This window comes from Staurois parvus, unplaced genomic scaffold, assembly GCF_062004578.1.
Source record: "Staurois parvus isolate SC_StPar_1 unplaced genomic scaffold, SC_StPar_1.0 ptg000105l, whole genome shotgun sequence".
Lineage (NCBI taxonomy): Eukaryota > Metazoa > Chordata > Amphibia > Anura > Ranidae > Staurois > Staurois parvus.
This window is the reverse complement of record NW_028317901.1, coordinates 2685383-2757471: the sequence shown is the minus strand read 5'-3', so window position 1 is coordinate 2757471 and position 72089 is coordinate 2685383. Positions and strand designations below refer to the sequence as shown.

Here is a 72089-nt window from a genome sequence, read left to right as displayed (position 1 = left end):
GGCTTCCTCCGTGGTGTCCTCCCATGTACTCCATTCTTGTTTAATGTTTTCCTTATTGTAGATGTGTCAACAAAAATGTTAGCATGTGCCAGAGATTTCTGTAGGTCTTTAGCTGACACTCTGGGATTCTTCTTTACCTCATGCAGCATTCTGCGCTGTGCTCTTGCAGTCATTTTTACAGGACGACCACGCCTAGGGAGAGTAGCAACAGTGCTAAACTTTCTCCATTTGTAGACAGTCTGTCTTACCGTGGACACATGAACATCAAGGCTTTTGGAGATACTTTTGTAACCCTTTCCAGCTTCATGCAAGTCAACAATTCTTGATCGTAGGTCTTCTGAGAGCTCTTTTCTGCGAGGCATGGTTCACATCAGACAGTGCTTCTTGAAACCAGTAAACCCAAAACAGGTGTGTGTTTTTTAAGGGCAGGACAGCTGTCAGCAACACATCCAATATCATCACACTGATTGGAGTCAAAGTTGGCTCACTCCTGGCTCCAATTAGCTCTGGGAGAAGTCATTAAGCTAGGGCCTCACATACTTTTTCCTCCCTGCACTGTGAATGTTTACATGTTATGTGCAATTAAACCATGGCAACATCTAATGTTTGTGTAGTATTATGTTCAGCAGACTGTGTTCTTCTATTGTTGTGACTTAGATGACATTCCGAGCACATTTTATGCCCAATTCATGCAAAACTCCACGTAATCCCAAGAGGTTCACATACTTTTTCTTGCAACTGTATGCCTCATTGTTGGTGCCAGTGGGAGCAATATTGACCCAAGGGCCAGATAAAGGCTATCGAAAGGGCTGCATTCGGCCCTCGGACCACAGTTTGGAGACCACTGTTGTAAATGGTAATCCATAATTGTCTTGCCCATTATATGAAAGTGATTAAAAATATAATATTTTGACTGCACTACTATGTTTAATCACTGTAACAGTTACCATTGACATGGGATAATGGTTACTCAATTTGGCTGCTTTTTCTGGATCAGGTGACCAGCACATTGCTGTGTGTACCATAAGATGTTATCAGTGTGTAGGAAAGCATGTCATCCTATGTAGTCATCACAGTGCTAGGGGTCTACAGAAGTACTGGGCTGTCCAGAGGTCTCTCGTTTAGGTCCAAAACTGTGTCATAGCCTATACAGACCTAAGCTGTCTACTCACACATTTACAGATGGTGGGCTAGAAACCCTCTGCTACACCATCCCCCTGGTACACAGCAGCACAAACCCATCAGTGGTCAGAGTACTCAAATTTCAAGGCCTTGCAATTCTTCCATGGTTCCAGCTTAGGGCTTTGATGGTCAAGCCGAACACTTGAGGTCCATGGAACATGGTGGCACAGGTCACCTGGTGTGTGTTCTATGGAGGAGTGTGCTCTTCACCACCAGGAGGTTAACCTCTTCCTATAACCATCACCACTCCTGACTCAATCAGGTTTACACTATGTACTTTACATTCAGGGTCGTGTTCACTGGCACCTGTGTAGCATGTCTTAAGTAACAACTGTCCATCCGTCTGTGACCTAGCTGTGTAGTGTTCCACCATCCACTCAGTTATTCAGGCACCCTCTTTGAATAACACCACTAGAACTAGAAGTCCATTTTCTTTTACTTAGTGATAAAGGGTACAACTTACAAACATTGGTAAGGCAAAGAAAGCACTTCTGGTTACAATCCCAAAAACTCATTTCTTTTGGTATAATGTTAAGTCCTTATTCCGTTTAGGTCAGAGCTGAGTATCTCAAGGTCCACAGCTAGGGGAGCCCACATACAAAAACTGAACACGGTTCAACTTGACTCTCTGCTACATCTCTACTCAGTCAAATACACAACTCTCTCCTTCCAGATTTCACTCACCCTATACTTTATTTTTTTATTTCAGGTACTTATAGCGTTGTCAATTTATTCAGCGCTTTACATATTTATTGTATATTTTACATCATTCCCTAGTAAAGACAAATCCTAGGGCCAATTTAGACAGCATCTAATTTACCTACCAGCATGTCTTTGGAGTATGGGAGGAAACCCACTCAGGCACAGGGAGAACATGCAAACTCCAGGCGGGTGGTGCCGTGGTTGGGATTCGAACCAATGACCCTAGTACTGCCAGACAAAAGTGCTAACCATTTAGCCACTGTGCTGCCCATATATATGGGATTCTGCCAGAGAGGTAGGAACAACATCCTGTAAAGGAGGAGGACATAGCTAGGAATATGTTAACCATTTCCTACAAGTGGGTAGAAAACCTATCACAATTCCCTATTGTTTTTCCGTAATAAACTGGAACAAGCACCATCCTTGTCCCTCTGCTCATTTACAGTAAAATGAATCTGTAAGTTTGACAAACCTAAGCATGCATGTCTATGGAGTGCTTGCTGTGCTAGGATGTTTCTTTGCCCTGACAGCAATGGGTCATGCATGCATATCTGTTCAGCAACATGAGAAATCATTTGTGAGTCTCTCTGACAGAAGGGGCATTCTGCTCACCATGGAAACCCTCATTGTTGTCAGAGTAATGTGTCCAGAAGGGGTCTGCCCACTTTCTTAAGCCAGTTAATTTGGTCTGAGTTTACTGTCAGGTACCCACTGAATTGCATTTCTAAAGCTTACAGCCCAAAATTATAGATGCCATGGGTAGCCTATAGGCAGGCTGCCTACAGTAGTTAGATAGTAGTGGCTAGCCCAGGAAGCAGAAGGGGTTAAATTGTTCTGCTCTGTTTCCCGGTCTTTTGGGATGTAGCCTTCCTACCCTGTGGTGCATATATAAGAGGGGAAAGGATGGGTACCGAGGGTTGATTCCTGGATCCACCCGCCAAGATACTGTGACATCGTTCCATGGAGGGGGACTGCTGGGGACTGCAGTCTGCCCAAGGCACAGGCTTAACAGAGAACTGCTACATTATGGACGTAGCTTGTGGACTGTCACCTGTACAAGGTATGCCTGGGCAACCACAAAGCAGACTAGCTAATGAGGGATACTTACCGTATCTGAACTGTGTTTGTACGTTGAGAAGAATTTCAGTAAAGTTTGTTATATGTCTCCTGAGCCTGGTCTGAAGTTACTCAAAGGGGTCAGTTAAACCACATCCAGGATGTGAAGCAAGTCTGTGACAAGGGGTTAACTTGCCATCAAGAGTGGAGAAGAGAAAGTTGCCATGGGTAACCCAGGACTGGTGAAAAGTGTTTCAGCAGCCTGTTGTGAAGCATGGTACCTGGGTGAGGTGAGGTGTTCTCTGGTATCGGGGGGGTCGGTGTTCTGGCTCCCTCCCCAGTGGTTGGTCTCCTGTAGCAACCAGAACCAAGCCCATGTTATGGAGACCCACAACCTGGCCACATGGTATGGGAGTGAAAGTGTTAACAAGTGTGCTAATTGGGTCAGCACTGGGTGCATGGCCAGACTCCGTTCTGTCACTGGGAGTGGCTGGCGGAGGTGCGCTGGACTGGTGGAAAGGGCATGGGTTCAGTGGTATTCCTCCTAATTGCAACATACTGTACATCAAGGTGTGTGGGACTGCCATAGTGATTATTAAATATTATCATAATGGTTGATTGTCACATGGACATGTTGCCTGTCTGGTCCTAGGTATTTATGAGCATGAACACAGCAAAAGATCCCCCCACGTGCAGGGCGAGTGGCCCCGTCCCCAAGGCATACAGCTTGACAGGGTTCTGACAGGGTAGACCCATGCCATTTACATTATTTGCCCATTCAGTATATGATTGTCAAAATCCATGAAAAAATGATTTGTGTCTTAGGTCAGATATTTCTCTACAGTTGTGTATGAAGCAACTTACCCAAAATAGAAAAAAGCTTACAAAGCGTCTCTTCTTTTTATACTTAAACAGTCAATTCAATCAGTGAAGTGGTTAATCAAGGCGTATACATGTTTCCTTTCTGCAGGCTCTATTGAATACTCAGCAAATCCATCCTGTGACTCACAGATGTGGTCACTGTCTTTTCCTGCTCATGTAAATGTGCCAGATGTACTATTAGTGGTGAACTCCACATAAAAAGGTCAAGTAAGGTTGTGGGACACTGCCCTTATGTGTGGGTATCCTCCGTAAAAGCAGGAATTCTCTGCTGCATGAAGGATACTTGTGTTAGAAGACACTAAGGCACCTACTTCATATATTTGTATCATATATATATATTTTTATATATATATATATATATATATATATATATATATATATATATATATTCTGACTATTATTATTATACAGGATTTATATAGCACCAACAGTTTGTGCAGCGCTCTACAAAATGAAGGAAGACAGTTACAATAAAATCTGGTACAAGAGGAAAGAGAAGGCCCTGCTTGCTAGAGCTTACATATTATTAGATATTTCCCTATTATTTTGTTCTGTATTGTTGCAATCAGACATCCTGTATGTTAACAAGTCACACAGCTATGAGTCACTTAGCCGCCTGTGGGAAGAGATGACTAAGCCATCCTTATTTCTGTGTATCTAAATATATGATATATGGAATACTAAGTGAAATTATTTGCAACCCTATATTATAGAGCTAGAAAACTTAAAGTGACACTAAACTAAATCCTTATTCTTCAAAAGCCATCCATGTACATCCACTACTTAAAAGTGGAAGGCAAGTCAAAACCTATCTAAGCTGAAATCTACTTCCAGCCCCATGTTAAGCTTATTCTATCTCTCCTGTAAAAGGAAAGATTTCTACACCTACCTATTTTGAAGGCGCGCTGGTCCGGTCACATTGTTACATTGCGGTCATTTTGTTGGTTCGAATCCCAACCACGGCACCACCTGCCTGGAGTTTGCATGTTCTCCCTGTGCCTGCGTGGGTTTCCTCCGGGTACTCAGGTTTCCTTCTACACTCCAAAGACATGCTGGTAGGTGAATTGGATCCTGTCTAAAATTGGCCCTAGTATGTATATGTATGAATGTGAGTTAGGGACCTTAGATTGTACACCCCTTGAGGGACTGATGTGAATGTACAATATATACAGTTGTGTTCAAAATAATAGCAGTGTGTTGAAAAAAGTGAATAAAGCTCAAAATCCTTCTAATAGCTTTTATTTCCATATACACAAATGCATTGGGAACACTACACATTCTATTCCAAATCAAAACATGAAGAAAAATATATCAAATTTGTGTTGTTCCTCTAAAAAAAAAATGGAAGAAAAGTGAATATTAGACTCTTCAAAAAAATAGCAGTGTTTGTATTCTTCTTTACAAACTCAAACATTCACTATATAAACTGAAAAATGTTTGAAGATTTTGCTTTCCTTTGAATCACTTAATTAATATTTAGTTGTATAAGCACTGTTTCTGAGAACTGCTGTACATCTGTGTTGCATGGAGTCAACCAACTTCTGGCACCTGTGAACAGGTATTCCAGCCCAGGATGATTGGACTACATTCCACAGTTTTTCTCTATTTCTTGGTTTTGCCTCAGAAACTGCATTTTTTATGTCACCCCACAAGTTTTCTATTGGATTAAGATCCAGGGATTTGGCTGGCCACTCCATAACGTCAATCTTGTTGGTCTGGAACCAAGATGTTGCACGTTTACTGGTGTGTTTGGGGTCAGTGTCTTGTTGGAACACCCATTTCAAGGGCATTTCCTCTTCAGCGTAAGGCAGCATGACCTCTTCAAGTATTCTGATGTATTCAAACTGATCCATGATCCCTGGTATGCGATAAATAGGCCCAACACCGTAGTAGGAGAAACATCCCCATATCATGATGCTTGCGCAACCATGCTTCACTGTCTTCACAGTGTACTGTGGCTTGAATTCAGTGTTTGGGGGTCGTCTGACAAACTGTCTCCGGCCACTAGACCCAAAAAGAACAATCTTACTTTCATCATTCCACAAAATGTTGTGCCATTTCTCTGTAGGCCAGTCAATGTGCTCTTTGGCAAATTGTAACCTCTTCAGCACATCTTTTTTTCAACTGTGGGACTTTGCGGGGCTTCTTGCTGATAGCTTGGCTTCACATAGGTGTCTTCTAATTGTAACAGTACTCACAGGTAACTTTAGACCTTCTTTGATCTTCCTGGAGCTGATTGTTGGCTGAGTCCTTGCCATTTTGGCTATTCTTCTATCCATTCGAATGGTAGTTTTACACTTTCTTCCACGTCTTTAAGGTTTTGGTTGCCATTTTAAAGCATTTGCGATCATTTTAGCTGAGCAGCCTATCATTTTCTGCACTTCTTGATATGTTTTCCCCTCTCCAATCAACTTTTTAATCAAGGTACGCTGTTCTTCTGAACAATGTCTGGAACGACCCATTTTCCTCAGAATTTCAGAGAGAAATGCGCTGTAACCAGCATGTACAACATTTGCTGCCTTCCTTTCTTAAATAAGGGCAATAATTGCCACCTGTTTTTCAAAGAATGAATGACCTCACTAATAGGACTCCACACTGCTAATATTTTGAACATGCCCCTTTCAATTAGTTATTCAATTACACAGAATCAGCAGCACGCATGTCATGACTGTTGGGTCTGTTGGATTTCTATTACTCTACTACACCTGCTAGTAAATTATTTGCCATGTAGAAATATCATTTCTACCAAAAACAGTGATTGATCAGGTTAGTGATGTCTGACTGCTATTATTTTGAACACAACTGTATATGTAAAGCGCTGCGTAAATTGATGGCGCTATATAAGCACCTGAAATAAATAAATAAAATAAAAACATTTTGTTACACTGGGAACGTGATATGCAGTGTATATAAAAGTATTATGCTTGAAATAAAAATACAGCTTATTCAAAAAATAAACTAAACTTGCTCTTTTTTTATTATTACAAATGGAATAACAAGGATTGTATATGTTAAAGTGGAGATCCACCCAAAAGAGGAAGTTTCGCTTTAAGCCTTTGTTTACCGAGTGTGAGGAAAGGAGAGAGAATCGGTTTCTAAACTGTGAGTGTTCTCATCAGTGCCCTATCTGTGCTCATCAGTGCCCATCTGTGCTCATCGATGCCCCTCAGTGCCCATCTGTGCTCATCAGTACCCACCAGTGAGTGCCCATTTGTGCTCATCAGTGCCCATTTGTGCTCATCAGTGCCCATCTGTGCTCATCAGTGCCCATCTGTGCATATCAGTGCTCATCAGTGCACATTGGTGCCCATCTGTGCATATCTGTGCTCATCAGTGCCCATCTGTGCATATTGGTCCTCATCGGTGCCCAGCTGTGCATATCAGTGCTCATCGGTGCCCATCTGTGCATATCCATGCTCATTGGTGCCCATCTGTGCATATCGGTGCTCATTATTGCTCATCTGTGCACATCAGTGCCCATCAGCAAGGGCTCATCAGTGCTCATCAGTGCCTATTAGTGAGGGCTCATCCGTGTCCACCAGTGTCTGTCTTATCACTGCAGCATATCAGTGCTGCTTCATCACTGCAGCTTATCAGTGCCCATCAGTGCTGCCTCATCATTGCAACTTTATGGTGCACATCAGTTACCATCAGTGCTACCTAATGACTGCAGCTGATCAGTGTACATCACTGCCACTTATTTGTACACATTAGTGCCACCCTATCAGTGGATCCTTATTAGCACTCATCAGTGCACACCAGTAGCAGTTTATCAGTGCAGCCTCATCACTTCACATCAGCACCATCAGTGCACCCTCATCAGCACCCATCAGTGCATCCCCATCAGCACACCCTCGTCAGCACCCAGCAGTGCACACCCATCAGCACCCAGCAGTGCAGCCTCATCAGCACCCAGCAGTGCATCCTCATCAGCACCCAGCAGTGCAGCCTCATTAGAGCAGTTTCATCAGTACCCAGCAGTGCAACCTCATCTGTCCCAGTATGTCTAAAAAATTATTTTTCTGTGAGGAGGCCTACCAAATCTTAACCATGACCGACGAGAGCAGCGGGAAGCTCTCCGAGTCTGATTCTGATTTGGATTACGAGCCCGCTTTAAGCAGTGGGTCTCCTACAGAATCGGAGGAGGAAAGTGTGCCAACCAAATGAAGGCGTTCTGGTGAGGAGCAGACTACCACAAGTAGCGCAGTGGCATCCACTAGTACAGCAGTGGCTTCCACCAGAAATGGAGAACCTCAAGAAAGGCCAGGTACTAGTGGGGTGTCACCTCAGCCCAAAAGGGTTAAGACCCATGCCGCTCTTCCATATGCCCTTCAAAACCCCCTATGGCTTTCCCCTAACTCTGGAGCCGCTAACATCCCCCCTTTTACTGCCCAGCCAGGAGTCCAGGTGAACACAGAAAATTTTGCCCCCATTGATTTTTTTCAATTTAATTTTTAACCAATGACTTGCTAAATTCAGTTGTGGACCAGTGCAACCTCTATGCCCAACAATTCATAGCCACCAACCCAGATTCAAGTTATGCCCATCCGTATGAATGGAAGCAGTTAACAGTGGAGGAATTTAGAACCTTTTTGGGTCTCACATTTAATATGGGACTCACAAAAAAAATCAGTTACACTCCTACTGATCTACCCATGCAATCCATCATATGCCAATTTACTCATCAGTCATGCCCAGAACAAAATGCTGATGAACACAAGACTACAGCAAGGGAAGTCGGTGATTTGCGGAACGAAGAGATATTGGCTATTAAGTGGAGTGACAAACGAGACATCTACATGCTCTCAATTCATAATGACACCAGAAGAAATTGCACAATCCAAAAACCAGAATGCGTCCTCGATTATAATTTGTTCATGGGGGGAGTCGACTTTAATGATCAGATGATCCAGCCCTACCTTGCTGTAAGAAGATCCAGACATTGGTACAAAAAATTCTCCATTTATTTTTTCAATTTGGCCATTTATAATACATATGTGATCTACTGGAAATCCACCGAGACACCCATGTCCTTTCTTCAGTATCAGTGTTCACTCAGATGCAGTGAATAGACTCCACAAACACCATTTTCCTGAAAAAGTCCCTCCCAGAGAAAGAGGTCAAAGATGTAAAAAAAAATGTCGGATGTGCTCCAGAAGAGAAGTTAGACGAGACACCAGTTTTTTTTGTCCTCAGTGTCCTTCCCAACCAGACCTCTGCATGGGTGACTGTTTCCATCGTTACCATATTTCTCTACAATATTAGTGAAGTATGGTAAACGTAATTCTGAATTTCCTGCCATTCATTTCTCATCCCTCTGCCTGCTCTGAAATGACTCTAGCCTTTTATTTGACCACACCTCTGCCTGCCACCTAAACTGACCATATCTCTGCCTGCTCTGGAACTGACCCTGGCCTGTTTATATGCCTCTGCTTGCCGTCTAACCTGTCAACCATGTTTCTACCTGCCCTCTGAACTGACCTCGGCTTGTTAATTGACCACGTTTTTTTGCCCGCTGCTTGGACTGATCTTCTGCCCTGCTACTGTAGTAGTAAGATTCAAGATAACACAGGGGTCTCACATATGTGAGGGGCTTCAGAATAGTTTTTCGGAGTGGAGAAAACTAAGTTTTTCGTTTTCTCCGGGTTTTATAATTCCTGGAAAAGTGTCTGTTAGTCCGGAGGCTTCGAAGAGATGGGTGGGACGAAGCCTCTACCCCTGTGCCCAGGTCTTACCTGACTGAGGCGCTAAGCCTGATATTTCTGCCTGCTGCCAACTTATTGCCAACATGCCTCTGCCTGCCGCATGAACTGACCACACCTCTGCCTGCTACCTGCACCATGGACTACTACCAGGATTGAAATTTTGGCTGTGCTGACCATGTCTCTGTCTTGAAAATTCCTTTGGCTGCTGCTGACCACATCTCTGCCTGCTGCCTGGACCAATGGTTTGGCTGTGCTGATGATATATCTGCCTGCTTCCTGTACTGACTATGGACAATAATCCTGTCTGCTGCCTGGACAATTGCTTTTGATGTCACTGACCACGTCCCTGTCTGCTGCCTGGATATTGATCTGTGGACAACTGCACTACTAAAACTACAGGTAATCTTTTGCTTACCATTTTCTCAGCAGAATGTATTTTGGGGTGTAATTATTGGTATGTACACGCTATGTGTTAGCAATATGAAGAGCCTTCAAAAATGATAGGTTGTCTGGAAATTAGATGTGTAATTTAGAACACCTGATGATGCAACTTGGATGTTGGGTCTCTGTATGTGGCCAGGTTGTAAAAAAGTCTCACACATGTGGTATTGCCACACTCAGCATGAGTAGCAGAATGTATTTTTGGGTGTATTTTTTGTTATTTACATGCTATGTGTTAGAAATATCTTATAAATGGACAACTTTGTGTAAAAAAAAATACGTTTTCATTTTCTTTCAACATACTCAGAAAACATGTGGAAAAAAATGACATGTTCAAATAACTCATTATGCCTCATGGAATATACATTGGGGTGTTTGCTTCTCAAAATGGACAACTTTGTGTAAAAAAAAATATGTTTTCATTTTTTCCTGCATGTTCCGAAAATGTTTGCAAATAAATGACGTGTTCAAAAGACTCATAATGCCTCACGGAATATACGTTGAGGTGTTTGCTTCTCAAAATTGGGTAATTTTGTGGGTAATTCCATTGTCGTGGTGCATCAGGGCCTTCAAAAGTGTAATAGGTAGTCAAGATATTAGATATTAGTCATTTTTGTCCCTAGAACACAGACCAAATAATATGCACTGATTTGTGTTATTCTTACTAAAGAAATGTAGCAGTATACGTTAAAATTTATGAAGAAAAATTACTTATTTGTAAAATTTCATAACGGAAACTAAGAAAAAAGCATTGTTGTTAAGAATTTTCAGTCTTTTTTTGTTTAGAGTGCAAAAAATAAAAAACCCAGTAGTGATTAAATACCACCGAAAGAAAGCTCTATTTGTGTGAACCAAAAGGATGAAAATTTTATATGGGTACAATGTTGCATGACTGAGTAATTGTCATTCAAATTGTGAGAGCACTGAAAGCTGAAAAGTGGCCTGGGCATGAAGGGGGTATAAGTGCCCAGTAGGCAAGTGGTTAAGGACATTTCCACTATACAAGAGATCAGGTAACCACCCCTCCTTTCACTCAACAGCAACAAAAAAATGCTAGAAACCATCAACATAAAAAAAAATCTAATTTACCCCCTAGCACCAAAAGCAAAGTATTATTATCATTATATTGTTATACAGGATTTATATAGTGACAACAGTTTGCGCAGCACTTTACAACATAAGGGCAGACAGTACAATTACAATACAATTTAGTACAGTAGGAATCAGAGGGTCCTGCTCGTTAGAGTTTACAATCTAAGAGAAAAGGTAGGTAACTGGCATTATTTTGCCAGTAGGATATGGACATTGGGGGTGTAAGGTCCACCTCAATTAAGGCCAGAATGGACAAAAACTATCATCTACTGTATCCCAACAACCACCCAACTGTAGGAGGTACAAGTTGAAACCACAAGCAAACTATACTGAGGCCTTTCCCCTACAGCCCCCCCCCCCTCGTGGCAGAACTGCATATTTCTCTTGTGTGTGAACTGCTTTGGGAAGTAAAGTGTTGCTTGAATTGTATTCCAGGATTTGCTTGTCCTCAGCTGAGAGAACTTGCAATAATTTAAGACTTTACATAAAGTCTCAGAAATCTTTCATTACGGTCTGTGTGCTATATATTTTGAATACCATGTCATAGATATATCATTTATTATTGTAAAAGAACATATTCCACAATCCATTTTCAGTTTTTCAGGAAACAATAACTGAAAAAAGTTTTTTCTCAAATATTATTTTTTATTCTAGGCCTTCCCATCATTACCTTGCGACATATCATATAATGTAGCATAGGTTGACTGCACGTAGTGTACAGAGCGGAGACCACACTAAAATGATTAGTATAGATCAGCTGGTTACAGCATATAAATATTTCCAGTCCTGTCTAGCTGCTCACAACACATGTGAGTTTCTCTGGCAGTTTTTTCTCCATCTTCCATATTACATTCTCTGGCAGCTTTCTCACTATCAGCCACACTACATTCTATCACAGCTTTCTCCCAACCTTCATTACTGCACTTTCTGGCAGATCTCACCCCACCATCCACACATTTTCTCCATCACCATCCATACTAAATTCTCTGGCAGCTCTCTGCTTGCTGTTCATAACATGTTTTCTGATGGCAACCCCCCACCATCCATACCAAATACTGTCTGCTTTATCTAGCACTACGCACACTCTGATCTCCTTGTGCTTTCTATGGTACCTCAACCAAACCCTGTCACTGATGCTTTATTACCAGTTTTGTGTTCCAGTCCCTAAGGAGCATTCTGTGTTCTCTTTTGTCCACAATATTCTTTTTGTGGTATGTTGTCTGCAAACACCTCTGCTGTCCCCTGGCTGCCATAGTGAAGCTAAACCCTCAAGCAGATACTAAATGTTATCTGAAATTTCATAAATATAATCAGCAGCTCCCCTTTCCCCTCAGTAACAATTAGTTAATGTTTCACCTTCTCTCCCAACTCCATCTGCTCCTGTTATTCCACCCACCTCTACCCACAATCACCGACTCATCTGCCCTCCAACAATGTTCAGACCCATTAGGCTCCTAAAGTGGAGCTCCAGTATCCCCCCCAAAAATTAAAAGTCAGTAGCTACAAATACTGTAGCTGCTGACTTTTAATATAAGGACACATACTTGTCCAGGGATCCAGCAATGTCCTCACCCAAGCTGCTTCTTCAATTAGCTTCGGGTGCAGGAGCCGGCATTTTGGGTAATGGAAACTGGCAGTGAAGCCTTCTGGATGCCTACTGCGCATGCATGAGCCACCCTGTGCTGTGCGACTAGTCCTGCAGTCTTCTGGGAACTGTGTGTGTCCCAAAAGGCTAAGGAGGGAAGGAGGAGAGGACAACAGATCACTGTGATGATCTTACCCAGAAGTGGGAGCGGGTGCCTGTCAAAACCAGATACCCGTTCCCCCCTCCCCCTCCCCCCAAAAAAAGTGGCAGTGGAGGGGGGGGGGGGGGGGAGGCAAACAATCGGAACTTACCCTTTTGAGTGAAATTTCGTGTTGAATCTTCTGTCCACGACAAGATCACACCATCTTCCCTCTTTCCACAATCCATGATAGTCTCCTCCAGTTTTACCTTCCCTTCTCCTTTACTGTCTACCTGCCCTCTATTTCCTGCATCCATGATCATCTACTTGGGGGAGTAGTACAACCAAATTCTGACTCTCAATGCCTCACATACTGTAGCTCTAAATTTGAGTTTTTCAGTAAAGTCAGGATACCTCAGAGGTTAAAAATTTCTGAAATTACATATAAGGCCTTTTTGATACATGTTTTACATTTGACATTATTCCTCATATCAGGTTAGTGGGGAGAATCATGCAAACAATTCCTTTATCCACCATGGCTAACTCTACTTCCAAAATTATTTGTGTATAGCACAGATGCAGTTTATTATTATGAAGCAATTTTATTCCAATCTGCATACAGCTGTTTCGAACTTGCTGGTCATCATCAGTGCAGTGAATGGAAATAATGGCTTTTATGAAGTAGGGCTTTGGGATGAGTGAGAAAGGGAAGCATAACTCAGGTTATGGGGAATCTAAAGGAATCTAAAAGTCCCAAGTCCTACTCCATAGAAGCCCTTATTTCCATTCACTTCCCTGATGATAGTAAACAAGCCTGAACAAGCTGTATGTTTTATGCAGTTTGAAATAAATGGCTCTCTAAAATTAGGCTTTATCTGTGCTGTACACCATGGATGTACAGTGGGCATATCACATAAAGAATGATTTGCATGACTATGCTCTTTAGCCTGAAATGAGGAATAATCAGCTTTTTTGGGATATGCAAGGTTTGAAACACATGAATATTTCTGTTCCAAGAACGCTCTACTATGCTACACACGGTTTCAGTGGAGGGTTATTTGGTTCCTTTAGTCTCTTTTCACTAGAGATGAGCGAATCAAACCAGGCGAACCGGAATTCGATACGAATTTCAGGAAAAATTCGATTCGCGTCGAATCCGAATATTTGCCTACTTCGGGTGCGCGAATCGGATTTTTCCCGATCAGCCGGCAAAAGTGTCCCTGCAGAGAGCTCCGCTATTTCTGACAGTTCTCTGACAGAAGGAACACATGTACAGCGGTTGAAACATTGTATCTATTTGTTTCCATTTAGGATACAGATGTTTTTATTCGGAAACAGATGTTTCAACCGCTGTACATGTGAAGGAGCTGTCAGAGAACTGTCAGAAATAGAGGAACTCTGCAGATACACTTTTTGCCGGTTTGGAATTCTTATTTTCATCCTACTTCTTCTTCTTCTTCATCCTCATCCTCAGAAGAAGAAGAAGAAGAAGAGGATGAGGATGAAGAAGAAGAAGAAGTAGGATGAAAATAAGAATAATTCCAAGCCGGCAAAAAGTGTATCTGCAGAGCTCCTCTAAGTGTATCTGCAGAATAGAGGAGCTCTGCAGATACACTTTTTGCCGGCTTGGAATTATTCTTATTTTCATCCTACTTCTTCTTCTTCCTCTTCATCCTCTTCTTCTTCTGAGGATGAGGATGAAGAAGAAGAAGTAGGATGAAAATAAGAATAATTCCAAGCCGGCAAAAAGTGTATCTGCAGAGCTCCTCTATTCTGCAGATACACTTAGAGGAGCTCTGCAGATACACTTTTTGCCGGCTTGGAATTAATATTATTTTCATCCTACTTCTTCTTCTTCATCCTCATCCTCAGAAGAAGAAGAAGAGGATGAGGATGAGGATGAAGAAGAAGAAGAAGTAGGATGAAAATAAGAATAATTACAAGCCGGCAAAAAGTGTATCTGCAGAGCTCCTCTAAGTGTATCTGCAGAATAGAGGAGCTCTGCAGATACACTTTTTGCCGGCTTGGAATTATTCTTATTTTCATCCTACTTCTTCTTCTTCTTCTTCTTCCTCTTCATCCTCATCCTCATCCTCTTCTTCTTCTTCTGAGGATGAGGAAGAAGAAGAAGAAGTAGGATGAAAATAAGAATAATTCCAAGCCGGCAAAAAGTGTATCTGCAGAGCTCCTCTACTCTGCAGATACACTTAGAGGAGCTCTGCAGATACACTTTTTGCCGGCTTGGAATTCTTCTTATTTTCATCCTACTTCTTCTTCTTCTTCTTCATCCTCATCCTCAGAAGAAGAAGAGGATGAGGATGAAGAAGAAGAAGAAGAAGTAGGATGAAAATAAGAATAATTCCAAGCCGGCAAAAAGTGTATCTGCAGAGCTCCTATAAGTGTATCTGCAGAATAGAGGAGCTCTGCAGATACACTTTTTGCCGGCTTGGAATTATTCTTATTTTCATCCTACTTCTTCTTCTTCTTCTTCCTCTTCATCCTCATCCTCTTCTTCTTCTTCTGAGGATGAGGATGAAGAAGAAGAAGAAGAAGTAGGATGAAAATAAGAATAATTCCAAGCCGGCAAAAAGTGTATCTGCAGAGCTCCTCTATTCTGCAGATACACTTAGAGGAGCTCTGCAGATACACTTTTTGCCGGCTTGGAATTAATCTTATTTTCATCCTACTTCTTCTTCTTCTTCTTCTTCATCCTCATCCTCATCCTCAGAAGAAGAAGAAGAGGATGAGGATAAGGATGAAGAAGAAGAAGAAGAAGTAGGATGAAAATAAGAATAATTCCAAGCCGGCAAAAAGTGTATCTGCAGAGCTCCGCTAAGTGTATCTGCAGAGCTCCGCTATTTCTGACAGTTCTGTGACATTCACTCCATACAGCGGTTGAAACATTGTATCTATTTGTTTCCATAAATGGATCCATTTATGGAAACAAATAGATACAATGTTTCAACCGCTGTATGGAGTGAATGTCACAGAACTGTCAGAAATAGCCTAAGAAATAGCGGAGCTCTGCAGATACACTTTTTGCCGTCTTGGAATTCTCCTTCTTCTCATCCTTCTTCTTCTTCTCATCCTTCTTCTTCTTCTCATCCTTCTCCTTCTTCTCATCCTTCTCCTTCTTCTCATCCTTCTCCTTCTTCTCATCCTTCTCCTTCTCCTTCTTCTCATCCTTCTCCTTCTTCTCATCCTTCTTCTCATCCTTCTCCTTCTTCTCATCCTTCTTCTCATCCTTCTCCTTCTTCTCATCCTTCTCCTTCTTCTCATCCTTCTTCTCATCCTTCTCCTTCTTCTCATCCTTCTTCTCATCCTTCTCCTTCTTCTCATCCTTCTTCTCATCCTTCTTCTCATCCTTCCCCTTCTTCTCATCCTTCTCCTTCTTCTCATCCTTCTCCTTCTCCTTCTTCTCATCCTTCTCCTTCTCCTTCTTCTCATCCTTCTCCATCTTCTCATCCTTCTCCTTCTCCTTCTTCTCATCCTTCTCCTTCTCCTTCTTCTCATCCTTCTCCTTCTTCTCATCCTTCTCCTTCTCCTTCTTCTCATCCTTCTCCTTCTCCTTCTTCTCATCCTTCTCCTTCTCCTTCTCCTTCTCCTTCTTCTCATCCTTCTCCTTCTCCTTCTTCTCATCCTTCTCCTTCTCCATCTTCTCATCCTTCTTCTCATCCTTCTCCTTCTCCTTCTCCTCCTTCTCCTTCTCCTTCTTCTCATCCTTCTCCTTCTCCTTCTTCTCATCCTTCTCCTTCTCCTTCTTCTCATCCTTCTCCTTCTCCTTCTTCTCATCCTTCTCCTTCTTCTCATCCTTCTCCTTCTCCTCCTTCTCCTTCTCCTTCTCCTTCTTCTCATCCTTCTCCTTCTCCTTCTTCTCATCCTTCTCCTTCTCCTTCTCCTTCCTCATCTCCAAGGGCATTTAAATTAAAGGTACAGTGTTCTGCACTAATTTAAAGGCTCTCTGAAGCCTAGAAACCCTTTTTATAAGTTAACTTCGTAGCGAATAAATTCGCATCGAATCGAATTTCTTCCTGAAATTCGGCGAATCAGCCGAATCGAATTTTTGAATAATTCGCTCATCTCTACTTTTCACTATAACCTTCTGAGTAATACTTTTTTTTTATCTTTTTTTCAAATTCTGTAGGAAAAGGAGAAGTTAAGCTGTCAGATTTTGTGTGGGTGAAATTCTGCATTGTGAAAGATTCCTACCAGAAATGCAAGAATTTAGCTTGCATCTGAGCATGAGTTTGAACTATATTGGTTAATTGGGTCTGTATGCCCACCTAAATAAACCCATATTGATTATGGTTGGTGAGAGGTCTAGAGGGGAATTTGAATGGATGTAAACTGGAAGTGTACTAGAACATGAGATGGTTAAGTCAAATTTAGATGCATATTCCCTCCAAAGGTGCTTCCTGAAGTGTAACTTGTACCTGTCCAGATTTCTGTGTTGGGTTAATATATTTGTAGATACCCTGAAAATTATTTTTTTCCGTATAAAAGAAAATGTTAATCTGTGTAGTTTTAATAGGTTTACCATAAGGACTTTGACCATTAAGGTGGAGAAAAAAATTGCAATTCCTCAGATCTGATCTGACCCTCCCAAAAGGGGACAAAAATTATGAGCATAAAGTGGTGTAAAACCCATTTTGGTATTCCCTTTGTAATTTGTGTGGGTTGCTAAGAGTATGATAAATTGGATTAGAAAGACTGAAGAGTATGGATGGAAAGATGAAAAGGTGGGCTTTGAACTAGGTGAAACTATTGAAAACATTTGCTGGCTAGGAAAAAAGAGAATGTATCTACAAGGGACAGAAAAATGTTGTTCTTAAAGAAGGAGAGCTGATATATTTTTTTCTTTTATAGCAACCCTGAGGATGTCAGGATTGTTGCAAATTAATATAATATTCAATGCAAATAGCACAGGTCATGGCAGATGCTCTTGGTAGGTGCCATTCTGGAGAGAGTCCCAGTTCAGGTCAGGGTATGGGAACATTATAGAAAAGAAGGGGGTAGAGTACAGTGGTGAGATGAATTACAGAACCTGGTCCCAGAGACCAAGGACCTTCAGCATCACATTGTATTGTCTTCTGCAAAATATTCAAGATTAAAACTCATTTGGTTGTGGTTGGTCATCTTGGGAAGGAAAGTAAGTTGGTGGTTATCCATAAGTTCCAACTGAAATACTAACAAAAAAGCTCCACAATTACATGAAAATTCTCACACTCAATTACTGCACATGACAAGCAGCTAGAGAGGTGAGTAAAAGCTTGTTTTAAAACTCTTTTACTTCTTACGTATTTGTGCACAGGTGCATTTTAAGGCCTGTTTTTAGTTGGGTTATGGTTTTACATCTTCCCCAGTACTGGGGGACATACCCTTCCTTCAAAATTAGAAAGAGAGATTGGAAAATAAAGGTTAGAAAATTCCTGAGACCATTGTGGGACTGTGTTATAAAACAAAAAGACTTACTAAAGTCAAATAAAAAAAAAAAAAAGTAAATAATGAACATGTTAAATTCACCGGCTCTGTGCAGTGGTATTGCACAGAATGACCCCGACCCTCCTTTTCTCGGGTCCCTGAAAGGCAATCCTTGAATAAATATTCTAGAAAGAAAATTTTTGAACAAAATTCTACTAGTGCATGGCCACCTTAAGAAATCTGGTAGAGAAGCTGAGAGTTTTGCTATTGCACAGAGAGAAAATAAATTATAAAGGTCTTGGCAAGGTTCTATTTAAATTCAGGTTATTATCTGAAGATCCAAAATTATATTCCTTTTTTATCTTTTAAAGTTGAGGTGGCTTTTGCAGCCTTATCATCTTGCCATTTTCAAACATCGTGTGTGCTTAATTAGAATTTTTGTCTAATGAAAGTCAGTGCTCTCTCTCTGCTTCTCTCATTTGGAGGTCTTTTAAGATCTTTCAATTCCTGCAGTGCTTTAGTCAATTTGGGAACAGAAGGAGGAAATCAATAAAGTCCTATGGAATTTCTTTAATAGTTCAACCATTTGTTGTGTTACATGCAAATTACGAGCGTGCATTTTCATCTTTTTACAGAGAATTATTATATGATATTTTCTCATTTAACCTTTGTATACTTTCTATATTTCTGCTGGGTCCTCACCCTAATGGTCACTGAGGTGAGAACAATTCAGTAAGGCACAACAAGAGGATTTAGGTTATATTTGGGTTCCATAAAAAGGATTGTTTCAGTCCTCAGGATTGAAGCTTGAGGGGGATGTTAGATTAATTAGAGTCAGGGTGATCAGAGTGTTGTCCGACCGAGAAAAATTCTCTAATGAGTTGTGTTGGGTCAAGGTAATTAAATTGGAGAAACTAAAAAGAAATAAATGTAAAAATACATAACATGCTTGGGAGGATAAGATGTAAAATCTCATTCCGTAGAAATCATTTCTTCCCAAACATCAATAAGTGAATATCTGGAAAGAGCTGAATGTGATAAGCCGCTTGTGCAAGTTTGGTTTCAAAACAATGAGGTAAGTCTGACTAAAATGGAAGTCTCCACTAATAAATAGGATTTAGTTTGTTATGGATGTTAGTGCTGGTTTTTGATAGGGAAATATAACATACCAATGGTGAGAAATTCCCCATAAATGTTCCATGTTTTAGGCTGGGTTGACATCTATATGAATAACAGTTGCAGTGTTTGTGATACTGACTACAACCCCAATGCACAAATACAGTGAGAACAAATAACACCTGCACTTTTTTTGCTCAGTAACGCATTTCAGAGCATGCGCAGAAAGCTCCTTCATCAGACCTCTGTGCATGCTCTGATTCGCGTTACCGCCCCCATATTACATCACCTCCGGCATATGCGTTCCACGCTGATCCCGAAAGTGGGGGTGGCCTTGTTGGTTCCGACGTTCCTGCGCTCCACGAGTACTGCTGCTGCTGGATGGCCGAACAGTCCTTGCTCCATACCACCAGGAACATAGGGGAACATAGCAGATACGAACATTCAATGAGCCTGTCTAATCATACTTCTTGTAAGTGTTTTTAACCTTTTATGTTAATAAAACTGCCAAAATACTGCACTTAGTGGTGCCTTCTTTCTGTGTTATTCCAAAAATAGAATAAAATAGAAAATAAACGGATAGAACAGATTAGAGCAGCATAGACTAGTAAAGAACAGAAAATAAAAATAGAATAGAATAAAATAGAACGGATATAGCCATGTTCTGAAATTCGAATGCATTCCCACAGGGAATGCATTAAGTATAAAAATGAACCTTTAGAACCACTTTAGTTCTCAGCTGCTGCTGCTGCTGCCAAGAATCCCAAAACATTCACCACCCCTGATTCTAGACATTTTGGCCTGACATATATGGGATGACAGAATAGTGATGGGAATTAATCAAAACTGCAGGAGCAAGAATCTGGAGCAAATGTACATGGCAACCAATAAGCTTCCATCTTACATTTGCAATGTTTAATTTAACAAGCTGAAGATAGATTGGTTGGTATGCACAGCTGCTCCAGATTCTGTCTGCTCCAGTTTTAATAAATTCCCACAAGTATGCAGCTTGCAATGTCCCCAAACTGCACAAACACTAAATACCGGGAGAGCGGCAGCTGCAGGCTCACCTGTCCTGGTCCTGACTGGGGCCCCACTTATACCAAGCTATTTATAAAAAAAATTAGTGGAGGAATTTCACAAACATTTGCCCATCCATAATTAATGTTACTAATTTTGTCTAATATGATTATTTCCTATGGTCCTCAGCTCCATCTAGTGGCCATAATACAGTATTTTCCTGAAATGCCTCAATTATGGCCACTAGATGGAGCTGGCCATCATTAGAAATAATCATATTAGACAAAATACAATACATTTTTTGCAGCTAGGTGAGTGCTCCAGCATTTTTTTTTAATAAACGCCTCTAAGCCTGCATATCTAATATATTAATTTCATAGTATGCCTGTTGTCAAATAAAAAAACGACATAAGCTTTTAAGGGGATTTGGTAAAATGAGATGTACTTCGATGTGGCTTGTGCAACCTGAAAGTTTAAGTGTAAGAGCCATCTAACTTTGAAAATGAGAGGAGTAGAGTAAGGGCTGAGTGGTTGTCAAAGCTAATTGTGGTGCGAATGGTGGTTGTGGCAAAATTGCACTTAAAAGTGGGAGGGGCTCAAGTGCTAGGGTCAAAAACATCACAAAAACAAAGTACAGTTTTATAGGCTACAGAGGACATCTCCTATGTAGCAGAATATGTATATATAAATCAAAAATACACAAAACAAATAATGCAAAAAGCCTTTCCTGTCCTGGTCCTCGTCAACTTCAGAGCAAAAGATTCTGCAGCTAAATTCTCTGCTCATACAGTAACAAATGTATTTATTTATATATCAGGTCAATGCATAAATTGCTTTTTGAACAGTGAATCCCTTGGACTGTATTCTGCTACTAGGGAGGAACCGATACCATTTTTTTGTTGGCGAGTACCAGTACTGATACTTTTGGTCAAGTACTTGCCAATACTTTGTGATACGAAAGAATAGCAAGCGATTGGAACAGGAATGTGATTCCTGTCCAAATCGCATGTGGTTTCCTCACTGCTCTGTGTGAACTCAGGCTTGTCGTAGCCCGAGTTCACACAGGAGCGTGTGGGAAACCTCCCTGCAGGAATCCCATTCTGAGTTTTGGTGGTAAGAGAGGAGAGAAAGCGGCATCTAGTCTGCACCGTCCACCATCCATCCAGACAGCATCTGATTGGTCAGCATCATCCGTGTGACGGTGATGACCAATCAACAGCCCTCTAGCTCGAACTGTCATTGCTGCCACTTTCTCTCCTCTCTTATCTCCGAGACTCAGCATGGGATGCCTGCAGTGAGGCTTCCGGCACCACTCGGGCTATGACAAGCCTGGGTTCACACAGGAGCAGTGGGGAAAACGCATGCAATTTGGACAGGAATTGCAATTGCTAATCTTTGCGGTGCATCCATTAACACAAATCGCACAGCAAAGTATCGGTTAAGGTATCAGGAGTATTTTCATGAGTACGAGTACTTGTAAAAATACTTGGTATCGGCATTGATACCGATATCAGTGGATCCCTACCTGCTACTGACCTAAACAATACTGTGATGTGCTGCTGCTGGAAACAAAAAAATGTACAGGAAAGGTACCGAATAATGATATTTCAAGTACTCTTAGGCCTTGTTCACACCATACATGCAGAAAAACTGATGGAAACTGACACACAGATTTCACTTGCAGAGACATCAGTTTTCATGCACGCTTCGAGGAGTTATATACAGGTTGCAGATTCCTGCGAAGAAAAAATCTGCATGTCATACTAGTGTTGTGGTGTGAACAGGGCACATAGAGAACAATTGATTTTGTTGTGCCCTGCAGAACGCATGCAGTAAAACTGATGTCTCTGCAACCTGGTGTGAATGAGCTCTTATGCCGGCCATAGACGGATCGAAATTGGCCAATTTTCGACCTGTCTATGGCCTACATTAGGCTACATGTACACTGTACACTGGAACTGTCTATGGACGTTAACTATACTGGCAGCAGAAAAACCCTAAACCCGCATAAACACAATACCGTGTTTACCCATGTTTAGCGCTTGAATGTTTATTCATTTCATTGGCCAGAGTACTTGCTGTTGAAATTAATAAAAGCCCAAGTGCCATATGCAGTTAGAGATTAGGCACATTTACACGTGTTTTTTGGACAAAATGTCTTTTGAGCGCGATTCAGAAGAGGGACGTTTAACTGCCTCTAAACTTTCCTGCTCCTAAACTCTGGTAAAAGCCTATGTGTGCGTGAACACATAGGAGTTGATTTACTAAAGGCAAATAGACTGCGCACCATACAAGGTGCAGTTGCACTCTGCAAGTGAAATTGCTCCAGAGCTTTTGTAAATGAGATAAAGATTCACTTTGCAAGGACTACCGAATCATGTGCATAAGATTGGAAGATGGAAGTCAGCAGAGCTTCTGCTCATTTACCAAGCTGTGGAGCAACTGCACTTTGCAAAATGTACAGTCTAATTGCCTTTAGTAAATCGACCCCATAGGCTTATGTTAAATTGAGTTCAGGGGCTTTGGCAAAAAACACCAAAAGCTCCTAAAACCCACTTTTAGAAGCAGCAGTGTACATGAGGCCCTATAGTTATTAATGGGAGGGACAGCTCTCATTTGTACTGTTGTTATGCTCATCACTCCAACAATGGTGCTCATCTGTTAACTATACAGCAAATATGACGGTGTCCACCAGCCACATATGCTTTTCCAGACAGCACTCTTCATTCCACCTTCTCCTAAGGCCTCATGTACACATGAGCTCACCTACTTGTTAAACTCTCCTGGCAGCAGAAAAAAGCATGTAAAAGTGGTACCACGTTTAGCACTTGGATGTTTATTCATTTGATTAGCCAGAGTATTTTCCGTTGACGTGGATAAACGCCCAAGTACTAAACGAGGCTTGCGTTTAGCTGCATTTTTGCCGCGTTTTTATCATTTTTTGGCCAAAACGTTCCTCTCCTGAACACGATTATTCCGTGTTCAGAAGAGGAACGTTTAACTGCCCCAAATCTCTGCTGCTCCTAAACTCTGGCAAAAGCCTATGTGTATATGGACACATTGAGGTTGATTTACTAAAGGCAAATAGACTGTGCACTTTTCAAAGAGCAGTTGCTCCAGAGCTTAGTAAATTAGCAGAAGCTCTGCTGACTCTTTATCTCATTTACTATGATCTGCAGATATTGCACTTGCAAAGTGCAACTGCACCTTGTATGGTGCGCAGTATATTTGCCTTTAGTAAATCAACCCCATAGGCTTTTATTGAGTTGCATTCAGGGGCTTTGGCAAAAAAAAAATCAGAATGCATTTGGCTGAAAAACAAAACTAAAGTGGACAGTTTAAAAAATATATATATTTTTATATATATATATAATTGTATTATATTCAATTTTAAATTAACTGAGGATTTACCCCACTTCCTGACCAGGCCTCTTTTTGCTATTCGGCGCTGTGTTACTTTAACTGACAATTGCACGGTTATGCAACACTGTACATAAATGAAATGTCCTTTTTTCACACAAATAGAGCTTTCTTTTGGTGGTATTTGATCACATTTGCACTTTTTATTTTTCGCACTATAAACAAAAAAAGACCAAAAATTGTGAAAAAAAACTTGTGGCAACAACAAAGATCTGCGAAATGCTTCCTAATAAAATTCCTTGGGGTGTCTACTTTCCAAAAAGGGGACATTGGGGGGGGGGGGGGGGTGGCGCTATCCTGGCATTTCAGGGCCTCCGAAACTATGATAGTCAGGAAGTGTAATAAGGAAATGAAGGCTTTTAAAAGCCTGACGGTGCTTATTGGATTTGGGGTCCTGTACTTGGCTAGACTGCCAAAACGTCTCTCACATGTTGTATTCATATACTCGGGAGAAGTAGTGGAATGTATTTTGGGGAGTAATTCCACATATACCCGTGGCATGTGTGAACAATAAATCATTTAAATGACAATTTTGTGTAAAAAAAAAATTTTTTTTTTGTCATTTTCCATAAACTTGTGGTAAAAAATAAATTCATCTATTGACTCAACATGCCTCTCAGAAAATATTTTGGGGTGTCTACTTTCCAAAAAGGGGTTATTTTGGGGGGTGGGGGCTTTTTTTGCTCAGCATTAAAAGTTTATGCCACACATCACTCATTCTTCTAACCACCTGAAGACCAAGTCTTTTCTGACACTTTTTGTTCACATGAAAAAAAATCAGTATTTTTTGCTAGGAAATTACTTTGAACCCCCAAACATTATATATTTGTTCAAAGCAGACACCCTAGTAAAGAAAATATTGGGTGCTGCAATTTTTTTATGTCACATAGTACTGGCACAGCAATTTTTCAAATGCAAATTTGTTTAAAAAATACAAATTATGTTACTTTTAATGCACAATATATTGGCCAATTATTTGGTAAAATATAAAAGATGATGCTATGCCAAGTAAATAGATACGAAACATAACATGATTTAAACCTGCGCATGCCCCATGCAATGGCGACAAGTTGTTTACATTTTTAATATCCAACGCTTTAAAAGCCTTTAAAAGCTACAATTTTAGATTTACAGAGGATGTCTAGTGCTAGAATTACTGCCATTGATCTGGCATTCGTGGCAATACCTCACATGCTCACGCATGCAGGTGCGCGCAGGGGGGCGAGGGTGCTTTTGATTTTTAAAATTATTTTTACACTGTCCCTTTCATTTTTTTTTATTTTTTTTATCACTTTTAATGCTATCACAGGGAATGCAAATATCCCCTATAACTTGGGCTTTGTCATATATTCTTTTTTGAGAAATCTGGGGTCTGTCAGACTCTAGATATCTCCTCTGCCCTTACATTATCTAATGTCACCAAGATTGGTGTGATCAGATGTTTTCCCAATTTACAAATGGCGCTGTTTATATCCTGCAAAACTGAAGTGATTAAATGCTCATAGCTTCCGATTTCTTAGACTATAGAGATGATTGCCGCCATTCCGGTCTCCAATGAGCTCTATGGTCATCTGGCAGAAACACTGGCTGCATTCTCAGGTTCCCCCCGATGGCACAGAACTGCCCGAGAAGGCCGTGGAAGGCAGCAGGGGAGGTGGGGGGGGGGGGCATCTTCTCCCACTGCTTTTAAAAGCAATTCTGCAGCTAATTAGCCACTAGAATTGCTTTTATATGAAAGCTCATCGCTGGCTGAAAAAAATGATACCAGGATGATGCCCTCAGCTGTAGGCATCATCCTGGTATAACCATTCAAAGTCCAGTGAGTTACCAGTACATCGCTGATCCTTGTTGGTTATATATTCTATGTTCTTTTTTTTGTATGCAGCCTGTGGGCTGAATGAAAAAAACAGATAAGAAATCTCTGCCAGAAAAAGTGTGTGGTAAGCCCACCATTAGAATATACCGCCCTGCATCCACCTACTTCTAATGGTGGGCATACATGAAATGTGCCAACAAATATTATAAAATATATATGCCAAAGCATAAGGGCCATCCACCCACTGGCCACCCGAGGCCGCCATGCATCGGCATATATGTTCTTTTTTTAACTGCGGATGAAAAATCTCATCCTACACACACCTACTTATGTACATTCTGAGAGGAAGACCCTGTTGCTGTCAGAATAAACAGTTCAGTGCTGTAGTTGAATGGTGTTCCTGCAAAGCAAACACTGGTTAACAATAAAACAAATTAACAATAGAACATTAACTCAATAAACCAACAAGTGAATGGTGTTCCTGTAAAGCAAACAGTTAACAATATAACAAAGTAACAATAGAATTCAACAATAAAATTCGATAAAAACTTTATTTATTTTTTTTTAACTTTATTTTTTTAAACTTTTTTTTTGTAACAACCTCAGAGTTTCAGGTCTCTCAAAATGTGATGGACAGTTTCCTGACTATCTAACATCTTTTGAGACCCTTTGTGAAAATGGTGAATATGTGTCCTGAACTGTGCCGTGCTGTACCCTATACTAATACTCCACTAGTGTATGGTAGCGCGAAAGCAGTCCTTGAGGCAGAGACCAGGTTGGCCAGGACAGGAAGGACAAAAAAAGCGGGTGTCGCAGTGTTTGCTACAGACACAACATCTTTTTTGGGGTGACCTTTGGGTTGGGTACCAGACAGGACATCCGGAAAATGCCTCTCATGCAGCCGACTAACTGCATCTGGATTTGAGGATTGGGCCACAGCACCTTCTGGATGGCCGTGATGATCTCTTTCTGAAATTTTAGGAAGGATCTACTTCATCCAGTTGCTTTGTAAATTACAAAAGCATTATATATAGCCAATTAAAATAAATAAATAGACACCTTTTTGTACCTGCGTCGAGCTTTCCGGGTAACTAGGTACGGATTTATCATTTGGTCATTGAAGTCCACCCCTCCCATGTTAAGGTTATAGTCGTGGACACAGAGGGGTTTAATTTGGATTGTCGCGTCTGCGTGAATGGAAGACAGGACGAAAACATCCCGTTTTGTTCTTCCACTTCACTGCGAGCAATTCATCGTTCTTTAAGCAGGCTTTCTCCCCCTTTCTAAGTCGGGTATTTACAAGCCGTTGGGGGAAGCCCCGGCGATTAGGTCACACGGTGACACATCAGCCAATTCCAAGATTGTACAGATGTCTAAATAGTGGCACACTTGTGTAAAGATTGTCCATGTATAAGTGGTACCCCTTATGGAACAAAGACGACACCAAGTCCCAAACTATCTTGCCACTGCTCCCCATGAAGTCTGGGCAGTCGAGGGGCTCTACTTCGCTGTCTCTTCACTCATAAACCCTAAATTTGTACATATAGCCTGTGGCCCTCTCTCAGAGCTTATACAATTTGACCCCATATCTATCACGATTGCTGTGGATGTACTGTTTAATGCAAGGCGGCCAGCACAGAGAATGAGGGACTCAGATGTTTTGCTGGGGCGTATACACATCTGCAAATTTCTCATTGAGGTGGTTTATGAGGGGTCGAATTTTCTGTTATCACAGAAATGTATGAAGCGCATTATCGTCTCATATCTATGCCTGACCATGGCAGCAGAGAACACGGACAAATGATGAATCAGGTCTGTGGACCAATACGACAGCAACTCATTCTTCTTTTAAATGCCCATGTCAGGCCCAAAAAAGTTTTAAATTCGGAAACCGTAATAGGTTTCCATGCAAGTGGTCTGGCAAGGTTTGAATTTGGGTTTGTGGCAATATATTGTAGTGCATATAAATTGCTTTGGCCCAAAATCAAATTGTACAAATCTTCTGTGAAAAACAGCTGCAAAAAATCAAGTGGAGTATTTAAATTTGCTGTTGCCACCTGAATTCTGGGTTGGGCAGTGAATGGGAGAAGTACGGATGCTGCAGAATCTGTGGGCTGCCAATCAGGATTTGCAAGCACGTCCGGAAGGACACTAGGGACTCTACGGGGCTGTGTGTGAATTCTTGGTAGCTCTACTTGTGCTTGCCACCACACCAGCTTCTACTGCACTTACGGGACTCGCCATGTCACCAAGTGATACTGCAGTGCTGGTATGTGAAAGACCAGGATGTACAAGGCCGCTGGTGCTCGTCAGTTTACCAAAAGGTAGTGCGGCACTAGTACTGGCACTCTGCTGCATATGAGACAAGTCATGCAATCCTAGCACTTCAGCTTCATGGGGTCGGGTAGGCCTGATCTTAGCAGGGACCTCTTCTCCATCATCCGAGCTACCTGTCAGGGTGCCGCTGCTGTCCACAGGTTCGTATTCTGAGGCTGATTGTGTCAGGGAGTCTTCCCCTTCACTCTCACATGACATGCTCAGAATCCTGTAGGCCTCTTCACTAGTGTACCTTTGGTTGGACATTTTGGGCTCTAAATTTATAGGTACCTTGTGCGACTCACGTGAAAAAGAACACCTGGGACTGCTTGAACTGCTACCAATAAAATTCACCTGCTAGTGCTGGCAGAGATCAGGCCTGATTCTGTGAACACTGCGGTTTTGTGTGCAATGTATTACAGGTGACAGTGATCAGAAATTATACTGACAGTACACTTCTTGTTAGGGGTGGGGGGCGTTGGGGCTAAACGCAGGTGCAGGCAGCGAACAGGGATGATCATGCTAACACTGCATTTTTGGGGAAACTAATACTAAGGGACACTGGTATAGTTCTGTATGTGATCAATATATTGATCCGTACAAACACTATACTAGTAATGACGGTGATCAGCGACCTACAGGTGAAACTCGAATGTAGTGTAAATGTACAGTATTTTTCACTGATCACTGTATTAGTGCCGCTAGAGACGTCAGATAGTGTCAAGGTCAGATAGTGTCTTTCCCAGCTAAAGTCAGCTAGCGTTAGATTGCCCTCACACTATCGCACTCACGCTATACAGGTGAAACTCGAAAAATCAGAATATTGTGCAAAAGTTCATTTATTTCAGTAATGCAACTTAAAAGGTGAAACTAATATATGAGATAGACTCATTACATGCAAAGCAAGATGGTTCAAGACGTGATTTATCATAATTGTGATGATCATGGCTTACAGCTAATGAAAACCCCAAATCCACAATCTCAGAAAATTAGAATATTGTGAAAAGGTGCAATATTCTCGGCTCAAAGTGTCCCACTCTAATCAGCTAATTAAGCCATAACACCTGCAAAGGGTTCCTGAGCCTTTAAATGGTCTCACAGTCTGCTTCAGTAGGAATCACAATCATGGGAAAGACTGCTGACCTGACAGTTGTGCAGAAAACCATCATTGACACCCTCCATAAGGAGGGAAAGCCTCAAAAGGTAATTGCAAAAGAAGTTGGATGTTCCCAAAGTGCTTTATCAAAGCACATTAATAGAAAGTTATGTGGAAGGGAAAAGTGTGGAGAGGATTGTCAGGAAAAGGCCATTCAAAAGTGTTGGGGAATTTCACAAGGAGTGAGTGAGGCTGGAGTCAGTGCATCAAGAGCCACCACACACAGATGGATCCTGGACATGAACTTCAAATGTCGTATTCCTCCTGAACAACAAACAACGTCAGAAGCGTCTTACCTGGGCTAAAGAAAAACAGACCTGGTCTGTTGCTCAGTGGTCCAAAGTCCTCTTTTCTGATGAGAGCAACTTTTGCATCTCATTTGGAAACCAAGGACCCAGAGTATGGAGGAAGAATGGAGAGGCACACACTGCAAGATGCTTGAAGTCCAGTGTGAAGTTTCCACAGTTTGTGTTGATTTGGGGAGTCATGTCATCTGTTGGTGTTGGTCCACTGTGCTTCATTAAGTCCAGGGTCAATGCAGCCGTCTACCAGGAAATTTTTGGAGCACTTCATGCTTCCTTCCACAGACAAGCTTTATGGGGATGCTGACTTCATTTTCCAGCAGGACTTGGCACCTGCCCACACTGCCAAAAGCACCAAAACCTGGTTCAATGACCGTGGGATTACTGTGCTTGATTGGCCAGCAAACTCGCCTGACCTGAACCCCATAGAGAATCTATGGGGCATTGCCAAGAGAAAGATGAGAGACATGAGACCGAACAATGCAGAAGAGCTGAAGGCCGCTATTGAAGCATCCTGATCTTCCATAACACCTCAGCAGTGCCACAGGCTGATAGCTTCCATGCCACGCCGCATTGAGGCAGTAATTGCTGCAAAAGGGGCCCATACCAAGTACTGAGTACATATGTATGCTTATACTTTTCAGAGGTCCGATATTGTTCTATGTACAATCCTTGTTTTATTGATTGCATGTAATATTCTAATTTTCTGAGATTGTGGATTTGGGGTTTTCAAGAGCTGTAAACCATAATCCTCACAGTTATGACAAATCATGGTTTGAACTATCTTGCTTTGCATGTAATGAGTCTATCTCATATATTAGTTTCACCTTTTAAGTTGCATTACTGAAATAAATGAACTTTTGCACGATATTCTAATTTTTCGAGTTTCACCTGTATAGCGTGAGTGCGATAGTGTGAGGGCAATCTAACGCTAGCTGACTTTTGCTGGGAAAGACACTATCTGACATCTCTAGCGGCACTAATACAGTGATCAGTGAAAAATACTGTACATTTACACTACATTAATGGCACTGGCAAGATGGCAGGGGGCAATCAAAGGGTTAAATGTGGCAATCAAGGGGTTAAAATGTTTCTATCTAACGTGTGTGGGTGCAGTGTGCTGCTTTTACTCACGTGTGATGTCTTTCTTATTTTTCTGGAACAAAATGGTTCCAGGGAGGGAAGAACCAGCTATAATCCTGGCCTGTATTTACAAATACAGGCACAGCTCTGCATCTCCATTTGCTGTAGGAGATCGGCAGAGTCCCGGCCAAAATCACTGCCCAAGATCTGCTGACATACACCTCCTACAGCGAATGACAGCGGGGGCTCTAAACCCGGAAGAGTAGAGCGACGTACGGGTACGTTGCTTTGCCTGCAGCTACCGCCCGTCCACATTACATTGCAGGCGGATGGGCGGGAAGCGGTTAATATGATGAATTTAAATGAATAATAATTTATTCTCAGAACCTTTTAAGCCAATAGGCTGCTTTCACACTGAGCAATTTTTGCAGCGCTTTTGCGTTAGAAAAAAAAGGCACAAGACAAGCTCAAGAAAAATGCATCCCTTTAAATTCAATGTATGTCTTCACACTGGTCCGTTGTGCTTTCCTTATGGTGTTAAAAATCCTGCTTGCTACATTTTTGGTGCATATCTGGCGAGTTAAAAAAAAACGTACCCCCCCCCATTGAATAATCTGCCCAGCAACAAGTTGTCAAAAAAATTTTAAAAAATGCAGAACGCATCAGAAAACGAGTAAAAAACACACCTGCAAAAATGCAAAACGCATGCAAAAAGCACTGCAAAACAGACAAAAACGCAAACTGTATTGGTGTGAATCAGGCCTGAAATGCATTGAAAACACATCAAAATGCATTAAAAATGCACACGTTGCTTTTTGTATACGTTTTTGATACCAGCCACAGTGTATATACTGCGGCAGGGCGGCACCGCTGTGCTGAATCACTTTTTAAAACGTCATTCTGCAAAACAGGTAAGGGGCACGCGCAAGGCGCGTGATCGCCCTACCTGCCCCACCAATCGCAGCTGTGGGTGTCAATCACAGGGTCCCAGCCGGTCATTACTCGCCGGATCCCGGCGATTGCCGGCAAACAGTGACACAGAGCACAGCTGCATTGTTTACAATGCAGCTCTGCTCTCTGTCAGTTCCCAACACACTGTTCCTGAGAGCGGACTTTTGCTTTCGGGATCAGTGTGTTCCTGTGAAGTGCACAACCCCCGCCCACTAGTAGAACACTCCCCTCACACAGTTAACCCTTTGATTGCCTAAAAAAAGTTAACCCCTTCCTCCCCAGTGCCATTAGTACAGTGTCAGTGTTTTTTTTTTGCACTGATCACTGTATTGGTGTCACTGGGGATGTCAGTGACCCCAAGTCAGTTCCCCCCCACTGTCAGAATTTCTGCCGCAAAGTGAAATTCACATTGTAGGTGCATTCCCACTCTGAGAGACAGAATTAAAAAAAAAATTCAGGAAATCACATTGTATGATTTTTAAAGAATTTATTTGCCTTGCACTGCTGAACATAAGTATCTGAACACCTGAGAAAATCAGTGTTAATATTTGGTACAGAAGCTTCTGTTTGCAATTACAGAGGTCAAACGTTTCCTGTAGTTCTTGACCAGGTTTGCACACACTGCAACAGGGATTTTGGCCCACTCCTCCACACAGATCTCCTCTAGATCTGTCAGTTTTTGCGGCTGTCGCTGAGCACCACGAAGTTTCAGCTCCCTCCAAAGATGTTCTATTGGATTTAGGTCTGGAGACTGGCTAGGCCACTCCAGAACCTTGATATGCTTCTTACGGAGCCACTCCTTGGTTATCCTGGCTGTGTGCTTCGGGCCGTTGTCATGTTGGAAGACCCAGCCATGACCCATCTTCAATGCTCTGACTGAGGGAAGGAGGTCGTTGCTCAAAATCTCACAATAAATGGCCCCATTCATCCTCTCCTTAATACAGTGCAGTCGTCCTGTCCCCTTCTCAAAAAAGCACCCCCAAAGCATGATGTTATCATCCCCATGCTTCACAGTAGGGATGGTGTTCTTGGGATGCAACACATCCTTCTTTTTCCTCCAAACACGACGAGTGAAGTTTAGACCAAAAAGTTCTACTTTCGTCTCATCTGACCACATGACTTTCTCCCATGCCTCCTCTGGATCATCCAGATGGTCATTGGCAAACTTCAGACGGACCTGGACATGTGATGACTTGAGCAGGGGAACCTTCCATGCAATGCATGATTTGAAACCATGACGGCGTAGTGTTCTACCAACAGTGACCTTTGAAACGGTGGTCCCAGCTCTCTTCATGTCATTGACCAGCTCCTCCCTTGTAGTCCTGGGCTGATTCCTCACCTTTCTTATCATCAGTGATACCCCACGAGGTGAGATCTTGCATGGAGCCCCAGTCCGACGGAGATTGACAGTCGTCTTTAGCCTCTTCTATTTTCTAACAATTGCTCCAACAGTTGATCTATTTTCACAAAGCTGCTTGGCAATTGCCCCGTAGCCCTTTCCAGCCTTGTGAAGGTCCACAATTTTGTCTCTGGTGTCTTTTGACAGCGCTTTTGTCTTGCCCATGGTAGTAGTTGGCGTCTGACTGACTGTGGGATGGACAGGTGTCTTTAAAGAGCTCAGACAGGTGCTACTAAGTTAGATTAATGAGTGGAGTAGATGTGGACTTTTTAAAGGCACAGTAACAGGTCTTTGAGAGCCAGAATTCTTGCTGTTTCTTAGGTGTTCAAATACTTATGTTCAGCAGTGCAAAACAAATAAATTCTTTAAAAATCGTACAATGTGATTTTCTGATTTTTTTTTTTTTAAATTCTGTCTGAGTGGGAATGCACCTACAATGTGAATTTCAGACCCCTCCATGATTTCTAAGTGGGAGAACTTGCAAAATCGCAGGGTGTTCAAATACTTCTGTTCCTCACTGTATATCATAGTTTGTAGACGCTATAACTTTCACACAAAGCAATCAATATACACTTATTGGGATTTTTTTTTACCAAAAACATGTAGCAGAATACATTTTGGCCTAAATTTATAACTAACTTTGAGTTTACTATGTATTTTTTATAGCTGAAAGTAAAAAATATCGTTTTTCTTTTTGTGTGAAAAAAAGGACGTAAATTTCGTTTGGGTGCAGCATTGCATGACCGCGCAATTATCAGTTGAATTACTGCAGCGCCGAGTAGCAAAAAGAGGCCTGGTCAGGAAGGTGGGGGGGGGTAAATCCTCAGGAAAGCAAGTGGTTAAAGCGCCACCTATGGACATGCGCAATTCTAAATCAAGACATGTTTGGTATCTATTTACTTGGCGCAACATCATCTTTTATATTTTATCAAGAAACTGGGTATTAGATTGGGTTTGTGTGTACTAGAATTCATCAAGTGTATTTCACTCTGAAAATTGGCATTTGCTAAACAGCTGCACAAATATTGTGCAACATATGCCCACCACTTTATTCTCCAGGGCCTCTGTTTTCAGAAAATAGTACCTTGAAAAGTATTCATACCCCTTCAAATTTTCCACACTTTGTCATGTTACAACCAAAAATGTAAATGTCTTTTTTTGGGATTTTATGTGATAGACCAACACAAAGTGACACATACTTGTGAAGTAGAAGGAAAATGATAAATGGTTTTCAACATTGTTTACAAATAAATATCTGAAAAGTGTGGCGTCTGTGACGGAAGTGATTTTTGGGAGTGGGGGGACCCCTGTATCATGTTTCCAAATTCTTATGTTTAACACACCCTGTGCCTGTTAAGGGGTACAGGATATGAATGTGAATGTATATTGTGCATTGATGTGTTGTACTTTGTCCTCTGCCACGTGGCTGTCCATTGCCCTCTGCCATGTGCTGCATCCCATTGTTCTGTGTCTTAGTTGGGTGGGGGGGATGTTTCCTGTAGCCCTTCCCACTGATGGGGCGGGCTGATGATGTGTTTCCTGTCCCTGGTTGTGTTCCCCACCCTGTGTATATATCTTGTGTGTGTGTAAGAATAAAGGAGTTGACTTCCTGTCTTAAGAAGAGTCGGTTGCTGTCTATTTCCTGCATGATCAGACGGTGGTGTCTGGGGATTTGTGTTCGGACAGGGAAGCTGCAGTATAACGGAAGTACCCAAGTGTGGTCTGGGGGTCCGGTTCCGTTACAGCGGCCATTTGTATTCAGCCCCCCTGAGTCAATACTTTGTAGAACCACCTTTCGCTGCAATTACAGCTGCAAGTCTTTTTGTGGATGTCTTTACCAGCTTTGCACATCCAAAGAGTGAAATTGTTGCCTATTCTTCTTTGACAGAGTGTCAGATTAGATGGAGAGCGTCTGTGAACAGCAATTTTCAAGTCTTGCCACAGATTCTCAATTGGGTTTAGGTCTGGACTTTGACTGGGCCATTCTAACACATGAATATACTTTGATCTAAACCATTCCATTGTAGCTCTGGCTAGATGTTTAGGGTCGTAGTCCTGCTGGAAGGTGAACCTCCACCCCAGTCTCAAGTCTTTTGCAGACTTTAAGGTTGGCCATACACTATACAATTTTCTTACAGTTTTCTTCCCAATTTCTGTTCAATTTCCTTTAGATTTACCTTCCACTATATAGTGCAAGGGCCTGCCTAATTAGATACAATTGAAAGTGTTGTTTAGGTTTGACCTCATATTATATGGTTTTTGGTAAATCTAAAGCAAAAATCTCAGAAAAATTGTGTAATGTATGGCCAGCCTAACAGGTTTTCTTCTAAATATAGAGTAAGTATGCAGCGCTCATGTAGTGAACTTATGGTAATATAAGAACTGTTAATAAATGAAAAATAAATAGATAAAAAACAAATAATGAATGGATGAGCATAACAATACACAAGGTGAATAGAAATGATTCAAAGTCACTACTTATGTCTCAAAAGACATAAAGATTGTAGAGTTCTAGGTCATCCAGTAGACAGGTGAATGGATGGTATCACTGGTCAATAAGCACAAGGTGTTCAAAGCGGTAACGGATAAAATGCAGGTGACTTCTGAGTGCTGAGAATGAAATGTGCTTGCACTTACCAGAAGCGCAAAGGATATGCGCATATAATATATATCTCAGATCGCAATCCGGGACCTCGCAGTCATCACAGTACTGGTCATCAGATTAGGGGGATCACCAATGGTTCACACACATCGGGCAGCTCTCCAAACAACATAATGGACCAGAATCCAGTGAAGGTGAAAAACGCGGATACTCCCTTAAGCGAATCCAGCTGTTTAGGTGATTCACACCCGGAGGTATTATTCCAACCTTGGGGTGGCTCAAAATTGTTGATAAAGCCACCCAAAAACAAAAAATTTATAATAGTGTAGTTTGTTTATTATAAAACAATTAAAATTGACAAAGTCCATCACAAAAATATATAAAAAAAACAATGATGAAATAAGCATCAATGCAGAGTGATGCTTAAATAATGAGGAACAATCCAAAGTAGCATGGCAATGCAATACCAAACTTGGCCACTGAGCCAAGATGTGGATGAAAAAAAAATTAGTTCAAACTATAAGTACAGAATGTAGTACCATAACTGGCCACTAGGCCCACGTGTACCCTCTGTGGAGAGCGTCAGTCTGACAGGGCTAAACCCTAACGCGTTTCGTGTAAAACACGTTATTCCTTTAGTTTGAACTAATTTTTTTTTCATCCACATCTTGGCTCAGTGGCCAAGTTTGGTATTGCATTGCCATGCTACTTTGGATTGTTCCTCACCATTTAAGCATCACTCTGCTTTGATGCTTATTTCATCATTGTTTTTTTATATATTTTTGTGATGGACTGTATGTCAATTTTAATTGTTTTATAATAAACAAACTACACTATTATACGTTTTTGGGTGGCTTTATCAACAATTGTGAGCCACCCCAAGGTTGGAATAATACCTCCGGGTGTGAATCACCTAAACAGCTGGATTCGCTTAAAGGAGTATCCGCGTTTTTCACCTTCACTGGATTCTGGTCCATTATGTTGCTTGGAGAGCTGCCCGATGTGTGTGAACCATTGGTGACCCCCCTAATCTTCTGATGACCAGCACTGTGATGACTGTGAGGTCCCGGATTGCGATCTGAGATATATATTATATGCGCATATCTTTTGCTCTTCTGGTAAGTGCAAGCACATTTCATTCTCAGCACTCAGAAGTTACCTGCATTTTATCCGTTACCACTTTGAACACCTTGTGCTTATTGACCAGTGATACCATCCATTCACCTGTCTACTGGATGACCTAGAACTCTACAATCTTTATGTCTTTTGGGAAATAAGTAGTGACTTTGAATCATTTCTATTCACCTTGTGTATTGCTATGCTCATCCATTCATTATTTGTTTTTTATCTATTTATTTTTCATTTATTAACAGTTCTTATATTACGATAAGTTCACTACATGAGCGCTGCATATTTACTCTATATTTAGGTTCTCTGAGGATTGTGAGGTTTTATCCTTTATGCTAGCAGCCTTCTTTGTCCTTTTAGTGTGCTCACTTTGATCCTGCGTTTAGGTTTTCTTCTAAGATTGCCCTGTATTTGGCTCCATCCATCTTCCCATCAACTCTGACCAGCTTCCCTGTCCCTGCTGAAGAAAAGCATGCCCACAACCTGATGCTGCCACCACCATGTTTCACAGTGGGGATGGTGTGTTCAGGGTGATGTGCAGTGTTAGCTTTCTGCCACACAGAGTGTTTAGCTTTTAGGCCAAAAAGTTCAATTTTGGTCTCATCTGACCAGAACACCTTCTTCCACGTTTGCTGTCTCCCCCACATGGCTTCTCACAAACTTCAAACGGGATTTCTTATGGCTTTCTTCCAACAATGACTTTCTTCTTGCCACTCTTCCATAAAGGCCAGATTTGTGGAGCGCACAACTAATAGCTGTCCTGTGGACAGATTCTCCCACCTGAGCTGTGGATCTCTGCAGCTCCTCCAGAGTTACCATGGGCCTCTTGGCTGCTTCTCTGAGTAACGCTCTCCTTGCCCGGCCTGTCAGTTTAGGTGGACGACCATGTCTTGGTAGGTTTGCAGTTGTGTCATATACTCTTTCCATTTTCGGATGATGGATTAACAGTGCTCTGTGAGATGTTCAAAGCTTGGGATATTTTTTTATAACCTAACCCTGCTTTAAACTTCTCCACAACTTTATCCCTGACCTGTCTGGTGTGTCCTTTGGCCTTCATAATGCTGTTTGTTCACTACTGTTCTCTAACAAACCTCTGAGGGCTTCACAGAACTGCTGTATTTATACTGAGATTACATTACGCACAGGTGGACTCTATTTACTAATTAGGTGACTTCTGAAGGAAATTGGTTCCACTAGATTTTAGTTAGGGGTATCAGAGTAAAGGGGGCTGAATACAAATGTACACCACACTTTTCAGATATTAATTTGTAAAAAATGTTGAAAACCATTTATCATTTTCCTTCCACTTCACAATTATGTGTCACTTTGTGTTGGTCTATCACATAAAATCTCAATAAAATACATTTATGTTTTTGGTTGTAATGACAAAATGTGGAAATGCCAAGGAGTATGACTACTTCTTCAAGGCACTGTATATAATGCTTGGGGGATCTAAGGAATTTTCGAGCCAAAATGCTGATATTTACATGTAGAAAAGACATGTCAGAGCTGCCTTGGACATCAAGCGGTTACAGTCTATTCCATGACCCAGAACTATTCCCTGGCACTGCAGGCCGGAGGCGATCATTAGAACAGCGGCATTTGCTGGTGACAACAGGCAGCCTCAGGGCACACAGTCCGGCGGTGGAGGAGCGGAAGCCGATCTTCCAGGAAATATAGAATAGACGACGTTGTGTGTTCGGGGAAGCTGCCAACTCTTCAGGGGTCTTTGTCAGCCCAGCCTCGTCCAATCAAAACGGCGCTAAGCGTGTGCCCCGCCCCTCCTCCTCCTCACACGCCCTGTGGTTGTAGGATGGGAAAGAGAAGCATATGGAGAGTCCGCTGTGTGGGAGACACTGAGTGACACCTTCCTGTGCTGGGGACAGGGACACCCTCCTCCCTGTGAGCCCGCAGGTAAGTCTCTGTGTGTTAGCGGGCGGTGCGCTCTTCTCATGGACAGCCCGGCCTGTACAGCACTGCCAGCGCCGCCTGCCTCTGTTATTGTTATTAATATAATCCCCCCACCCCCCTTCCATTGGACTCTATGGGCTTCAACGTGGCCGCGCGTTCTTGTGCCACTGATTTCATTGCATGGCAACAACACAAACTTTATTCATTTCTTATGTCCATCAAACGTACATCTGAGAGCGGTATTACACTCGGAAACAAACGTATTATACTGCAGAGGACCTATTCCTAGATATGATGGCTGCATTAGGGGCTTGTAGGCTTGCTTTCCTCCTATTTTTACCAGGTGATTTATTTTTATCTATTTGGCCCAGTGTTCTCCAAACTGCGGTCCTTTTGCTTTTTTCAGGCCCTCGGGGCACTATTTCATCCACCCATACCAACAATGGGACATAATTCCCTACACTGACACCAACAATGGGACATAATTCCCTACACTGACACCAACAATGGGACATAATTCCCTACACTGACACCAACAATGGGACACAATTCCTCCTACTGACACCGACGATGGGGCACAATTCCTCCCACTGACACCGACGATGGGGCACAATTCCTCCCACTGACACCGACGATGGGGCACAATTCCTCCCACTGACACCGACGATGGGGCACAATTCCTCCCACTGACACCAACGATGGGGCACAATTCCTCCCACTGACACCAACGATGGGGCACAATTCCTCCCACTGACACCAACGATGGGGCACAATTCCTCCCACTGACACCAACGATGGGGCACAATTCCTCCCACTGACACAACAATGAAGCTCAATGACCCCAATGATGGAACACAATTCCTCCCACTGACATCAATTAGGGGGCGCAATTCCTTCCAGTGACACAACAATGGAGCGAAATAACCCCAAAGATTGGGCACAATTCCTCCCACTGACATCAATGATGCGGCACAATTCCTCCCACTGACACCAATGATGGGGCACAATTCCTCCCACTGACACCAATGATGGGGCACAATTCCTCCCACTGACACCAATGATGGGGCACAATTCCTCCCACTGACAGCAATGATGAGGCACAATTCCTCCCACTGACAGCAATGATGAGGCACAATTCCTCCCACTGACAGCAATGATGAGGCACAATTCCTCCCACTGACAGCAATGATGAGGCACAATTCCTCCCACTGACAGCAATGATGAGGCACTATTCCTCCCACTGACAGCAATGATGGGGCACAATTTCTTCCACTGACACCAATGATGGGGCACAATTTCTTCCACTGACACCAACAATAAGGCGCAATGACCCCAGTGATGGTGCACACCAAAGATGGGGCATTGTTTTTTCCCACTGACGTGGGGACCTTTTCTACTCCCAATGGCCACAGTCTGGCCCCTTACAGTCTGAAGGATAGTAAACTGGCCCTTTGTCTAGAACGTTTGGAGACCCCTGGCTAGTAAGTCTGTTGTTTTTCAAAAGAGCAAGCTCTCTTGCAGATGTAGCAGTTACGGAGATGAGACAAACCATTTATCACTGACGGGGATGATGGTGAAGAGCTTTTATTTATTTATGTAAAAAACTTTATCCCAAAAGGAAAACCAAACTGGTCACATAAAGTGTGAGCTGGAGTTGTTTCAGTTTGTTAGTGTATCTAAATCTGCTAGTATATCTAAACCTCCCCCCTATCCTCCCAGACTGACAAATGGGACCCCTGTGCTCCTTCATCAGTGGGGGCATCTCTAATAAAGGAGGTGTGTTACTGGCCAGATCACCAGGTGAAAACAAGGAAAAAGCCTAAAAAAAGACAAATGCAGGTACTACATCTAATGATTGGGTTTGAGTGCTCGGTCACACCGGTGTGATTTCAGGTGCGGTTTGCGAATTGTAATCACACCTGAAATCGCATCTAATGAATGTCAGTGTCTTAACACCTGTGATTTGCTGCAGCGTGACTTCTAAAGTAGGTCTTGCATTACTTTTTCTGCTGTTTCTTGCAATTTCACATACCTAGAATATAATGGAAATCGCATGAAATCTTTGAAAATCTTCACAGGTCGCAAGAAAGTCTTCACAAATCGTGCTGAAATAGCAAACAAATCATGCAATTTTGAATCGCGGCGGTGTGAGCGGTGACTAATACCGCTTTCAATAATTCGCTGCATTAAGGTAAAAAATATTTTGGTAGCAGTATGCCCCCTCATCCCCCAATACTTACTTGAGTCCTCGCTTGATCCAGCGCTGTGCCCGTCTGCAGTGACTCTCTTCTCCCCGCTCTCACAAGTTTTGCCTATGGCTCCTACTGCTGTCAGTCAAATCCTGTGACAAGGAGGTGGGGCCAAGCTACGCTGTCTGTGGACATAGGCAGTGTGACTCAGGATCGAGGCCCAGACAGGTGCACTCGTGGCAAGCTGCTCGCTATAGGGGCATTTGCCGAAGAGGAGGAGCCAGGAGCATCGGTTCGGCCCATAGAACAGAGCAGGTAAGTATAACATGTTTGTTATTAAAAAATAAAATAAGACTTTACAATCACTTTAACTGGTTCCTGCCCGGCCAATAGCACAAAGGCAACCGGCAAAACGCCTCGTGCCTCCGGGTGGACGCCATATGGCGTCCTTTCAGGCATGCGCAGTGCGCCTGCCCGCAGGACTGCTCTGCGGCGCGATCTGTCACCGGCTGCATGCCTCGGACACGGCCGATGACAGATCTGTGTACTGACCCGGTTGCCAGTACCATGTAACCAATCACAGCAGGTCGCATGACAGTTGTATACATTGGATGGCTTCCTTTCATGCCGTCCATTGTATACTAGTGTGTCTAGCTGTGAATGGTCACAGCGATCACATGCATGAGCTGGGCCAATCACAGCCCAGCTGTGTCATGTGATTAGCCGTGGCCAAATCACAGCTAAGCACAAAAAAAAAACTGGCAGTAATAATAATAAAGAAAAGAGAGCCTAATAAAGAAAACTAATGCAGCCATCACATTTAAGACTAGGTTTAGCATTCGACAGATCAGTTGAATAGTAAGTATAGGTGAGTCAGATGTTACACACTGCATGTGGTTACTAAAATTTTTGGGCTCATTCACATGGGCACAGAAGGCCGTAAACCAACAGAATTCAGTGTATTTCTGTAAACAAAGGTGGAGATGCTGGTGATGGTAAAACCCATATAAAGCAAAGGCCATACTTGACAAGACCAGAATCTCTCAGACAGCAGCTGAATGTTGCTGGGAATGAGTCCTTGGTTGTTACCCAACAGCAACTTAGCAACCAGCGTTGCTGGACCTTTACATCACTCTATCATCTCTTGAGATTATATTGGTTGTTTTGTCTTTACTACACTGACTGCCATGCACAGAAATCGGTCCTGATAAACGACGATTGGCAGTTGTAGAGGAATGAGTGTTAGGCTAGCCATACATTATACAGTTTTCTTGAACAATTTTCCTTTTAGATTTATCTAAACCATATAATACGAGGTCATACCTTAACACATTTTGTATGCAGTGAGGCAGGCCCTGACACTACATAGTTGAAGGTAAATCTAAAAGAAATTGAATCATGTATGGCCAGCCTTACACAGCACAGCTGATTATGGTGCATTGCATGTCACATATGCTATTATGTAGCAGCTCCTATAGTTTATTAGGCACAGAAACCACGATCTATAGTCCCCATTCACGATTTGGAATCATGAGCAGGATCGCTGTGATTCTGTCTGCGATTCCAAATTGCAGTGCAATCATGGCAAAGCACGCTATGCTTGTTTGGGTGCCATTCATTCTTATTGGCTGCTGAAATGCAGTGCAGTTTTGCCGTGTAACAAATTGCATTGCATGAAGCTTGTTCAGAAAGGAACAGGAGCTTGTTCTGAGTGACAGACTTTGCACAATTATGACGCCTGACAATCACTGTAAAATCGCACCCCGTTTGATGTGCCAATAAAAATGAATGCAACCGAAACAGACATAGCATGTTTTGCCATGAGTTAGTGCGATTTAAAATCGTGGGCAGAATCACGGTGATTCTGCCCGCGATTCCAAATTGCAAAATGTTGGCGTTGTGCCTAGAAGATGATGTTGCAAGAAAGTAAGGCCCCTTACGGTGTTGAAACATAGTCTTCTAGGCACAATGCCACACACTTCCATTGTGCCAAATACTGAAAAACTAGTTTTCTGAAAAATTATTTATTTGGCGCAATTTGTGGACTGAACCTTTTTTTCTGCGTATGGTCCTGTTCCAGGAGCATCTTCATGTTCAAACCCTTCAATTTGAACAGTTATTTACTGAATTACCTAAATCACCATTTTATGCTCCAAAGATTTGTTGCACTTCAATAGTTTATCAGGCCCATTGTCTTTCCATATATACTTTCCACTTCCTCTGTTGCCATCCTTTGATGATTGATGTCCTGTCTGCTTTTCTTTCTCTTGTAGTTCCTAATGCTCTTAGACATGGATATCCTCTGTCTGCTGCTCCTTTTTCCTGCCATATGCCGTAAGTATCAGGTCTCCGGTATTAACAGATTTGCAAAAGTGTGGTACTAGCAAGAATGTCCACCGTATAGCAGTTATTTGCCTTAATAATGTATTTTTCAAAAACAACACAACAAGATTCTGCTTCACTTGAGATAATTAGACATGTCTATAATTGGTTCCATTTTTGAATGATATTCTTGTTGACTAATAAAATTGTTTCCTTTAAAATTTCACTAGGCCAAAAAATTACAGACCATTCATTGTGTATGCTTTAGGTAATTTAAAGCTGAACAAAGCAGGTAAACAGCTAAATACACATATGAAATACAGTGAGCTGTTTTACTTGCCAAAGGATTTTTAGTTCTGTCCATCCAGACCTTAGACTTGCACAGCCAGCCAGGAGACATGCTTTTCTCTACTTTAGTTAAGATATTTAAAGCGATACTAAAGGTTCATTCTTCTGTGTTTTTTTTTTTTTTTTGTAAAATAACAAACATATCTATACTTACCTGCTGTGTCCAGTGGTTTTGCACAGAGCAGCCCCGGTCTTTCTCTTCTCAAGTCTCCCACAGGTGCCCTGGCCCCTCCCTCCTGGCGGGTGCCCCCACAGCAAGCAGCTTGCTATGGGGGCACGCTCTGCTACGTGTGGCCATTCACACACGGAGCTGTGGTTTGCCCCCACCCCCTCTGTCTCCTCATAGGCTGACTGGCTATGATGAGAGCCAATGGCCCTCACTTGCTGTCTCAGTCAATGAAGAGGCAGAGACCTGAGACAGTCAAGGCTGTCAATCATATCGCTGGTTCGTGATGAGGCTCAGGTAAGCATTGAGAGGGCTGGGAGAGCTGCTGCACACAGAAGGATTTTTATCTTCATGCATAGAACGCATGAAGGTAAAAAACCTTCAGCCTGTACAACCACTTGAAACCCAGGAACAAAAAAACTATGTGGTGGCTGTATTAGTTTTCATTTTTCAGGCAAAGAACATTTTCATGAAGTACAGAAAACGCCTGTATTGCAAAATTGGAAACAGTTACATTCTGTAAAATCATACCATAGTACTTTATTCCAGAAAGTTGACAAAAAAGCAGTCCCTGCTGTAGGCCACACCCTCTGACATGTATCACCCCGATTGGGCTTAATCATACCTCTACAATTAAAGCAAAGATCCACCCTAAAGGGGAAGTTGCGCTTTAAGGCCAGGTTCACATATGTGCGGGCTGCGTTTTGCACGTTTTTCATTTGAATGGACTCCCATGCCCCAACACACAGGGAAGAAGTCCCTGCACTTCTTTGGGAAACGCAGCACGCACAGGAACCAAGGTTTTCAGTACGGTTTCAATTTCCAGTGTGGGTGGCGTGCCATTAGAATTAATGGAACCAGCCCACGGGTCCCGCGTTCTTCTGTGCGGGTGGTGCGGCTGCAGGTACTTTTGTGTGGGTCCCACAGCGGCACCACCCGCACAGATGTGAACCAAGCCTTTGCCTCGTCCCCCGCTCCCCATTAACCATTGGCTCCTTTGGGAAACGCATACCTGATTTTGACAGGTACCCGCTCCCACTTCCGCTGCGATCACCTAGGCAATTGGAAACTGAACTTTTCTTCCCTCCCTCCCCGTAGTTTTCTGGGACACGTGACAGGTCCCAAAATATTACAGGACTATGCACAAGGCACAGTACTACTCGCGCTTGCACAATGGGCACCCGGCTGTGAGGCCACAAGCTGTCACACCCGAGTGCCCACACTTAGGATGTTGGCACTGGGGAGAGAAGACAGCTGGTGAACACAACTGGTTTGAACACGTCGCTGGATCAAGGGACAGGTGAGTGTCTGTTTTTTAAAAGTTGGCAGCTACAGTTTTTGCATCTGCTGACTTTTGACTGGAGCTCCAATTTAAGCTCAGTCAAGGTGAAATACATCAAAGAATCGTGGCTTGTTTCCACTTTTTTGCAATATATGCTGAGCAAGATCAGCAGGAGTCAGCACCTGATTCATGAGTAGGGCCTGAGGAGCAATTCCATGCCTAGAAGACTTGGTGCTGTCCTTACAAATCATGGAGGTCATACAAAATACTAGATGTAGTAGTTTTTGTTGTGGGGTGTATGAACAGGAGCCAGGCGCTGTGTAGTTTTGTGATAAAAGTAATACACCTTATATGGAGACTTGATAAAGCGCATGTGCGCGAAACATGTTGTCCCGGCAACCGGCCTCTTCCTTCTAAAGCTGCGGCTCCAGCAAGAGTTCCCCCCCTCCGTCTCTCCACATCGTGGTGACGTCATCCAGGACACTGGGACGTCGGGTACACGTGGTCCCTGCACTGACAGGTATTCTACTCCACTGCTTCCCTCTGAGCAGACGGGCCGTCCATCTTGGAACCTGGTTTCTTAAAGCCACAGGCTGGTTATTTATTTTTTACCATATGAATTATTAAAGGCACACCTCCATATAAGGTGTATTACTTTTATCACAAAACTACACAGCGCCTGGCTCCTGTTCATACTTCCCACAAACCGATGTGTTTTTACCATGGCAGCAGTGAGTTTTTTCCCCACCAATCACAGTTGACATATACCATTCACTTATTTCCTTTGGGACACATCTGTGCGCTTTTATCCAGACTGTTCTTTGTCTTCTATCCCACCACCAGCACATTATATACACGTCTTCTATCCCACCACCAGCACATTATATACACGTCTTCTATCCCACCACCAGCACATTATATACACGTCTCCTATATCACCACCAGCACATTATATACACGTCTCCCATCCCACCACCAGCACATTATATACACGTCTCCTATCCCACCACCAGCACATTATATACACGTCTCCTATCCCACCACCAGCACATTATATACACGTCTCCTATCCCACCACCAGCACATTATATACACGTCTCCTATCCCACCACCAGCACATTATATACATGTCTCCTATCCCACCACCAGCACATTATATACACGTCTCCTATCCCACCACCAGCACATTATATACACGTCTCCTATCCCACCACCAGCACATTATATACATGTCTCCTATCCCACCACCAGCACATTATATACACGTCTCCTATCCCACCACCAGCACATTATATACATGTCTCCTATCCCACCACCAGCACATTATATACACGTCTCCTATCCCACCACCAGCACATTATATACACTTCCCCCCTCTCCCCCTACACCCTACTACCACCACCAATACATTTTATATACCTCCCTAGTAGACACATACTCTAACTGCAGTTTATACACCTCCTCCCAGCATTACCATCAAATAGCTTGGGTGCCAAAATGCAGGGGGTAGTGACTGTGGCAGTGGCAGGATACCTACAGTGGTGCTGTCCTGCAGGGTCACAGCCCAAGTGAGAAAAGAAATTGACTATTGGGTATACTTTAGCCATTAATCATACTTTTAGATAATACAGTTTGTTCCATTGTTGAACATTGCTGATTTATTAGATGCACTTTTTATATGTAGAAGATACGTTATCCAGTGAAGATTTTAAAATATGACTATTGATGTAAACAAACAGTTAACTGTTCTTTCCTCCTTTATCCTTCCTGCACATCTCTCCAGGAGCCCTTGAAGTTGGTGTCCCTGATCTTCCTGTCACTGGAATCCTGGATGAAGATGTCATCCTCCCCTGCTGGTTCACTCCCCCGGCTGGCTTCTCAGTGCAGAACCTCAGTTTGTTTTGGAAGTTAACAAGTTTGCAGCAGGTTCATGCTTTTACACTTGGACAGGAGCAATTGGAGAACCAGGAACCAAATTTCACAAATCGTACACAGCTTTTTCTGAATAAACTGCCAGAAGGCAATATGTCCCTTCTTCTCCGCAAAGTCCGTCTATCTGACGAAGGCACCTATACATGCTTTGTTAATGTTGGAAACTTCGATTCAGCTGCTGTGAGTCTGCAGGTGGCAGGTAAGCATCAGTTAAGGGTTCGTTCACATGGGGCGCTTTACGTGCAGGCCTGTGTTTTCCCTGCCCAGGAATGCACAGGTATTGTTTGCATCCCTGTGCCAGCGTCCAATTAATTTCTATTTAGACACACAACTGCTGTGTCCTAGTATGATATGCAGAGTACGGATGCACGCAACACCTGTGCATTCCCATACTGGGACCTGCACAAGGCCCACAGAAAAGTGTCTCGTGAATGGGCCCTAACAGTGTAAAGCTATCGCCTTCTTTGTTAGTGTAATAAATGCAGGATGCTCTTCTTCTTTTTTGAACAGCCTCTTTCACAAAGCCAATTTTGCACCTGGAACCTAGCGAGGGTCTTAAACCTGGTGATCATGTAACAGTGACATGCCACACTTATCGTGGGTACCCAGAGGCTGAAATATTATGGCAGGATGGAAAAGGACAAAACCTGACAGAAAACATCACAACTTCACAAGTGGCCAATGAAGAAGGCTTGTTCCATGTTCAGAGCTCTGTCCATGTCATCTTGGAGACCAGCGACACATACACTTGCTTGGTATACAATCCCATCCTGCAAGTGATGACTCATGCATCTCTGAGTGTAACAGGTCAGTATGGAATGTGCAGTCTTTAGATTTGGTCAGTGTAGCAGATATGTAGGCCTTTAGATTTAAAGTGGTTCTAAAGCCTTAAGGTGTTTTTATTTTCATGCATTCTCTGCATGAAGGTGAAAAACCTGTGTCCAGTAGTCATCACCCCTCCCCGCTTACCTAACTCTGATCTTGAGTCTGGGCTGTGCACAGGGCACCTGCTCTCCTTCTTCACAGGGTAGTTTGATAGCAGTGGGAGTCATTGGCTCCTGCTGCTGTCAATCAAATCTTATAACATGGGAACGGGTTGGGGCAAGGCCCCACTGTTTGTGTCTGTGTATGCAGACAAAGGGGCTTAGGAGTGAGCCTGCAGGAGTACCCCCCCTGAGAAAGCGGCTTGCTGGAGGGGGGTTACTTAAAAGGCAGGAGGACCAGTGGGGGACCCCAGAAGAGAAGGATAAAGGCTGCTCTGTGCAGAACAATTGCACAGAGGATGTAAGTATAACATTTTTGTTATTATGTTTGTTCTTAAAAAAAAAGGTTTAGAATCACTTTAATGAGGCACAGATATTCATAGTGTATTGCAATTGTAACATTTTCTAGAATGTTTTAACCAATAAACATTATCCAAAATTATTATTTTGGACTGATACAAAGATTAATTATTTTGATCCCATTAGAAGGTTTATTAAAGTGGAACTCCATCCAGTTTCTTTTTTAGATATGGAGAAGCAAGAATTGGAGCATTTGACATATTTTTGCTGCTCTTTTTTTCACCTCCTAGTAACAATGCAGAAAATTGCATGAGGTCTTTCAGAGCAATGATATTTTGGTCTAATTCAGCCTTTATCAACAGGGGTGCATTGTCAAAAAGCTTAAATATTGCCCCAAAACAATGCATAGAAGCCAGCAGGTTAATCAAGCCTGTCTGTTTAGTTACACAAAGCTATTGGTTTTCATTGTTCACCATTACAGCTTTCTAGCCGCCAGGGTCATAAGAACCAATGATGTCATTGATTGATAAGATGGACGTTGGGCACCTGCACAGCATCCTTGTTTGCCCGTCTCCGTCAGCACACGGGTCACATTAACTGAGGGAGAAGAGAAACATTGCAATACTAGTCAGTACCAGTGTGCAAAAGCGTGTTTAAAAAGAAACAAAAATGAACAATACCCACTCTGCCCTAAAATATATTGTGACAGGATGAGACTTTGTCACTGTGAGAAGGAGTAAGACTAGAGAGCTAGACAACACAGTCAGAGAGACTGGTAAGAGGAGCAGCGTGATACTGCAATTGAAGCTGAGTGAGCTTATCAGCCAGATGGCTCGGCATTTTCCAGTGTATATATTTCTACTGAAGCTAGAGAAGATCCTCTGAGTGCAAAATCATTAGTTTGTGAACGTTTTGCTTTCTTTTAAATAAAAGTGGGATACCAAGCCCTAAAAAATAGTCCCTGTCTGCCATAGACTCACTAAAATAGCGCATCTATCACAAGAACAAACTACCCCATGTCACAATATACTGTAGTTTTTTGACTTCCTCACTTGTTTTGGATATTTCTTGCGTCCTGCTTTGTTCACATGTCCTCCACTGTCTTGACTTTTTTTTTTCTTGGTTGTTGGACAATAGTTTCGGAGTTGTGTAGATCTAGCGGGGATTTCTTCTCTGGAAAGACTGAGCCCATCGAGCTTCTGGTAGTGTTGGAGATTTCATTTCAGCAGTATCTGAAAATTCTGAATGAGTGTCTGATGCTTCTGGTGTGCTGAAATTAACCCTTTTATCGGCTGTAGACACAGATCTTTTTTTGAGTATAGTTTGTGGAAACCTTTTTGGTTTTATTGTGAACATGCACCGTTCCTTCCTCCATAATCATTTAAATCACGTAGATATTTGGATCTTTTAATCTCCAAAATCTCATCTTCCAGATTCTTAATATTAGAAGATTCGAATTCAGATTTTCATAAGAGGAAAGCTGGCGATATTGCAAAAGGATTATTCTTTTGAAGAGATTATGCTATGATTTACTTCCACCAATAATTTTTCGTCATATGACAGTATTACCATATTTTTTGCTCCATAAGACGCACCTGACCATAAGACGCACCTAGGTTTTAGAGGCGAAAAACAAGAAAAAAAAATATTCTGAACCAATGGACTGCAGACACAGTACAGGAGATGACCAGAGACTGCGGACACAGTACAGGAGATGACCAGAGACTGCGGACACAGTACAGGAGATGACCAGAGACTGCGGACACAGTACAGGAGATGACCAGAGACTGCGGACACAGTACAGGAGATGACCAGAGACTGCGGACACAGTACAGGAGATGACCAGAGACTGCGGACACAGTACAGGAGATGACCAGAGACTGCGGACACAGTACAGGAGATGACCAGAGACTGCGGACACAGTACAGGAGATGACCAGAGACTGCGGACACAGTACAGGAGATGACCAGAGACTGCGGACACAGTACAGGAGATGACCAGAGACTGCGGACACAGTACAGGAGATGACCAGAGACTGCGGACACAGTACAGGAGATGACCAGAGACTGCGGACACAGTACAGGAGATGACCAGAGACTGCGGACACAGTACAGGAGATGACCAGAGACTGCGGACACAGTACAGGAGATGACCAGAGACTGCGGACACAGTACAGGAGATGACCAGAGACTGCGGACACAGTACAGGAGATGACCAGAGACTGCGGACACAGTACAGGAGATGACCAGAGACTGCGGACACAGTACAGGAGATGACCAGAGACTGCGGACACAGTACAGGCGATGACCAGAGACTGCGGACACAGTACAGGGAAAATACCAGGGACACAGTACAGATGACCAGAGAATAACCAGAGACTGCAGACAGTGCAGGGGATGACCAGAGACTGCAGACAGTGCAGGGGATGACCAGAGACTGCAGACAGTGCAGGGGATGACCAGAGACTGCAGACAGTGCAGGGGATGTCCGGAGAATGCTGACCTTTGGGGAGGGAAGGGGAGCGGGTACCTGAATTTGACAGGTACCCGCTCCCACTTCCACGGAGTTGTCCTTCCCTCTTCCAGCGCCGGCTTCTGTGACAGCCGAGTGCCCACTGCGCATGTGCGAGAAGCGCTGCGCTTTGTGAATGGCCCGGCACCTTCTGGGACCTGTCATGTGTCCCAGAAGACACCGGACCATTCACAAAGCGCAGTGCATGCGCAGTGGGCACCCGGCTGTCACAGAAGCCAGCGCGGGAAGACTGTGCAGCGCTGGAGCGAGGAACAGGTAAGGCCCTGCAGGAGAGAACAGCTGAGCGGCCGGCCCGGTATTCTGACATGGTGGCGGCAGAAATACCAGTCCGGCCGCTCCATATTCGCTCCATAAGATGCACTGACATTTTACCCCCTTTTTTTGGGGGAAAAAAGTGCGTCTTATGGAGCGAAAAATACGGTAACTTCGTGAGGTTGAGAGAAAAAGTGGTAAGGATGTCATTCCATTCTGTAAGGAAAATATCCGAATAAATTGTAGAAGGAAATTTTCTGATCCTTCTAAACCTCTGGGAATCATGCTACCATCAATATACCTCTGGAGACCTTTGTAATCCCACCAGAGCCACATTTCCTTATACATCAAAGTTCTCAATTTATCAAACGCAAATTTGCACTGGGCTTTCGATGTGAGACTACAGTCATCCTTGTGAAGACTTGTGACAATTATGTTGTCAGTCTGGCACAGTGAGTATTGCTTGCATATCTTATGCTTGGTTACTTTCCAAGTTAAATGGATCCTGTTGTGTAACCATCATGCAAATCATCTTATCACCCAGAATGGATTGATTATCTGGACCTGATCTTTACAGGACATATCATGAGTGGGGAGGTGACCACTAAAACCTATAGAAAACAATGTGCGGGCAATTCTCTTTTATTAGTCACTAGTTGTCACCCCAAACACACATCCGAGCAATACCGATGGGAGAATTCATCAGAGCTAGTTGTTCTGCACAGGATGATTTTGATCGGGAATACAGACAGTCTTCAGTAGACAGAGAGCAGGGCTATAAAGAAGAATTGATCAGTAGGGGTAGAACCACATCACAGAAACCTGACATTTTAACAGCGGTGTGTGGACTTTTTTTTTATATCCACTGTATATAAAACCCTTAATGATCCAAATGATAAAAATGTATGAAAGACCAACAACCAAAATCTCTGCTGTACTTAATGACTGATAACTAAATAAAGGTGTGTTTGTTCACCTCTAACAAAGGGTGTCCTATGTGTGTGGATGTTGCTGTATTATGTAAAATTATTAATTTAAGTGGTTCTAAAGGCTTAAGGTTTTTTTACCTTCATGTGTGAAGGACCCCCCCAAACATGCCTAATACTTACCTAATCCCCTTCTCAATCCAGCGATGTGCATTGGAGTCTCGGCTATCCCGGGACTCGCTCTCCTCATTGGCTAAGACAGCAGCGGGAGCCATTGGCTCCCACTGCTGTTAATCACAGCCAGTAAGCCAATGAAAATAGAGAGGGGGCAGGGCCGAGCCACGGCTCTATGTGTGGATGGACATACGGAGCAGCGGGTGCCACCCTAGCAAGCTGCTTGCTGTGGGGGCACCCAACAGGAGGGAGGGGCCAGGAGCACTGGCAGGGGACCCGAGAAGAGGAGGATCCGGGCTGCTCTGTTTAAAACCACTGAGCACAGCAGGTAAGTATAGACTTGTTTTTTGGGGTTTTTTTTATCTTTTTTAATTTTGAGCCTTTAGAATCACTTTTAGATTTCAGTCAATTTTAGAATGGGGTTCCTCAAGATTGTGCAGAATTTTAAAGGGTACCTTGATTGAAAAATAGGTTGAGAAACACTGGTCTAATTGATGCAATGAACCGAACTATATTTGTAAATGTATTTGCATGTTAGAATACCTCATTCTATCTGTCTGTCTGTCCAATTGAATGTTCTACCTTACATCTACAGGGCAGCATCTCTCATTCCCACTTGTGGCTTTGTGGGTGACAGTGGGGCTTTGTGTCTGCCTTCTGGGACTCCTTGTGGCTCTTGCCTGTGTTTGTCGGAAACAGCTAAAACAGACCTGTGAGGAAGAGCAAGAACAAGAGGAAACCGGTAATAAGCGTAGGATTTGGCAGTATTATTTTTCCAAACAGGAGGTGAAGATAGATTATCTAGGATACTTAGAGGGAGAAGCATGAAGCTAATAGACATGCCGGAGCGTCTATAGGGAGTCAGACCAGACCAAACACTAAACCTGTCACTGAATATTCCATTTCCTTCCTTCTATGCAGGCAACATGGAACAAGAAGAAAATGGAGAATTGAAGACAGGTATAATTGTTAAACTCTATAGGTGTATATATTCCATTTCTCCATTTAAGATTATTTCATCTTCAACATCATGTAATAAGCCTTCCACTTTATACTTCAGTTAGCTCTAGTTTTCTAAATTTCTTTTTTCATACACCTACTTTGCATTGTCTCTTTCTTTGGCATAACCCATGTGCAAATTATAAAGACTGTTAGCCCATGCTTTGCAGTAAAAATCCTCTTTCATTGACCTGATTTCGGTGTACTGCCAACTTATTAGGCATTATTGGTATTTTCTTGTCTTCTTTTCATTCCCTCAATTTTTATGTTTTGCAGCCATGCAGCCCCTAAAGGCCAGCACAGCAGAAGGTAAGATGGTAGAATCTTCTAAATGTTGTTTTATGTAGCAGACTACATGTAGAGTCATGCTTGATAATGACTAGCAAGAAGCATGAACATAACAGTCACATCCAACATTTTTAATATATTCAGTATTGTGAATTGCAACTGTCAAGTAAATGCAATTTAAAGTCCAAATAATTCCATGTGCAAAAAAAAGTGTTCACTGTTTTCCAGTTCATTTTTTTTTGTAACGCAGCCACAGCCTGAGTAGAAAAGTCTGTCCTCTTACAGCAACTTCAGAATGGGAGCCTTGCTGTTTGTGGTAAAGCAATGATCTCTCAGTAGTGGCCCAACACCCCTGTACTGAGTCATACCAATATAGCTCTGCAAAACTCATGGTCCCTGCTAATTGGAGAGTTCTAGTACCCTGTTTCCCCTAAAATAAGACCTAGTGCTATTTTTGGGAATTGCTAAAGTATAAGACCTACCCCGAAAATAAGACCTAGTTGTGGTCAGGGCTTTTTTTTTTTAGCCGGAACATAGCGTAACGCCATTCTGTCACCTCCGCCACTGGCCTTGCGCACACCCATATCTACTGTCTCTTATAAACACAGAAGCGCGACTGAAGTGACAGCACCATCCGCTCCCACAGAACCTCCCTACCTCTGTACTCACTGTGGGACAGGGAAGGAACAGATATCTGTGGGTGCAGTATGCAGTGTGTTTAGGGGTGGGGCATCTCCTCCTGCAGCCTAATGCATGGAAGCCGATGCCCCAGGGGTGATCGCCGGCCAGTGGGGAAGAGGTGGAGCGGTGAGTAAGTGCACTTGGGGCACTGTGTGGGAAGATAGGACCTGAAGCGGGAGTTAGTATAGAGAGGGGCCGGCTGCTGACAGCTGTGTTTTTTGCAAAACTAGCTAACCATATGAGGGCAGTGGAGGGGGAGGGGGGGGATGTGCAAAGGTGAGCTGCAGTCAGGTGTTGCAGAGGTAAATTGAGTCAGGTGATTTGCAGACAGGGTGTGTAGGTGAGCTGCGGCTGGGGGTGTGCAGAGGTGAGCTGAGTTGCAACCCACTTTTGCACCCCTGGCTACAGCTCAGCTCAGCTCTGCACGTCCCGGCGACAGCTCAGCTCTGCATTCCCTGTCTGCAATTCACCCCTGCACCCTGTCTGTGGCTCATATCTGCACCCTGTCTGAAACTCACCTGTCAAGTCTCCCCTGCAACACCTGACTGCAGCTCACAATTATCATCAACCGGCCCTCTCCATAGTAACCTTCATCCACGACTGCCTGCAGCTCACCTCTGCACCCCCTGTCCACACCTGGACATTTAAAAAATAAGACCTACCCCGAAAACCAGACCTAGTGTGTTTTTTTGAGCCAAAAAAATATAAGACAGTGTCTTATTTTCGGGGAAGCACGGTACTAACTCAGTAGAGGTTGTGTCGAACCTTGGCAGCAATACCACGCAGAGAGCAAGATTCCCACTCTGCAGCTCTTGATAGGGGAAAGGCTTTTTTCTCAGGCTCTAGATGGTTTAGAAAGGAAACAAAATGTAAGACATTGAATACAGGTTATAAGCTGTGTGCGAAATGTATTTTTTTTTTTTTATACCATTTCTAAAAAAAAATGGAAATGTTTCAAGAACTTTTGAGAACACTCGATATTTTGATAACTGTACTTTGATTACAATTGTCCTTTAAATTGTCTATAAACCTTAACAATAAACAAGTCTTATTTGCTCCCTTTTGGTCTTGGGATGGTCAGGGATGTTTAGTGCACACTTGCTGTGTTATCAAAACTAGAGTAATTAACCCTCTTGGTCATCATTTTAGGATTACAGAACGAAAAGCCTTTACATTGCAGAGATGGAAAAGTAGGTGGGTCTGAGTAGTGTGCTAAGAGAAAACTGTTCATGGCTGACACCACTTAGTCCACAAACATGCTGTGTGTTGTAAGCCGTGCTAATAGTAATAAAAGTGAGCGCTAACCAAAGAGCAGCTATGCACTCAAGGTAACCAATGTACGCTATAACCAGAATTATTAAAACAGTGCAGCACTAAGAAATCAAAGCTAGAATGAATGAAATTCACATAAATCGAAGATTCATATAAATAGTCTGTGTGGTATTTATCGTGCCAGGTGACTGGTAACAATCAATGGTGGTGCTCCGTGGAAAATAGAAGTGCGCACTCACCAGAAAGTAAAGCCCATAACAGGACTTAGGAGCTGAGTTAATTTCTGGCAGATTAGCGGGTATTTTTCTGTACTTGCAGGATCTTTAACCACTTAGGCTCCTTGGGTGTGTCCTATAGACCCAGGCATTGAAAGGGTGAAACACAAGCTCACAGCTTCAACAACTATATATCAATAGATCACTTTTTATATTGACCTGTGGCAGTCAGCCAAATAGAGATCATTATAGGAGCAACATCAAAGAAAAAATGCACAGAAATCGAATATGAGAAAGTTTCTTCAAGAGACGTACTACAATGTATCTTTTTCGTATCTTGTGCCTGATAATGCAGGCCATACATGGTTCAAATTCTGAACAATTTTTTGTCCGAAAATCAAAAGAACATAGTTTGCTCGGTAATCCGATGGTGCCATCAGTGATTTTGAAAATTGGCCGACCAAGTCATAAAGTTCACAACTTATAACAGGCGAAACTTCTGTTCCTTCCAGGTCACGGCTCATGCGCATATTCTCTTCGGAAAAAAGATTGTATGATTTGACCATTGAGTCGAAAATCGGTCGTTTTTCACGAATTTTCCAACATGGTCGATCAGCGAAAAGGGAAGGAACTACGAAAATCACCATTGAACCACTAACAGAGCGAAAATCGGCCGATTATTCTTAGGTCCGATTTTTGGATTAGACGAAAAATCGGTCGAATTTCGACCCATGTATGGCCGGCATTACTCTGTGTAAGTCCCCGGTCACACTGGTGCGACTTAGGTGCATCATGTGATTTACAAATCGCACCTGAAGTCACATCTAATGTATTTATATGGCACTGGCTTAATCAGTGCGATTTAAAGTAGTGCGATTTCAAAAATAGTTCATGCACTGCTTTTTGCTGATTTTATTGCGACTTGCATTGACTTCTGTTAAATGAAATTGCAAGCCACAGTGAAATCGGAAGTACAAATTGCGCTGATCTCTAGCTTTGAAATTACGCTACTTCAAGTAGCATTCAGTGTGAACTAGGGCTAAAATCACTCCAAAAAGCAGTTCCATGACCTACAACTGTGCTCACAGATACACTACCAAGAAGATTTCATGTCAAAAAACGCTTACCGTATTTGCCGGCGTATAAGACGACTTTTCAACCCCTGAAAATCTTCTGAAAAGTCGGGGGTCGTCTTATACGCCGGTATACGGCGAGCCGGTGTGTCAGGGCGGCACTTTTTCCAGGGGCGGTGTCCTCCAACGGACACTAAGTACAGGGGTGGGCAGAGGGGCTGCTGTACCTTACCTGGCTCCGGTCCCGGTCCCACGATGATCCGGTCCAGGAAGCGCGGCTGCTCCTTCTTTCAGTTCGGCAACTCGATGGTCGCGTGGCCGCTCGGCTCCGCCTCCTTACCGGTGATTGGGCGCCAGCGCACACAGGCGACCAATCATCGGCGAGGAGGCGGAGCCGAACGGCCCCGCGAAAATCAAGCTGCCGAAGTGAAAGAAGGAGCAGCCGCTCCTCTCCCCCACTGACACTAACGATGGGGCACTATTCCTCCTCCACACTGACACCAATGATGGGGCACTATTCCTCCTCCCCACTGACACCAATGATGGGGCACTATTCCTCCTCCCCACTGACACCAATGATGGGGCACTATTCCTCCTCCCCACTGACACCAATGATGGGGCACTATTCCTCCTCCCCACTGACACCAATGATGGGGCACTATTCTCCCCACTGACACCAATGATGGGGCACTATTCCTCCCCCACTGACACCAATGATGGGGCACTATTCCTCCCCCACTGACACCAACGATGGGGCACTATTCCTCCCCCACTGACACCAACGATGGGGCACTATTCCTCCCCCACTGACACCAATGATGGGGCACTATTCCTCCCCCACTGACACCAATGATGGGGCACTATTCCTCCCCCACTGACACCAATGATGGGGCACTATTCCTCCCCCACTGACACCAATGATGGGGCACTATTCCTCCCCCACTGACACCAATGATGGGGCACTATTCCTCCCCCACTGACACCAATGATGGGGCACTATTCCTCCCCCACTGACACCAATGATGGGGCACTATTCCTCCCCCACTGACACCAATGATGGGGCACTATTCCTCCCCCACTGACACCAATGATGGGGCACTATTCCTCCCCCACTGACACCAATGATGGGGCACTTTTCTCCCCACTGACACCAACGATGGGGCACTATTCCTCCCCCACTGACACCAACGATGGGGCACTATTCCTCTCCCACTGACACCAACGATGGGGCACTATTCCTCCCCCACTGACACCAATGATGGGGCACTATTCCTCCCCCACTGACACCAATGATGGGGCACTTTTCTCCCCACTGATACCAACCATGGGGCACTATTCCTCCCCCACTGACACCAACCATGGGGCACTATTCCTCCTCCCCACTGACACCAACGATGGGGCACTATTCCTCCTCCCCACTGACACCAACGATGGGGCACTATTCCTCCTCCCCACTGACACCAACGATGGGGCACTATTCCTCCTCCCCACTGACACCAACGATGGGGCACTATTCCTCCTCCCCACTGACACCAACGATGGGGCACTATTCCTCCTCCCCACTGACACCAACGATGGGGCACTATTCCTCCTCCCCACTGACACCAACGATGGGGCACTATTCCTCCTCCCCACTGACACCAACGATGGGGCACTATTCCTCCTCCCCACTGACACCAACGATGGGGCACTATTCCTCCTCCCCACTGACACCAACGATGGGGCACTATTCCTCCCACTGACTAATGACGGGGCGCTATTACTCCCACTGATACCAATGATGGGGTGCTATTCATCCCACTGACACCAATGATGGGGCACTATTCCTCCCCCACTGACACCAATGATGGGGCACTATTCCTCTCCCACTGACACCAATGATGGGGCACTATTCCTCTCCCACTGACACCAATGAATGGGGCACTATTCCTCCCCCACTGACACCAATGATGGGGCACTATTCCTCCCCCACTGACACCAATGATGGGGCACTTTTCTCCCCACTGATACCAATGATGGGGCACTATTCTCCCCACTGACACCAACCATGGGGCACTATTCCTCCCCCACTAACACCAACCATGGGGCACTATTCCTCCTCCCCACTGACACCAACGATGGGGCACTATTCCTCCTCCCCACTGACACCAACGATGGGGCACTATTCCTCCTCCCCACTGACACCAACGATGGGGCACTATTCCTCCCACTGACTAATGATGGGGCACTATTCCTCCCACTGATACCAATGATGGGGTGCTATTCATCCCACTGACACCAATGATGGGGCATGATTCCTCCCACTGATACCAATGATGGGGCACTATTCCTCCCACTGATACCAATGATGGGGTGCTATTCCTCCCACTGACACCAATGATGGGACATGATTCCTCCCACTGATACAAATGATGAGGCACTATTCCTCCCACTGACACTAATGATGGGGCACTATTTCATCCACTGACACCAATGATGGGGCACTATTCCTCCCACTGACACCAATGATGGGGCACTATTCCTCCCACTGACACTAATGATGGGACACTATTCCTCACACACTGACACTACTGATGGGGCACCATTAGTGTCAGTGGGAGGAGTAGTGCCTCATCATTGGTATCAGTGGGAGGAATCATGCCCCATCATTGGTGTCAGTGGGAGGAATAGCACCCCATCATTGGAATACCATACTGAAATACCATACCATATTGAAATCAAATCTGATGTTTTTTCATTTTTATTTGGTGTGCGTTGGAAGAGGGGTAGTCTTATACGGCGAGTATAGCTCAAACCCTATATTTTAACAGGAAAAGTAGGGGGTCGTCTTATACGACCAGTCCTCTTATACGCCGGCAAATACGGTAACTTGATAACCCCTCAGTGTAACATCCACATTTCTTTTGATCTTTTCCTCCACTCAGTCAATATGAAAAGCAATTAAAAACTCCACCTAGTGTGATACCCTTAAAACTACTCAATTTACTATAGGCATAAGCAAATTGTACCCACATTTGATGGTGCTCAGAACTGCACCAGTTACAGTCATGGCCGAAATTGTTGGCACCCTTGATATTTCTCCAGGAAATCATGTATTTCTCACGAAACGTATTGCATTAACACATGTTTTGCTATACACATGTTTATTCCCTTTGTGTGTATTGGGACAAAACAAAAAAAGGGAGGAAAGAAAGCAAATTCGACATAATGTCACACAAACCTCCAAAAATGGGCTGGACAAAAGTATTGGCACCCTTTCACAACTGCGGATAAATAAGAATGTTACAAGCATGTGATGCTCCTGTAAACTCACCTGGGGCAAGTAACAGGTGTGGGCAATATAGAAATCACACCTGAAAGCAGATAAAAAGGAGAGACGTTCACTTAACCTTTGCATTGTGTGTCTGTCTGTGCCACACTAAGCATGGACAACAGAAAGAGGAGACGAGAACTGTCTGAGGACCTGAGAACCAAAATTGTGGCAAAATATCAACAATCTCAAGGTTACAAGTCCATCTCCAGAGAACTAGATTTGCCTTTGTCCACAGTGCGCAACATTATCAAGAAGTTTGCAACCCATGGCACTGTAGCTAATCTCCCTGGTCGTGGACGGATGAGGAAAATTGATGAAAGATTGCAACGCAGAATAGTCCGGATGGTGGATAAGCAGCCCCAAACATGTTCCAAAGACATTCAAGCTGTCCTGCAGGCTCAGGGAGCATCAGTGTCAGCGCGAACTATCCGTCGACATTTAAATGAAATGAAACGCTATGGCAGGAGACCCAGGAGGACCCCACTGCTGACACAGAGACATAAAAAAGCAAGACTACAGTTTGCCAAAATGTACTTGAGTAAGCCAAAAGCCTTCTGGGAAAACGTCTTGTGGACAGATGAGACCAAGATAGAGCTTTTCGGTAAAGCACATCATTCTACTGTTTACCGAAAACGGAATGAGGCCTACAAAGAACAAAACACAGTACCTACGGTAAAATATGGTGGAGGTTCAATGATGTTTTGGGGTTGTTTTGCTGCCTCTGGCACTGGGTGCCTTGACTGTGTGCAAGGCATCATGAAATCTGAGGATTACCAAAGGATTTTGGGTCGCACTGTAGGGCCCAGTGTCAGAAAGCTGGGTTTGCGTCCAAGATCCTGGGTCTTCCAGCAGGACAATGACCCCAAACATACGTCAAAAAGCACTCAGAAATGGATGGCAAAGAAGCGCTGGAGAGTTCTGAAGTGGCCAGCAATGAGCCCAGATCTAAATCCCATTGAACACCTGTGGAGAGATCTTAAAATTGCTGTTGGGAAAAGGTGTCCTTCCAATAAGAGAGACCTGGAGCTGTTTGCAAAGGAAGAGTGGTCCAAAATTCCGGGTGAGAGGTGTCAGAAGCTTATTGATGGTTATAGGAAGCGACTGATTTCAGTTATGTTTTCCAAAGGGTGTGCAACCAAATATTAAGTTAAGGGTGCCAATACTTTTGTCCAGCCCATTTTTGGGGTTTTGTGTGACATTATGTCATATTTGCTTTTCTGCCTCTGTTTTATATTTGTTCCAATACATACAAAGGGAATAAACATGTGTATAGCAAAACATGTGTTAATGCAATACCTTTTTTGTGTGAAATACTTGATTTTCAGGAAAAATATCAAGGGTGCCAACAATTTCGGCCATGACTGTATAAATTATTATACAGGATTTAATATACAGGATGAAATGTCAGAATACTTTGCTGTTGTGCACACACAGACATTTGTCGTCTCTCACCTGCCTTTCCCAACCAAGACCTATAAATCACTAGTGTTTTCTGCAGCCCACAGAGACTCCTGCAAATGTGTGCTCAGAACTCTCCCACCTGACACACTTTTTATTGCACAGGATTTTGTTAAAGGGACCCCTTGCCCTATGTGATGAAACCTGTGCCAGGGAGGAGAGCGGTCTGAGCACACATTTTCATGAATCTTCTGGTCTGGTGCATCTCTCTACCTCTCTACTGAATGTCACAGGAGCTCTCACTGGAGATTAGAGAACGCCTAAAGCAGTGAAAGCCTGAAGATGCTAATGCCTAAATGAAAGATTTTGGCTTTAATGTTTTTAAATGAGGGTAGCCACATTTGCTTTATATATATGCTTTACTGTCACGATGCAAGTCTTGGCTCATTGAAGACAATGTACGATGTGAATGATATCTAGGATTTGTTAAAAAGAGAGGCAAACTGATTTGATTTCAAATTGAGCATTTGCTCACTCTAGTGGTTATTCTACAAATCTCTGTAGTTAATAAATAACAGAAAATGGAAGAACATACATTTTAAAATGTGAAAGCCACATAAAAGAATATTTAAATATAACATTTCATATTTCTGATATGTGCCTGCTGTACCATTTACTTTATATGAAAATCCCTGGTGTTTCTGCCAGTTCGTCTGCTTTCCTGTTATAAACTGACCACACTAAGCAGAAAACAACATCAATTCTGTAGCTATGCTGTGAACACAGTCTACTCTACTCTAATGATCAGGCTTGTCCTGACACACACCCTTTCAACGGGAAGATTAGTGTGCTGCAGTTTCTCCTCTCCCAGCTCTTATGCAGCTGACAAAAGAGAGTATGTGATCACTTAAAAAAAAAAAAGGGGGGGGGGAAAGATGTTTTATAATGGTTTTTTTATACCTATACAGAAATGTTTTGCCTTTTATTTCTGTTTGAACTGAGTGGGTTGTTTTACAAGGTAAAGGTTTTCACTCACTTTAAAGCTACTTGAAGACTGCAATAATGCCTCAAAATTGAAACTTGCTGAATATAGAGTATACGTTTCCTTTGAAGTATACCTGTTGTGGGAGAAATATGTAGGATACCACTGACCTGCCCTTTTAAAATGCTTGTCATGCAGATGATTTTTGTTCAACACTTCCTGCGTCATTAACATGGAACAAGTATATTAATAAAGAATTCTGACTTTTCTTTGGTACGCATTAAAGCCAAACCCAGCCAGACAACTAATATGGTCAGCAGGTGTCCAGCATTGGCAGCCCCATGTTGCTCTCATTACAGGTATACTTCAATCAAATCCCATGTCAAAACAAAAAGTTTACAGTATTATAATCAATGGTAAATTTTAGAAAGGAAAATGTTAGTTGTGTCTTTAAGCATCTGCATTCATTTCTCTTTCTGTTCCTACAGGTGAAGACACGTCATCCTTGGAGTGAGCACATTCATGTGAATCTAAGCAGCTTCAGCATTTTGAGCTTTACTTAATAAACACTGGACTCGGTGCTGGAAAATCAAAGGACTGTTTACAGATTTCGTTAGGCATGCGGGACTTGCCTTCCTGTGATCTTAATATGGTCCATTTTTTGCTGGAGTTTTATTTGAGGATGTTGGCTTGCTAACATGGGCATGTGATGAATTGTTTAAACAGCTTTTCCACTATCAACTAGATAGTTAAAAACCTTTTTGAGTACACCCCTCACTGGTAACTGGCAGGGGGTTCCCCACTCTTGTCCTCGGTCACTCAGCTGTTTGAAATTAACTTCTAAGTAGCTACAAGGCTACTATTGTTTGGAGTTGATCAGTTTTTTTGGCATAATGCAGCCCATCCTCAGACACTTGCTTTCATTGGATACCAATGCGAGGCCAGGGTGGGCATGAAACGGCTGAGTTGCTCCAAGCAGTTGTAGCCTTAGAGCTGCTTCTTAGCTAGTTTCAGACAGGGAATTGGTGACAGTTTGAGCTGAGAGACATCTGTAGAGAAATGGATAGGGCATGCATGCATGCAGGAGTGTCCACATTTCAGTTTCATGTGGACAACCTAATCTAAGGCAAAGCTACGTTTACTTGCAAGGTATAGCGTGAGTATTGTGAACACTATGGATATAGAGTGGTTGAAGCAGAATTGCATTAGTCACAAGGAGTACATCTTCTTCTCTTTTTTTTTTTTTTTTTGTAATTCACAGAAGCCAGCAACATGCCTTACCCTTTAGGTGATGAACTAGTGATTGCAAATGGTCAGCATAAGCAATTCAAAATTTTGGATACTGTATTTGTTTTGTTCTGAAAAGTGTAAAATGTAAGTTACTACTCCCAGTGTTTCTGCTGGTCCAGAATCCTGCATGGGAGTACACTGAAGGAGTTCTGTGACTAATAAGAAGCAATGCTGTGCCTTTACTATATTGCACATTCCTATGGCAGTAAGGATTTAAGTTAATCTGCCAGGGAGCCAAATGTAGGTGGATTTTACTGATATTTTATTGTTTGTATGTGTTTTTTAAATAAACTGCTTTACTTTTAATGGTCCACTGATTTGTCTTTTTGCTGTGTTGGTAGCACCCTGGGAAATATCTTGGAGTCTTGGGGCATTTATCCAAATCAGTCAAATTCTTCAATTAAACTTCGTTATTTCAGTGTGGAAGGTAGTATATATTTAGATTTTTCTTAGTGGATCCTTCATGTTACCAGTGGTAGGGGGGAGGTATTCTGAGGCTTGAAGTCTTCAGCCTCATGCACAAATATTAAAGTAGAAGTTAGGGGTTATAGAAAAAAAACAAACAAACATAGTGTCCTCTATTCTGCATCATCAGTGTGATGCTGCAGCTGTCATCCTTCTGGCTCTACATTCTGGAACATGACTGTTGATCACTGCTCTGCCTCTCCATCACTCACTGGAGCACCAGGCAGGGGAGGGGTGGGAGTGGCTGGCTCAGGCTCTCAGCTCTGAGAGGCTGAGCCAGCTGCTGATCAAGCATCTGGGTGGATCCTGACAAAATGATTGGGATCACTGAGCCTGGAGCAGCTCGGTGACGTCAGCTGACAGCAGGCATTAGCCTGTTGTCAGCTGATTCTGGGTCACAGGAGAGCACAAGTAAGTCCACTCCTGTGACCCACAAGAAAAGTATGGTCAAAAAAGCTTTGGTCATACTTCTCTTTTCAGTCTTTACATATGTAAACTTGGATGAAGCCCAGCAAACAATTTCCTGAAAAATCTTGAGCCTGTGCGTTACGCACAAATGTTTACATAAAATTGCATTTATATGCATTTAGCTGCAATAAAACCAGGCAAAATGATCCTCGGACACACAAAAAATGATCCCCAGGCACACAAATTTCCTATTTTTGTAAATGAAGCTAGACTGAATGCACCTAGATGCTGCTGAATATCTCGATGTTTATTCATGCATAGCAAGGCATTACATGCTTCTACATGTGTTTAGAAGCTAACTCCAAACACATCTGTATGCATGTTTTTGATGTCCATGAGCATGGAGTCTAAGGAGTGCTTGGTCTTCATCTAGAACCCTCACAATGAGGTTTGGGTTTTGCTGCTTGATGTATCTTTCTGGTTTACTAGGACAGACAAAATAGCAAGGGAATTGGCAATATTTTTTAACACAACAAATACAGAGGCTTAAAATGGCCAACAAGAACATTTTGCTCAGGTGCTGACAGTACTTTCAGCAGCATATGTACCCACCAACTGATGATATGAAAGGCATGCTGTGAAGTACCCTGTTGAGGTCGGTAGATGGCATCTAATGAGGAGAGCTGAAGGGACGCATGGCAGTGTTAAAGCTGACCACATGAATAATTGCCCTCAGGTGATTGGGAGCTGCCATTTCCTTTCAGTGTTGCCAGTGCTAGTTGCTTGGAGAAAGTGTAGTTCTTTATTTTTTCTTATTCTAGTGTAGTAACTTTTAAGGTTAGAATTAACAAGATGTGGCAATGCAATTGTTTGTCAACCTGGCATATGAGAATTATTTTGCCAGTTTACCAAACAATGACCAGTTGATTATAAATCGTTTTCTTACTAGTTTTCAATCTAGCACTGCCATACTAATATTAACCTCTAACTCAGTGTTTTAACATGTCACCCGTCACTGTGCCCCTCTGTTTCCACAGTCACTAGAATGTGGTGCAACCTCACTGCATGCAGAAGATTGCTGTCCCAGACTCAAGTATGCATCTTGCTAAAGGGTTAGACTCAATTGTTTTGTGCAATCTAGGCCAATGTTTTTCAATCTTTTTTCAGTCACTGCACTCAAAAGTATTTTCAGTCTCAAGGCACCCAAGTCTGTGGGCTCATTCATATGCTCCCCCAGTCTGAGAGCTCATTCACCTCCGTTATAAAAATTTCCCAGTGGTAGGTTCAGATGGAGAATGAGGATTTCAGGCCAAAATCTTAATTTACAGGGCATTGATTGTGCTGCAATAAGCAAGTGAGCTTAATTTAGATGGGTGTTCCCCAAGAATCCATGGTAAATCAAAGATCATATCAATGATCAGCAGCTGTAACATTTTCTGGATTAAAAAATGACAAATATTACTAATACCTATAAGAATGGGAAAGCCAGATGAAAGACTTACACTGAGACATAAACAAACGCAGGTAAATAATGATGAAAATATTACATGATTAATTATTGTCCAACGAATAAAGTAAACCTGTCATTTTAGAAATGTGGGCATTGCCAATAATGACTTTTTATAATTTGAAAGCTACCTTGCTGTCACGCATTTTATGGCTTCACCAAAAAAACTAGCCTTTTGACTCAGAATAGGCATACATCCAGTAATCTCTGAAGGACGTCCTGCATGCTTGTTTTGGGTCAGTATCCCACTGAGTATTAAATCCATAGGATAAGAATAACAACCGGGGAACTAACAACCTAAAATTAAAAAAGACCGCTCTGAAGGCTATGGTAATTCTATCAAGAAAAGTTTTCCTTAACCATTTGCCTTCCAGAAGATTTGCCCCCCTAACCAGGCCATTTTGTGCGATACAGCGCTACGTTACTTTGACAATTGCGTGGTCATCCAATGCTTGTAGATAAATAAAATTTATGTCATTTTTTCCCCACAAATAGAGCTTTCTTTTGGTGGTATTTGATCCCCTCTGAAGTTTTTATTTTTTGCGCTATAAACCATATAAGACTGACAATTTTGAAAAAAAGCAATATTTTTTACTTTTTGCTGTAAAACATCCAATAAAAAAAATAAAATGTCTTCATAATTTTAGGCTAAAATGTATTCTGCTACATGTCTTTGCTATAAGAAGATTCCAATAAGTGTGTAATAATTGGTTTACATGAAAGTTATAATAAATTGTACCTGCTCTAAATGCACTCTGTGTGGTGAAAGAGCTGCTAACCCCAAAATGCAGGCAAAATATAATATAATTATGAGAAACGAAAATGTAGAGCTTATTCATACCACTATTGCACAAAATATGACAAATTAATTAAAGTCCTCAAAGTCCAATAAATGTGACTGTGTTAGATGAAAGCCATATCTTCAAAAAGTGATGTGCCGCCAACAGGAAGAAAAAAGAGAGAATCCTCCACCATCACATTTCACAGCCTTTTACTGGAAAATATGACCACAGATCATGCGGTCGAAAACAGCATATATGGAATAACAATGGACATGTTGGATCCTTGATCTTCTCCCCCAAAAAATGCAGTTCCACTGCTAGTGACTCGATGATAAAGATCCAGAATTATGCCTCAATGATAATGGGATGTATACAAAGAGAACAAAAGCTCCTCATAGTGAAGTATTTTAAAGTAATCCAAAGTTTAACAAAAGTATTGCACTTACAAACATAAGATGAATTCAGCATGTGAGATTCTAAATGTTTCCAACCAACAAAATGGCCACGGTATGTGGCGCGATGATGTCACAAGCCGTATACATCCCTTTTGAGCTGGTCCCTTTGATAACGTGCATGTGCACGAAACGCGTCAGTGAGGAGCCTACGTTCTGACTTCATGCCACCGAGTCCATACGATGGCCCAGCAACCATATTTGTAAGTAAAGCTATATTGCTTTTATGTGCTCCACGTGGATGCTAATATTTTTATGCAATAAAATACTACACTATATGCCTCCATCTCTGGGCTTTGGTTTCTGAGCTCTTTTATCTAGGATTTACTATCTCTGGATTGATTGCTTATCCATGTACTGGAGCTGATGCATCTGCCTTAGAGGGATCCTTATATAGAGCCCAGCCCCACTGGATATTTGGCCATCTATCCCTGCAGTGGAAAGGTTACATTTTTCGGAGGGATTTCTGTACAGAGCCTAGTTGCCTCTTACTTCTGGTGAGTGCATAGTGGTGGAGGATTGTCACAGATGCACTCTTCACAGATGTCACCTTATGTCACTGTTCATGATTGATCTCTACAACACCTTTGGAAACTGCACTTTTTGGACTTTATGATTTAAGTTAATCTTATATATATTTTTGTATAATTACTTCCTATATAAGTTTATACAGGAATAATTGTGTTCTTCATACGCTTTGGACATGAGCTCTGCACTTTCTGTATATGTTTGTTTTTAGTGGACTAGGAGGGTTTACCACTGCTAGCTGCTCCTTCACTAGTTCTTTTTCTTTGTGCTCACTACATATTTTTGACACTTTTCTGTATATTTGTGTGATTTTGCAAGTCGAAGCCACCCTGTAGTGATACATCTGCTATGGGGCGGCGGGCAACTGGTTAAAGCTGAGCTCCACGATAAGAAAATCGCATCTAAATACAACAGTCATGTGTATTCTTACATGAATTTTGGTGTGATTAGTGTATTTCTTTAAGCTATGAAAAGTAATCAAGCATGATGCTTTCAATTCATGCAGGAACTTTTTGTAATAAAGGCCAGTCCCTGTTGCTCTCTCTTTTTGTGAAGGGTGACTGGAGTTTAGCTTTAAAGTGATACTAAAGGTTCAGAATTTTTTAGAATAATAAACATGTCATACTTAACTTGCACTCTGTAATGGTTTTGCACAGAGCAGCCTTGATACTCCTCTTCTGAAGTCCCGTCAGAACTTCTGGTTCCTCCCCCCTGCTGAGTGCCCCTAGAGGTGCCTGGGGCGCACTTGTCAGTGCTCACTCCTGAGCCACCTCTGTGTGTCTATAAGAACACCGAGCACCGCTTGGCCCTTCCCCTCACTCCATCCTCACTAGCTGTGATTGACAGCAGCAGAAGCCAATGGCTTCTCACTGTTGTGTTTCAGCCAATGAGGAGAGACAGTTCTGGGAGAGCAGATGCTCTGGTGCACATTGCTTGATTGAGGTAAGTATTAGGGGGGCTGACGGGGGAGTTGCACACTGGAGAAGAGGACAGAATGCATGAAGGTATAAAAACTTCAGTCTTTGGACCCACTTTAAAAATCATTTTTGCAGAATTTTTTGAAGTGTTTTTCCAGCAGAAAAAACTCTAAACAGTACTAAAATGCAACTAAAAACTTTTTTTTTCTACATGTACTGTAAAAATGCTGATAAAATGCTGGAGCTCCTAAACGCTACTAAAAACCGCTATTATCTTCTAATGTGCATGGAGCCTTAGGATGGAGCCTCAGCTTCAATAATCAGAATAAGTCTATATGTCTACCTAGTACAGAACAATGTTTTGGTTTCTATGTCATTACTTCTTTTCACAAGCAGATTTGATCCACAGGAGGAGAAAGCAACATCCTGGGGGTAAATATAGCAACTGTACTCCCATGTGTACATTTTAATTTCTTCACAGAATAGAAGTTCACTCAGGAATTTCAGGAGGCTCGGTGGTGGATTGGTCATCAAACAAGGTAAGTATACAGTAGGATGTTCAGTATAGGCAAAGAACAGGTTCAATTTATGTATATGGTACCGGTATGCAGTTAGGCAAGACTTTATGACGGGCAGTCTTTAAATAATGTCAATTAATAAGAGATGCAAAACAATGTAAGACTGTTTAGTATGTATTTTTTTGTATTTATTATGGCCAGGGCTAAAAATAAAATTTCTGAATTGAAATGAATTGAATTGTTTACCTTTTAGATAAATATAAAATATTTGAAATGTTTTTGTATTTTCATTTCCTGCCAGCAGGTGGAACTATCTGCTCACCCCGCCCCCCCCCCCCAAAAAAAAAAAAACCTGGTTCTTTGGAGCTCAACAGCACTAGCTACAATTTACACACACAGTTGAATTAAGCTCTTTTGACAACACTTTGTGACTCCAGTGTCATGGGTGTAAAACAGAGATTTTATATAAATGAAAACTCCATGTCACAAGAAGGGGGCTTGTATTTACAAAAATCCAATGAACAATAAGGGTTTCCCAGTTCTCATTCACAAACACAAGTAGTTTACCTTAACAAAATTAAAAAAAATAGCTGAAGATTTGCACAAATAAGTGCTGGATGCTTGGAACTATGATCTAGGTATGCAGCCATCAATCTCACAGGACGGGGATAGTCCTTCGTTCCAATAAACTGTAAGGTGCTAAGAAAAGAGGCACATCGACCTACATGTAATAATGAATGAGAAAGAAGAGCAAAATAGAAGAATGAAGGCACTCACAGTAATGACTGCAGGATCATTGCCTGTCAAGAGCCTGGTCAGGAAACTGTAAACTCACAACTCCAGTGGTGGAGCTGGATGGTGTGAGTGAACTATGTTGGAGCTTGGAAAAACATGGCGAACACAGGTCCTGCTGCTCAGGTGCAGTGCAAAGCCTTTGGGCTTGAAGCAGAGAAACCTCTGAGTAGTATGTAGTTGCTAGGCAACACGTTTCAGAGGAGACTCCTTTGTCAAGCCTTGCAGTCATTACTGTGAGTTCCTTTATTTTTTCTTTTTGCTCAATTTATTTGTTACTTGCAGGTCAGTGCACCTCTTTTCTCTGCATTTTACATTTTAAATAGTTTACCTTAGAATGTAAAAACATTTAAAGAAAGCTTTGCCATGGGACCCCTACACTACACATGACTCTACCCTTTAGTCTCTCCCTTTTGGGTATTCATCAAGGTGCTGGCCCCTGTACTAGTCCTTCTGTGGTATCTGGGCATTGCCATTTTGGGAAACTTAGACAACCTTCCTGGAAATAACAGTCGGCACTGCTCTTTCGGATTACATGAAGTTTAACATTTTGAAGTTACAGCAATTTGGATGGACCCTGAGAAGTCAGGGGAGGGGGCACGGGCTGGAGGGAATATTTTGAGCTACGTTTTAGAAAGATTGAGTTTGAGGAAGTGGAGTGACATCCATGCTGATATGTCACTTAGTAGGTTAGTAATGCGAGAGGAGACTGAAGGGGTGAGGTGAGGGGTAGAAAGATAGATTTGTGTGTCATCAGCATAGAAATGGTACTTGAAGCCATGGGAATTTATGAAGTGACCAAGGGAAGAGATGCAGATGGAGAAGAGAAGGGTTCCAAGGACAGAACCTTGAGGGACACCTACAGAAAGAGGAAATGGAGAGGTGGAGACAGAGTTATAGGTAACACTGAAGGAGTGCTGCTATAGGTAAGAGAAGAACCAGGAGAGAGCAGGGTCTTGGAGGCCAAAAGAGTAGAGTTTTTTGCGGAGAAGGGGATGGTCAACAGTGTCAAAAGCCACAGAGACGTCAAGTAGTAAGAGTACGGAGTAGTGGATACTGGATGACAAGGTATTAATAAGACTGGCAAAGTAGGCTTGTTTGGCAGCATGGAGGGAGGAATTGTATGTTAAGAAAGCAGATTTATATAGGATGAATGCTTGCTGGGATTTGGTTTTACGCCACAATCACTCCAGTGCATGACTAGGTCGCTTAAGATTTCTGGTGTCGTCAGTCTGCCAAGGCTGCAATGGTCAGGCCTGATGCTTTGTGTAGTTAGAGGAGCAAGTGAGTCTAGTGTGATGAAAGTGAACTGTTGTGACAGCAGTGGCCAGGTCAGAGCAGGACAGTGGAGAGATTCTGTCATAGAGGCAATCAGTTGCAGAGTAGAAAACAGAAGGGTTAAAGTTGTGAAGGTTTCTGCAGGGAATTGTTTGTTGCTTGGAGGGATAAGTGTTTGAAGACAAGGACAATGTGAAGGTGATGAGATTGTGATCAGAGAGAGGAAAGGGGGTGTTTGTGAGGTTGTAGGGAGTGCAAAATGGGAGAAAACAAGTTCTGAGTGGAGGACTGTCCATTGTGTTAAGGCAAAAGATGAGGTTCAGTTGAAGAGTCGGGATGTAACTGTGTTGTTAAAATTAATGGGGATGTTAAAAGCACCAAGAATGATAGTGGGTATTTCAGAGGAGAGAAAGTAGGGTAACCAGGCAAAAAAATTATCAAGAAAGCACGGCAGCGGTCCAGGAGGCCGATAGATCACTGCAATCCTCAAAGAAATGGGAACAGTCAAATACAGTGAGTCTCGAAAGAAGAGAAGTATAGAGAGGGAGGGGTAGGGAGGACTTGAAAGGTGCTCAGTGGGGATAGAAGCAAACCAACTCCACCTCCTTTCCGACCACTGGGTCTGGGCGAGTGGGTCCAGAGAAGGCCTCCATGGGAAAGTACTGTGGGAGAAGCAGAAACTGATGCTTGAAGCCAGGTTTCTGTAATTGCTAGTAGGTTAAGGGAGTGGGAGACACAAAGGTCATGGACAGAGCAGAGCTTGTTACAGACAAAGTGGGCATTTCAGAGTGTACATGAAAAAGGGAGTGTGGTTTTTAGAAGCAGGGGATTGAGATTAAATAGAGTGGATTGTGGCTATTCCTGGAGGATGGAGGGCTCCTGGTGTGGGGGTGAGATACTGGAGGACCAGGGTTTGGGGAGATATCCCCAGAGGTTAGGAGAAGAAGGAGGGTGAGGAAAGTAAGATGGGAGTGGGATGTAAATGCGTGCAAATGCCTTCCTGTCCTGGTGTTTGGGTCAGCAGGAGAGTAAAGTATCAGCAGGAGGTGATGAGAGCAGTTGTAGGGAGATGGTAGAAGTGAGGGTGATATGTACAAGCT

The 72089-nt window shown here is 42.8% G+C and overlaps 1 protein-coding gene across 3 annotated transcripts; it reads left to right on the top strand.

Moving 5' to 3' along the window:
- Positions 1-38273: 38273 nt before the first annotated feature.
- On the top strand, positions 38274-63653 carry CD276 (CD276 molecule). Of its 3 annotated transcripts, XM_089671385.1 has the most exons (8): positions 38275-38428; positions 42888-42948; positions 46516-46863; positions 47175-47471; positions 52427-52573; positions 52753-52791; positions 53107-53139; positions 62541-63653. In XM_089671385.1, exons 2-8 carry the CDS (start codon positions 42894-42896, stop codon positions 62564-62566), a joined length of 945 nt encoding a protein of 314 aa, XP_089527511.1. In that variant the 5' UTR covers positions 38275-38428; positions 42888-42893; the 3' UTR covers positions 62567-63653. The 3 variants fall into 3 exon arrangements, with proteins under 3 accessions (XP_089527514.1, XP_089527512.1, XP_089527511.1); XM_089671388.1 differs by lacking the exon at positions 52427-52573 and having other exon boundaries at positions 38274-38428; XM_089671386.1 differs by lacking the exon at positions 52753-52791 and having other exon boundaries at positions 38274-38428.
- Positions 63654-72089: the final 8436 nt, after the last annotated feature.

What these genes read in the sequence shown, in the direction of transcription:
- CD276 (XM_089671385.1), top strand. Translation starts at nt 42,894, where the DNA reads ATGCTCTTAGACATGGATATCCTCTGTCTGCTGCTCCTTTTTCCTGCC. An exon ending in CCTTTTTCCTGCCATATGCC is followed by an intron (nt 42,949 to 46,515) that starts GTAAGTATCAGG and finishes ACATCTCTCCAG; the next exon opens with GAGCCCTTGAAGTTGGTGTC. An exon ending in AAAGGCCAGCACAGCAGAAG is followed by an intron (nt 53,140 to 62,540) that starts GTAAGATGGTAG and finishes CTGTTCCTACAG; the next exon opens with GTGAAGACACGTCATCCTTG.